General features: G+C 40.9%; 2 protein-coding genes across 2 annotated transcripts in view; both read left to right on the forward strand.

The window, feature by feature from the left end:
• The first annotated feature begins 20170 nt into the window (after window positions 1–20170).
• Window positions 20171–53560, forward strand: LOC307136295 (adhesion G-protein coupled receptor G1-like). The gene is made up of 16 exons (XM_079833191.1): window positions 20171–20391; window positions 26009–26086; window positions 26203–26343; window positions 26826–26894; window positions 28877–28960; window positions 34308–34500; window positions 34578–34743; window positions 34822–34959; window positions 35143–35256; window positions 35343–35379; window positions 41618–41718; window positions 41896–42023; window positions 43702–43967; window positions 45814–45904; window positions 52014–52297; window positions 52498–53560. The coding sequence occupies exons 1-16, from the start codon at window positions 20193–20195 to the stop codon at window positions 52641–52643; spliced, it is 2235 nt and encodes a 744-aa protein (XP_079689317.1). The 5' UTR covers window positions 20171–20192; the 3' UTR covers window positions 52644–53560.
• A 10815-nt stretch (window positions 53561–64375) lies between these two features.
• The window catches only part of LOC307136297 (adhesion G protein-coupled receptor L3-like), a 17815-nt gene continuing 10101 nt past the window's right edge, over window positions 64376–72089 (forward strand). The window contains exons 1-6 of the mRNA XM_079833193.1: window positions 64376–64451; window positions 64530–64609; window positions 64759–64827; window positions 64954–65028; window positions 65130–65273; window positions 65525–65599. Coding sequence (XP_079689319.1) covers window positions 64450–64451; window positions 64530–64609; window positions 64759–64827; window positions 64954–65028; window positions 65130–65273; window positions 65525–65599 — 445 coding nt within the window. The 5' untranslated portion in view covers window positions 64376–64449. The remainder of the gene's footprint in view (window positions 64452–64529; window positions 64610–64758; window positions 64828–64953; window positions 65029–65129; window positions 65274–65524; window positions 65600–72089) is intronic.

Here is a 72089-nt window from a genome sequence, read left to right on the forward strand (position 1 = left end):
TATTTCTAAACTCTCTTGGAAGAAAACAAACACAACCCTAGGTATTTATTCGATACAGTAGCTAAATTAACCAAAAATAAAGCTTCAGCTTCTGATGTTTGTAAACAGCACAGCAGTAATGACTTTATTAACTTCTTTACATGCAAGATTGATAATATTAGGAAGAAAATTTTAACCATGCAGCCATCTACTACAGTATCACATCAGACAGAGCATTGTAGCGTCACTGAGGAATTCACTGCTATAGGAGAAGAAGAATTGGCTAAACTCATTAAATCATCAGAATCAACAACATGTAAGCTTGACCCTGTACCGACTAGGCTATTAATAGAGATGCTACCAGAGGTCATAGATCCTCTTCTTAATATCATTATTTCCTCTTTGTCATTAGGATATGTACCGAAAACTTTTAAGTTGGCTATTATTAAACCACTTATTAAAAAAACGCAACTTGATCCGACAGAATTAGTCAATTATAGGCCAATCTCAAATCTACCCTTTCAGTCAAAAATACTTGAAAAGGCAGTGTCTTCACAATTATGTTCCTTTTTAGAAAGAAATGGTATCTGTGAGGATTTCCAGTCAGGATTTAGACCGTATCATAGCACTGAGACTGCTCTCATCAGAGTTACAAATGATTTACTCTTATCATCTGATCGTGGCTGTATCTCTCTTTTAGTGTTACTCGATCTTAGCGCTGCATTCGATACTATCGACCACAACATTCTTTTGAATAGACTCGAAAATTATGTAGGCATTAGTGGAATTGCTTTGGCATGGTTTAAATCATACCTATGTGACCGTTATCAGTTTGTAGCAGTAAATGAAGAGATGTCACACTGATCACAAGTTCAGTATGGACTACCGCAAGGCTCAGTGCTAGGACCGTTGCTCTTCACCATGTACATGCTACCACTGGGAGATATCATTAGGAAGCATGGCGTTAGTTTTCATTGTTATGCTGCAAAACTCAGCTCTATATTTCTTCACGCCCTGAAGAAAATTACCAATTCACAAGATTAACGGAATGCATAGCTGATATAAAACATTGGATGACCAGTAATTTCCTGCAACTCAATTCAGAAAAAAATTCATTTTTAATTATTGGACAAAAAAGCTCCACAAGTAGTTACCTAATCTAACACTTGATGGCTGCTCTGTCAAGTCCTTGTCGTCAGTGAACCTGGGTGTGCTCTTTGATACCAATCTTTCGTTTGAAAGCCATGTTTCTAGCATCTGTAAAATTACATTCTACCACCTTAAAAATATATCTAAATTACGGCACATGCTCTCAATGCAAAATGCAGAACAGTTAGTTCATGCGTTCATGACCTCAAGGTTAGATTATTGTAATGCTCTACTGGGTGGTTGCCCTGCTCGCTTAATAAACAAACTCCAGCTGGTCCAAAACGCAGCAGCTCGAGTTCTTACTAGAACCAGGAAGTGTGACCATATTAGCCCAGTTCTGTCAACACTGCACTGGCTCCCCATTAAAAATTGCATACATTTTAAAATCTTGCTTATTACTTACAAAGCACTAAATGGTTTAGCTCCCCAGTACTTGAGCGAGCTCTTAAAGGGTAACTAAACCCCTGCTCAGAGCTTAACTCCACCCACTGGCAATATTTGAAAAATGCTGGAAAAGTGGGCAGAGCCCAGCGGAGACAGAGGGGATGAACCGAGGGCGGAGCTGAGCAGAGGGCGTGCACCTGAGACCCGCAGTGACGGATTGATTGACAGCTGTCTGACTCGCGAGTCGCAAAGATGGAGAATGACTGGAGTGACGCCAGCTTTGCAACAGAGTGGTCATTCTCCCCCACCTTCACCTGAAGTGGAGGAGGGTGAATTGTCTGTAGACACAGACCCAGAGCCTTATCAATGCGAGCCGCTGCTCAAACTGCGTTAACTCCCGATGCCGACAATGCCAGTGAAGCATCAGCGCAAGAGAACTGAACTAATCTATCAATAGTCAAATCCTTACACTGAATGCCACTAAAAATAGATCAGATATCTGCAGGCCGGCCCAAGCCCTTATGGGGCCCTAAGTAGAATTTTATTTGGGGGCCCCTCTGTGCCACCAATACAATTGACTATTTTCAATTCTTCCAGTATCAATTGTATTAGTTGTAGCTGTGTTGCTTACATCATGTCTGCCTGTCATGTTTTTACCCTTATACAGTTTTTAATTGTAATAGTAGCAAACCCACAGGAGTGATCAGGCGTTAATATTCAAAGTCTAACAGTAAGTCTTACAGTACTACAGTTCACACTGCATATGTGCTTTTTTTAAGTTGTCTCTTATGCTGAATATGCTCACTTTTCCCCAGGATTCTTTGATGAATAGAAGGTTCAAAAGAACAGCATTTCTCTGAAATAGAAAGCTTTCAAAAAAAATCCTAAAAACATTGCTCAACATTGATAATCATAGATGTTTGTTGAGCATCAAATCATCAAATTAGAATGATTAGTGAAGGATCATGTGACACACTGAAGACCGGAGTAATGATGATAAATTCAGCTTTGATCACAGGAATAAATAACACTTTACTATATTTTCACATAGAAAACAGCTGTTTTACATTATAATGTTATTTCACAATATTTCTGTTTTTATTGTATTTTTAATCAAATAAATGCAGCCTTGGTGAGCAGAATGTTGATTTCTTTCAAACATTAAACAGAGCTTTTATTTTGGCGGAAATAGAATTTTATTTTTTGTATTCCATTCGACTGTGTAGAAAGAACCGCTTTATTTTCCAAATAAAAACTTCCATAATGTAGGCTACACAACTTATAATTCCAAGGGAGAAACTGGAAGCTATGCTGTCTACTCTGTCCAAAACATGCAGCAAGTCAGACAATATATTCGCACTAAACCATATTGCGCATTCTCAAATCCATTAATTCATAAAAAGGTTACCGGGCAACTGACGAGCACGTTTTAGCGCCGAATTTTCCGCACTTTGAACCCTGACTAACAAGCGAATAGTGTCCAGCCGATGGCGCCACGAGCTCGTGCAGGGCTGTCAAAATCAATCCGTGCATATATTAGAAAACTTTTAGCAATTTATTGCAGTAATTGTTTAAGATTTCAATCATCATAAAATAACTTTGCCGGATGGTAATTTATTGTGCTCTTGGGGGCCCTCTGGTGGCCAAGGGGGCCCTAAGCAGCCGCTTAGTTTGCTTATGCCTTGGGCCGGCTCTGGATATCTGATATACATACGATGTATTTTCATTCAAATTAACTGAATCAATGAGCAGCGCAGGACCAATAAGTTCAGACCTAAAAGCCTATTATAAACGGATTTTCTCAGATAAGTTAGACTATATACGCCAGCACGTTACGGTATTGTTGTCCGTTACCACGGCAACCACTTGCGTGTCAGGGTTTGAAAGCGCGTCTCATGTATGAAACTTATCTGTACACATGACGGGCGGCAATAATATCGCAAGAAAAGCCTGACGTGTACTGACAACTGCATTATTTAACCGCATTTTCTTCATTACAATGTTAAACCAAGTGTCAAGTCAGTTTCATTCATAATGTTTCATACTGGAGTGAAGCCGTTCTCATCATGTGATTGGGGAAAACATTTCTGAAGGCGTGGTGAGCTTGTGCCAGGGGCGCGGATAGTGAGCCGTTGGAGGTACCATCCTACGTCACGATGTACCACAACGTCCAATAGGAAAATTCAACTGCAGTAGCCACCGTTCAACCTTAGGAGGGCAGCACTTTGACGGTTTTACACCATATTTTATAGAATTAAAACACTTTATACTCAAATGTCAAAACATTTACTCAAATCAATGAACAGCATTAATAAAGCCCCAGTATTACAGATCATTAACTAAAAAAAGTTGGTTTAGGGTTTAGTTACCCTTTAACATATTATACTCCATCACATCTACTGCGGTCTCAAAATTCTGGCCAGTTGATAATACCGAGAATATCGAAATCAACTGCAGGCGGTCGATCCTTTTCCTATTTAGCAGCTAAACTCTGGAACAGTCTTCCTAACATTGTACGGGAAGCAGACACACTCTGTCAGTTTAAATCTAGACTAAAAACACATCTCTTTACTGTGGCATACACATAAAACACTTTTTCAATGAAATGATTATTAGGCTGCATTAACTAGGTCAGCCGGAACCGGGAACACTACCCATAACACCTGATGTACTCGTTACATCATCAGAAGAATGGCATCTACGCTAATGATAGTCTCTCTGTTTTATCCCGAGGTTTACTGCAGTCAGCCAGATCCGGGCCGTAGCCAGATCAGATGGTGGACCTGCGCCCAGAGAAGACCAACGCATGACCCTGAAATGTCTGCAGAGACCGGGTCATTTAGACTCCCCTGAAATTGCATCGTCGACACGTCATCCTCAATAAACCCGTCTCCGGCGTGTTGCCTCCGATCCTTCGAATATTGCACTTTAATAATTATTTAATCAAGAAATCATCCTCAATAAACCCGTCTCCGGCGTGTTGCCTCCGATCCTTCGAATATTCCGATCTATTATGACCTCTGACCTGGTTTCTCCCAAGGTTTATTTTTCTCCATTAGGTCACCTGATGGGGTTTTGGTTCCTTGACACTGTTGCCTCTGGTTTGGCGTGCTCAGTTGGGGACACTAAATTGTTCTCATTTTTTCAACTTAATATCCAAATAAATCTAATTATTAAACTAAATTAACCATATAAACTAAATTACTGATCTAATTACTGATCTAAAGCCCACACTCTCACTGTATGATAATTGAAATGAACTGATGACATAACCGTTTTCTCCAGAATTGCTATATGGCTGAATACAATTATGCTGCATTATTTTCCTGTTTAACACTGTAAAGCTGCTTTGAAACTATTGGCATTGTTAAAAGCGCTATATAAATAAGGTTGACTTGACTTGACATGTGCACGGAGCACCCTCCGGCTGTTAGTATGAACTTAAAACACAACACATCAGAGTATCCAGCGCACATAATGATTACATCTGCACATTTTGGGGAAAGATTGAATAAATATTACTCCCCTGTATAGAAATTTGACACAAACATATGAAAATCTATCAATATTTCCCCACATCTGCATGCTTTTGAACTAAAATCCCTGAGCGATGTTGTTTTGTCGCGAGTCTTCATGATGAGCATAGAGGAGTTTTTTATGAATGAGATCAGCTGATGCTCGTATTACAATCAAAGGTACTAACGCGGTTTTCATATTCAAAACTCCTGACACATATTAAGCAATTACGGTCACTATAAGACTTTGAGAATAAAACCAAGGTAAAAAATTTAAACTTTAGTCTTAGATCTTTTCAATGATGTATAGTTTGTCAAGGTAAACTTACATCTGACAGTAATTTTGAGCTAATTAAGCAAAGAAAGCTTCAGTGCGTCCACGTCCTCCTGCAGGTTATCAGGTTAAACTTACCCATACCACGACACCTGTCCCTAACTCTACCCTTAAACTTACCCATACCGCCACACCTGCCCCTAACTTTACCCTTAAACTTACCCATACCACCACACCTGTCCATAACTCTACCCTTAAACTTACCCACACCACCACACCTGTCCCTAACCCTACCCTTAAACTTACCCATACCGCCACACCTGTCCCTAACTCTACCCTTAAACTTACCCACACCACCACACCTATCCCTAACCCTACCCTTAAACTTACCCATACCGCCACACCTGTCCCTAACTCTACCCTTAAACTTACCCACACCACCACACCTGTCCCTAACTTTACCCTTAAACTTACCCATACCACCACACCTGTCCATAACTCTACCCTTAAACTTACCCACACCACCACACCTGTCCCTAACCATACCCTTAAACTTACCCATACCACCACACCTGTCCCTTACTTTACCCTTAAACTTACCCATACCACCACACCTGTCCATAACTCTACCCTTAAACTTACCCACACCACCACACCTGTCCCTAACCATACCCTTAAACTTACCCATACCACCACACCTGTCCCTAACTTTACCCTTAAACTTACCCATACCACCACACCTGTCCATAACTCTACCCTTAAACTTACCCACACCGCCACACCTGTCCCTAACTTTACCCTTAAACTTACCCATACCACCAAACCTGTCCATAACTCTACCCTTAAACTTACCCACACCACCACACCTGTCCCTAACCCTACCCTTAAACTTACCCATACCGCCACACCTGTCCCTAACTCTACCCTTAAACTTACCCACACCACCACACCTGTCCCTAACCCTACCCTTAAACTTACCCATACCGCCACACCTGTCCCTAACTCTACCCTTAAACTTACCCACACCACCACACCTGTCCCTAACTTTACCCTTAAACTTACCCATACCACCACACCTGTCCATAACTCTACCCTTAAACTTACCCACACCACCACACCTGTCCCTAACCATACCCTTAAACTTACCCATACCACCACACCTGTCCCTAACTTTACCCTTAAACTTACCCATACCACCACACCTGTCCCTAACCCTACCCTTAAACTTACCCACACCACCACACCTGTCCCTAACTTTACCCTTAAACTTACCCATACCACCACACCTGTCCCTAACCCTACTTTTAAACTTACCCACACCACCACACCTGTCCCTAACTTTACCCTTAAACTTACCTATACCACCACACCTGTCCCTAACTTTACCCTTAAATTTACCCATACCACCACACCTGTCCATAACTCTACCCTTAAACTTACCCATATCACCACACCTGTCCCTAACCCTACCTTTAAACTTACCCACACCACCACACCTGTCCCTAACTTTACCCTTAAACTTACCCATACCACCACACCTGTCCATAATTCTACCCTTAAACTTACCCATACCACCACACCTGTCCCTAACCCTACCCTTAAACTTACCCATACCACCACACCTCATTTTATGTGGATAAGGTTGCAAATATAAGGGCTTCAATTTCGCCACCGTTGGTTCAAAATGAGGATAATTTATCTTGTAGAATGGTATTGTTGGATTCCTTTTCACCTGTATCCAAGCAAGATATTTCTGAGAATGTGAAACATTTGAAAACTTTGAGTTGTCTTAATGATGTGGTTCCTGTTAGACTGTCCAAGGAAGTGATTGGAACTATAAGTCCCATTTTACTGTCTATAGTGAATAGTTCTTTTGTCTCTGGATGTGTTCCTGAGGATCTAAAGATGGCGACAGTACAACCGCTCCTGAAGAAGCCTTCCTTTGATCCTGCAGTTGTAAATAATTATAGACCCATCTCAAAACTACCTTTTATTTCAAAAGTATTAGAAAAGGCAATAGCCAATCAATTTGTTACATATCTGTCTTTCTGTCGTGTTGTTTACTTTGGTCACATGTTCCTTTGTCTATGTTTCCCGCCACTTTCTCTGTTTCCTTGGTTACCCTCGTTAGTCTAGTTCTGTTCAGCTGTGTTTAGTTACCCTCATCTGTATCACCTGTGCCCCTCGTTAGTCAGTCATCAGTGTTTGTATTTAGTTCCCTCTTGTTCATTCCTTCCTTGTCTGGTCTCAGTTATACTCTCAGTTCTACTACCTGTTGTACTTACATGTTGTGTGGTGTTCTGTCCTATGTTAATTTGGAATAAACCTATCTTTGTGGAAGTCCCAACTCTCCTCGTCACTGCTGCACCGGACAACTGTAACAATTATTGAAGGTTGTAAATGAAAATAATATTTTTGAGAAATTCCAGTCAAGTTTTAGAACAGGTCATAGTGCTGAAACTGCACTTTTACGAGTTACTAATGATTTATTGATGGCAGAGGATGCTGGTAAATGTTCAGTTTTAGTTGTATTAGATTTGACAGCAGCCTTTGATCCAGTGGACCATTTGATTTGAATTAAAACATTAAAAACATGGGTCAGGGGTTCGGGGAGGGCATTGGTTTGGTTTGTAGTCTGCACATGCTTATTGATTCCTGGCTAAACCGCAAATGACAAGGGCTCTCTCGCAGTGAGCTTTTTCTCTTCACTAAAGCTGGCACACACGGTGCGGCTTATAATCATGTGATTTGTTGCTTTTCAGACTGTGCAAACATGATCCTCATGTCAAACTGAGGGATCTCTGCTGCATTAATGTCAGACTGTACGATAATCAGATGCACAAGAGAACTTGTCCAGAGTTTTACATCAACCCATTCACTTTAGTGAATTTATTTCAGGTTAAAATTTGATCACGGCTGTTGGTGAACATGTCAAACTATCTATCAAAGATTTTATCAGATTTTAGCCTAGGGCCAAAGGAATTTTAGGATTGTGATATTTGTCTCAGACTGCCAAACGAGCGAGGCCAAAAATCGCACATTATGAACCTGGCTTAGGGTATCAAATGATGACTCTTGCATTGATCACCTTTTTTCATAGGTTTGGTAGCTTCGCAGGGTTAAATAGCTAGCGTCTCGGTTACGGATGTAACCCTCGTTCCCTGAGGAGGGAACGGAGACGTAACGTTAGTGACTAACGAATGGGGGTTTCGCTTAGAAGCCTATCAACTTCGAGTTTTGAGAAAACGCCCAATGGCGTGCCAATGCCATGGGCATGCGGAATTTGCATACGTAACTCCGCCTCACTGCGTGAGTATATAAGGAAATACGAGGCAATATCGCATTATGTTACCTGCTTGAGGAGCCAAGACTGAACTCCTGCGTTCCAGGTAGCACAGCTGATGTGGCAAGGGGACGTTACGTCTCCGTTCCCTCCTCAGGGAACGAGGGTTACATCCGTAACCGAGACGTTCCCTTTCGTTCAGTCACTACGACGTAACGTTAGTGACTAACGAATGGGGGTCCCAATATAATCCCGCCACTCAGCTGTCTTCCAGCGTCCTGCGTAAGTGTGAGTACCCTGTCGTAAGACTAGTACGGACGAAGGACTCCCACTTAACACAGGAATACCAAGGTACACTGGGAAGCATATCCCAGTGAGGGAATGCCAAAAATGCCTACCCGTGGGGAGGACTTAAGAGACACATATGACCCGCTGAGGGTTGCATATGGAAGATCTCTAGGGTACCAACCGAAGGTGGATTTTTAACCCTAGGGGTGGCGGGGACACGCCAAGGGAAGAAACCCGCTCACTGCGGAGACTTACGGTGAAATACACATGTGGGGGTCGCCAGAGGGAACCATGCACATGGGGCACCTGGCCGGACATGAGGGTCTGGGCTCGAAAGGGCAGACTGAACTGATGTCGGCGTCGACAGTGCTGGAGGAGCTCAGGGCTCTCGGGGAGCTCACCTGAGGAAATATCGCACGTATCCCGTCCGTGGAGTGGAGTGGCGAGCAAGCGAAGACACCTGAGCCTGGCCCATCACCGGCCCCTCGGGGGGGCGAGTACATAGTCGGACACTGGCTCCACTCGGAGATTGTAGAATCTGGCAAATGTGTTGGGTGTCGCCCAGCCTGCAGCTCTGCAGATGTCTGCTAGCGAGGCGCCATGCGCTAGAGCCCAAGAGGAGGCCACACTCCGGGTGGAGTGTGCCTTCACACCAAGGGGACATGGCCGGCCTTGCTGCTGGTAAGCCAAAGCAATGGTGTCCACTATCCAGTGAGACAGCCTTTGCTTTGAGAGAGCACTTCCCTTCCGCTCTCCACCATAACAGACAAAGAGCTGGTCTGAGGTCCTGAAACACTGCGTCATGTCTACGTAGGCGTGAAGGGCGCGTACTGGACAGAGCAATGCCAAGGCTGGGTCTGCCTCCTCCAAAGGCAGCGCTTGCAGGTTCACCACCTGGTCCTTGAACGGAGTGGTGGGAACCTTGGGCACATATCCAGGCCGGGGTCTCAGGATCACGTGAGAGTTAGCCGGCCCGAACTCCAGGCACGCTTCGTCAACCGAAAATGCCTGCAGTTCCCCGATCCTCTTAACAGAGGCCAATGCGGTCAGCAGAGCCGTCTTCATAGACAGAAACTTAATATCAACCGACCGCAAAGGCTCAAAGGGAGGTCTCTGCAGAGCAGTTAACACTACTGCGAGGTCCCAAGAGGGTACGAGAGGAGAGCGAGGAGGATTCAGTCTCCTGGCTCCCCTCAGGAACCTGATGACCAGGTCGTGCTGACTTACCTTTTTGTTCTCCAAGAGATCGTGGTGGGCAGATATTGCGGCCACATATACCTTGAGGGTGGAGGGAGACAGCCTTCGCTCCAGCCCCTCTTGGAGAAATTCAAGCACGGACCTGATCGGGCATTTCCAGGGGTCTTCTTGGCGGGAAGAGCACCAGGTGACGAAGAGGTTCCACTTCAACGCATAGGCATGCCGAGTGGACTCTGCCCTAGTGGAAGTGATGGTGGCGACCACCGTAGGTGGTAGGCCACTCAAACCTGCCGCGTCCCGTCTAGGAGCCACACGTGGAGGCTCCAGAGGTCGGGACGCGGGTGCCAAAGGGTGCCCCGTCTCTGAGTAAGGAGGTCCGGTCTCAGAGGAATAGGCCAGGGAGGGGCTGTCTCAAGGAGTATGAGTTCGGGGAACCAGGTCCGGCCGTGCCAGTACGGGGCGACCAAAAGGACCTGCTCCTTGTCCTCCCTGATCTTGCACAGGAGCTGTGCGAGTAGGCTCACTGGGGGGAACGTATATTTGCGTAGGCCCCGCGGCCAGCTGTGCTCCAGTGAAGGTTAGGGTTAGGCTAACCCTAACCCATGGTATGCAAAGAAGCGGCGGCCTGCCCCGCAGCTCTATAGGACTTCGCCACCAGGGATGACGAAAACCTACAGGCCTTGGAGGGGTGCTTTGGGTCACCACGCCCGGACGAAGCGCTCTGTGGACACAGTTGCATCGCAACAGAACGTTCGACTGGGGGGACCCCAGTGTACCCATGAGCCGTGGCTCCATCGAGGGAGGTGAAGGCGGAAGAGGTCGCCAAACGTTCACGGGAAGACAACGGGGACTTCCAGGAACGCGCGACCTCTTCATGCACCTCGGGGAAGAAAGGTATTGGAGGAGCGGCCGGACGGGAGTCCGGACGCGCCGCCCCCAAAAACCAATCATCCAACCGCGAACGCTCGGGCTGAGGCGGAGGGTTCCACTCCAGCCCAAGCGCTGCGGCGGCCCGAGACAGCATGGCTGTCAATTCTGGGTCCGACTCGGGCAATGCTGGCGCACCTGAAGGTGGCAGCACAGCCGAATCATCATCCTCAGATGACTCCAGCCCACCTTGTGATGCGGCGATAGACATCACTTCCTCTTCCGCCGCGCCAAACACCACAGTCGGGACAGCAGGAGCCGGCCCCGATGTAGACGCCTGAGCGCGGACCGGGTCAAGTGCATGAGAGGGGGGTGTGGGCCGAGGAACTAGCATTATCACGGATGTATCGCCTGCGATAATTAATGCAATATGGCTGAGCTTGTCAGTGAACTATGGCTCTGTGTAGTAAATGCCGCTCTATCTGAAAGCAGGTGATGGCGATTTACTACTAATCAAGGAACCGGCTTTACTGACGAGATGCGCCTAACAATGTCATGCGATATATCGCCCAGCCCTAGGCTATCGTGGCCTTTGTCTCTATGTGGCCTAACACGGCCTTCGTCTCTATGTGGCCTAACGTGGCCTTTGTCTGTGTGGCCTAACATGGCCATTAAATCGCAATTTAAAAATGTCTTGATGATTGCTCGTAGGTATTCAATTTTATGCAAAGTATTTTAATCCTGATTATCCAAATCTTTTCACAGTACCTTCCGTTCGGTTATTACTTTAAGGCATAGCTAAATCTTTTAGTTAACCTCCAAATAAACTCTTGTCAATTACCTTGCCTTTATTGCAAAGATTAATCATCTCTGTTCGTAATGGTCTCTTTTCCACATATATTACTATTCTGCTAAGAGACGTGTTTTATCAGCTTTTTATGGCTTTAAACGTCCAGGAAAATTCACTTCGGAAACTAATCATTTTGATCCTACTTGTGGTCTTTCCTTTCTGATCTACGCTTCTCACCCAATTTCTTTACTCTTTACCTTAAGCATTCTAAGAATGGCTCTCAAGGTTCTGGTGTCACATTAACAATTTCTAAAATGAATAATTTCTGTCCTTTCACTTCTATGATTAAATATCTTAACGTTCGTCCTAAGACTCCTGACCACTCCCCCTATTTATTTTATCTAACGGAGCTCCTCTCTCTAAGGCCTGGTTTCAGACCCACTTTGCAACTGTCCTTAAAAGCTGCACTCTACCTCCCTCTCTTTATACCACACATTCCTTCAGGATTAGGGCAGCCACCACAGCTGCAGAACGCGAAATTCTACACCAGCAATCAAGCTACTGGGCAGATGGTCTTCTTCTGCATTCAAGACCTATATAAGACCCAATTCCAAAATCATCCTCGAAGCAAGCTCTTTCTAGCAACATTTAAGGCAATCCTAATGCAAATACTGGTGGTGGTGTCATGTTCCCATATTATTACTAATTTATTCTGTTCGTCAGTTTCAATATTTTTGGACCTTCATGGCACGTTTACATGTGGCCTACCATGGGTCCTGCCACCACGAGGCTTATCGTGGCCAAATCCATATGGTATCGTTGCTTCGTCACCATGCGGGTAATGTGACCTCTTCTGTAAGGCCAACATGGCCTTGTCTCTATGCGGCCGTTCAAGACTTTGTCTCTATGTGGCTGATCAAGGCCTTGACTATGGCTGTTCAAGGCTTTCGTCTCTATGCGGCTGATCAAGGCTAGTCTGTGGCTGATCAAACGCCTTGTGCGGTTACATTTATCAAGCTCAATTCATGATTAAATAACATATGTCCTTTCAATGTTTCAGGAATCACAGTATTCATGACGGGTGAGTATACAATTTTCTTACAAATCTTTGGGGGTGGGTGGGTCTCGTCCCGGTGGAACTACTTTCCTCCACTAATTCCTGGGGGTCGGCTGCGCCCCTGCCTTCATCTTCAGGCAGGAAATGCAGAGTCTGTTACCCTCGAGACGAGAGCTACGGACGGGGCCTACGCCAAAGAACCTCTAATTAAAATACTTGCTGGTCTGCTAATAAACTTGCTATTTTATCGTACTTCATCTGGCCTCCCGAGTGTTTCTGGTAGAACTGCCTAATGTTACTGAATAAAATGTCGCCCCAGGACGAGCTCTAGGACTGTGAAGCTTTGAGGTGTTGATGGACTCCATCTGTGTTTGATCATTGTTCTGAATCACATCAGTCTTTGACAAAAACATGATTTTCTCAACTTTTTGCACAAAATGTTGATTGTTGAAGTGTTGATAAACAAAGAATGCGTGAAGTCATTTCTTTTGATATATTGCATATTCAAACAACAAGATATTCGGGGGGCCATGAAACTTGTGAAAATTATGAAAAATGCTGGCGATTGCTGGCACCTTTTTTCAAAAATGCTGACAGGGAAAGAGTTAATGGCTGACATTTGCCTACACTGGATGTGAGCGTTGCGTCAAAAGCAAATAGAATCCAGCAGGGCCATAGCTAATACTGTAGGCCCCGGTGTGGTTCGTTGCTGTGGGAAAACACTGTGTTCTTCCCCCTCGATTGAAATCGCTTTCCGGGGTCGGAGGTAGGACTGCTCAATTTTGGCACAAATCATAATCACGATTACTTAACAAGATTATTGGTGGGCGATATGAACTTATTTCATAATATGAGTCATTTTAAATATCAGTGAAATTTCAAAATTAACTAATATAAGAAAAAGGTCCTCAAAATAATTAAATAAGACAAGTAAACTGTCAGCAATACAATAAGAACAAAGGAAACTTAAAAAAAAAAAAACAGATACAGGATCTCTTTTCGTGGCTTAATGCACTTTTAATAACTGTTTAAAATCAAACATCCCGCGGTTTAACAACAGTGGACTGAATTTTACAATACTCTCTTATTCCGTTGATTTGGATGATAAGTTTGGACTTTTAGGGAGAAACGAAAGCGCACCGCTTTGAAGGAAAGGAGCGCTGGATGGAATGCGGCAGCGGCACAATAATCGTTTTACCAATTGTGGCAATTAGAGGTATTACAAGAGAGAAGAGCAGCAATAGGCACTCAAATTTCTAGATTATATTACTAGTTCCAAAAGCTAACGACTACGACACCCAGAACTATACTCTGGGAAAGGCCCTAAGGGGCACAGGTCCAATTTCTTAGTAAATGACCAAGAGGCAAGGGTACCTTGTATAAAACTTGTACTTCTTTATTAAACAATAATTAATTAAAATTTGTCTCGTTCAATGAATCACATAACAGGGGACATTCCACGCAGCAGGCAACACCTGCTGTAAAACAACTTTTAAACAAAACGAAAGAAACAAGAAAAGACACCACAACAAAAGAGCTGGGGCTTACCACTAGGGCGGCAGGCTTGATACCGGGCTTCAAGAATGCCCACAGTAATAATAATAATAACCACACGTGCCACAAACCACACTCACACACTCCAAGGGAGTCATAGCAACTCCACGACACTCGGGTAAACAGTGAGATAACCACACGGGAATGGTCAGTCTGCCCTCTACAGGCCCCAGCTCCAATACGGAAAAGGAAAAATTTAAAACACAAAAACATCAACAAACAGTTAAATACAACAAAACTGGTTACAATTTCCACAAATAATAAATTAGAGCAAACCAAACAGAAATAAGCGAAACCAAGTCAGTGAAAGCAACACTGAACAAATGCAAACAAGCTCTACGGTTTGCAACAAATTAAGGAAGACAAAACTAAACTAATATTACTGATTACAATAAATGAGCAAACAAAACAATAACAGGACAAGTTAATGAATGCAAAGCAAAGTAATATATTCAAAGCAAATTAATAAATGCAAAAGCCAGCGTTACCAAATATATAGAGCAACAGAAATTAAATCAAACAAAAGAAAACAATAAATGCAAAACAAATTAATATAAAACAACAAAAAAGGCAAAACAAGCGTTACCAAATGCAAAGCAACTTAAATGATTAAACAAAATGAAACTAAAGCAAAACAGAGACAAAACAAATTAATGGATGCAACTTAAATGATTAAACAAAATGAAACTAAAGCAAAACAGAGACAAAACAAATTAATGGATGCAACTTAAATGATTAAACAAAATGAAACTAAAGCAAAACAGAGACAAAACAAATTAATGGATGCAACTTAAATGATTAAACAAAAGGAAACTAAAGCAAAACAGAGACAAAACAAATTAATGGATACAACTTAAATGAATAAACAAAATGAAACTAGAGCAAAACAGAGACAAAACAAATTAATGGATGCAACTTAAATGATTAAACAAAATGAAACTAAAGCAAAACAGCCACGCTCACAGAAGGGTTTAAGTGATGTTTTATTAACAAATTTCGGGAGAAGCACATTCAGATAATTAAATCTAACTAAACACAAGTGGAGCACCCTCAGATAAATAAACCTAATTAAATACATGTGGAGCACATCAAGCCAATCGATTTAATCAACAATAAGAGGTGTATATATACAGCATATTTACCTTCTTTCGTTGACCGCCAAGCGCAGAGCCCTCCCCCAGAGAGCACGCCAAATACGCATAATCTTTACTCTATTTAATTTGATGTAAGTGTGAACTCGTGAAACTCCTAAAACACACAAAGGAATTATAACCATGTTACCTTTATGGGGGCCAAAGGGAAGTCGGAGTAGTTTGTACGTACCGAATCGTGCAAAACACATCATCTATCCGGCAGCCAACACTTTATTCGATCACCCACACAGGCATCACATGCAGTTTGCCGGTACAGCGGGCGCAATGGTGAAGCAACGGTCGTTGTTCATCCGTGGGTGCAACAAGCACTCAACCGAATGCCAGCCCAACCCAAAATTACTATTAGCAGACAACAAAAAATTTAAAGGACTTTTAGCATCTACCACACAGAAAAACCCTGAAGAAAACACCCATACATACCCCTCGTGCAACACAACGAGACACCGGAAGTACGATCAGCTAAATATGACGCAACACCCGTTTACCGTACCTCACACCTTATATACACATGCTCCATCGCAACATGTTACCTAGTGAGTGTGATCAAAAAGGGACCACAGCAATCTGCATTTCACCACAGAAGCCAAAATCGATTACAATTAATCGCAAAGCCCTAGTTGGAGGGATCGAAAATGTAAGGGCCCTGAGAATCATCACCATCTTTCTCCCCTCTAAAATTATGATCCTAAAAAGGGCCAAATTTTGTGAAATCATTCAAAACAAATGACAAATATCTGTGACGATCGTTACTGAAGCCGTCTGTTATTGTTGGAGGATTGAATTGTGCTGAATATTACTGATGTTAGATTGAGTGTTATAATCCAAGTTTGAACATGTGCGAGTCAGAGAGACACAAACAATACTGAACCTCTTTTATAAAACAAATTTGCATCTTCAGGTTGAAACTAAAGTCATGTGACTGTGGATTCAGATATTTCCATGATCATTTGATATGACAGCTTAAATTTCACGCTCAGGAATAAGGAACATGCAAATTGAAAATGCAAGACACGCAAACACGGTGTCAGAATCAGCGAATGAATCTTGCATTATTTAATGTGTTATATCTCTGACAGCCTCTCATGTGATTGTAATGAAGATAATTAAATTACTTAATCATGATGGACATTCAGTGGCTCGAAGAACATATATTCAAATCAGTCAAATGTGTAAAAATGTGAATACCATTAATTAAATAATAAATAATAATATAATATAACCACTAAAAAGGTTATGTTTTAATTGGAATCTTGTTTCTAGTGTTGGGGGATGTGCTTCATTTTCATATCGTCCTATCGTAAGCCTGTGAGATCGACGAGACACGATACAATCGTGGGGGCGGGGCTTACTTACTGATCATTAACTTGCTTATGTATTTGCTTATTTCTTTACTCATTTATTTGCTTATTTAGACCCTAGAAGTCTGAGCTCTTTTTGGGCCCTTTAGAAGTTTTGACATGCTCTGACATTTGTGTTTTTTTCAGTTGCTTATAAACATATTAATGGCAAAAGTGTAATTACACTGTTTTCAGCACAAACTGGGCTACCATAATATCCAAACTTACTTTATCACAAGTCAAATGTTTTAAATAACCTTCTGTGTTTTAAGCTTCGGATCAAAAAATAAGACAGAAAATATATAACTTTACAATATTCTGCATAATTATAAAAGCTATGTCGAATAGCATTGCATTATAAATATAATCCATTATGAAAACACCCAACATGGTATAAAGAACACAGACAAACCATACATCGTCGCAATTGTGTGTTTATTGTCTTCAACGTGTCTATCTGCATGTTATAGCGATCTCAGGAAGTTTTGTTTATGTCAGGGAGCTCCTGGAATGTCACATGGTATACATCTTCTTTGTCTGTACCATATATGGACTACATGTGCACAGAGTGCCCTCCGGCTGTTAGTATGAACTGAAAACACAGCACATCAGAGTATCCAGCGCTCATAATGATTACATCTGCACATTTTGGGTAAATATTGAATAAATAATACTTCTCTGTATAGAAATTTGACACAGACATATGAGAATCTATCAATATTTCTCCTCATCTGCACACTTTTGAACTAAAAGCCCTGAGGGATGTTGATTTGTCGCGAGTCTTCGTGAGGAGAATAGAGGAGTTTTTTTATGAATGAGATCAGCTGAGGCTCATATTACAATCAAACGGTACCGACGTGTTTTTCATATTCATAACTCCTGACACATTAATAAATTACTGTCACTATAAGACTTTGAGAATAAAACAGAGGTAAAAAATGGAAGCTTGACTCTTAGATCTTTTAAATGATGTATAGGTGGTCATGGTAATTACTTACATCTGACAGTCATTTGAGCTAATATAAACAAATAAAGCTTGAGGGCGAATGCGTCCTCAATCCGGTTAAGAGGTTAAGTGACGCGATGACTAACAGACAGCAGATAAATGGCTATCCACCTGTCACTCAAAGTGGCCACGCCCTTAATTATGCAGAACTTTAATGCTTTATATAATGTAAACGAATGAGTTATAAAAGAATTCACCCCCCTCACAGTTGTCATGAAGGGCAAAATGTGCCATATAGACCAAAACCACAATTTGTACCAAGCTGTAAACATGTTTTATTCTGCTGTAAAGTTGGCCATTTTAACATGGGGCTCAATGAGATTCTGCTCCTTTCTGGAGCCTGTCCCTAGCGGCCAGTCGATGAATTGCAGTTTAAGGCACTTCTGTGTTGGTTTCAAGAGAAACTGCGGGAGGTTGCCGCTTGGTGTACACACATCGATGGCGACATTCGGCGCCTGTCTGCGGTGCCCTGCTACGACTCAGGAAGTTGCCACGCCACAGAGCGCCATTTCAAGGTTTTATATTAAATGTATATTATATTTCCCTCAAATCGTCAATGTACATACTGATTTCACCCTGTGCTACAAGTGCAACTCACCCATCGTGCAGCTCTTCTGTCAGAAGTCGAGCTTGCGCGTATAAAATGTGCTCGTCCGGTGTGAGATACCTGAGACGCTGCACTGCGCGGCGCTGAGCTTCGCGTCTGGTGTGCGACCCCCTTTAGTGTTCTTATTGTGTCCTTCATGATGAAGTGCAGGTGCGGGTGATTAGTATTCAGGAGACAGTGAACGAGTGGGTGGAGCGTGGAGATCTGGAGCCTCATTTATAAAACTTTGCGTAGGATTTGCGTCAGAAGTGGCGTACGGATGAAACATAGGACGTGCGTACGCACAGAAATATTCGGATTTATAAAACCGTGCGCACGCACATCCTACGCAGTTTTCCCTTAATAAATCACAATCAATTCTAAATGTAGCGCAGCTTTTGCGGCTTCATGTCACGCCCATAGTTGCCCATAAATAGTCCGTGAAACGCCCACAAGTTAATTTTCATCGATTGCGAAATCATGGCAAATACAGAGAGGAAATCAAAAAAACGTAACTTCACTCAATGTGAAGTAGAAATTATCGTTGGCGAGGTGGAAAAGAGGAGAAAAATATTTTTTGGAGGGCACAGTGAGGGCATTAGGCCTACTAATGCCAAAAAGGCACTTGAGGTGCAAAAGGTTGCAGACGCCGTAAATGCTGTAGCCTCACAACCTCGGACCGTGGCCGAAAAAAAAAAGAAATGCTCGGACATCAAAGTCGAGGCAAAAAAGCGTCTAGCGCCCCATCGCCACAGTGTGTCTGCCACGGGTGGGGGAAAGGGGACACCGGAGCGGACCCCTCTTGATGAGAGACTGGCGGCAATTATTGGGGAATCCCTATTAATCCCTATCCCTATTATCTACGTGGAAATGGGAAATAGTTCAGTGCAAATGTAATTTCTTGCAGCTTTCTGAATGGTTGAGACATACGTCATATGTTATTTTATCGAAAATAAAACAAACTAAAGGCATTTGCATGAATACCATGATTCCGTAGCTGATGAAGACATTTTTACTATGAAAACAACTTTCCCCAGTGGACAATTAATACATCTAGCCTATCTATTTATCTATATATCTCCCTGATTATCTATCTATAGGCCTATGTCTATCTAATTGCATCTATATCTGCTCCGCCAGACGGACACATTGACGAGAATATCAGTTTTGTAAATTATTTCGTTCTGTTTACCATATTATTTATGAGGATGAATTGCAAAACATGCCAATATTTCACTTTTTTTTTTTTTTTTTTGCATTTCTGTTGTAATTTTCGTTTGATTTTGTTTGTTTTACACTGCAGATCGATCAAACGGGTGTTCGTGTAGGCTGTTAATTGCAATACCTGCTTTGTGAAGTCTTCAAGTTATTTATGAGAGGCAGTATTGCCATTTCTTTTACACAACGGTCTACAGTTTCACACACTTTCACGTGTTTCTTCCATCTGCCGACGGTGTCGCCATTTCTCATTTCACCCGTTTTTGTGCGTACGCCTGGGTCAGAGCTTGCGTGAAGGACCGCACATTTTCCCGTCAAGTTTGCTTTTTATAAATACCAATTATTGCGTAGAGAGTGGCGTACGCAACGTTTATAAATGAGGCCCCTGGTGACCATGTATTGGTGTTGGTGGGTGTTGGCTGTGACTCCGTGACAATACTGAAACAGTTAAAGCACATATAAACATGATTTCCATGTATGCAAATTAACTGTACGTCAGTGTTTCAGTGTCTCTGAGCTGTGGATCATAATCGTACGGCTTCATTTGTGAACGGATGAAACACTCTCTCCTCTTGGACAGTGGACTTCCATTTCAAGAATGCAAGAAATGCTTTGAGATTTATTACCAATATCTACAGAAATTGAAATTCAACTGTTGTTTCTCTATCAGGCCGTCTTTGGGAATTATGTCTCAGAAAAAGCAGACATTGCTGTGGCTGATGATCCTCTGCTGTTGTACTTCATGCCAGATAAGTATGTTAAACTTAAAGGTACACTATGTAACTTTTTTGTTTTTAATTAAAATGTAAATAAATAAGGTTATGACACCAAAATTATATTTCAAATATTATTAAAAACAAGTAAACAGCCAGCAAATAAATAGGAAAAAATAATCAAATTATGAGCAAAAGCACAAATAAATACAAAATAAATACAATAGACAAATATGCAAATTTCAGGTTTTTCTGGTAGGTCTAATAGTTGTAGTGGGTAAACGGATCACTGTGGTGTGTGAACTGAATTTGGTAACAGTCCAGTGCATTACAGTGAAGTTAGCTGAATATATAATAAAAAAAAGTCATAAATTATGCAAAAGCACATTTTATAGTATGACCAGTAGGAGACTATTGAAGTGTAAACTGGATTAAGTGACACTACAGTGTGTAATATTGAAGTTGACTATTTTTATGACTATTTTTGTACTAACGCTTTTCGGGTTTTGCACTTTGCAGATGGTCCTTTCAGACTTGTCTCTCAGCCGCCTGCTCATAGAGATCTATTCATATTATAAGGTTCATTTTTAGGAAAATTAGGTTGTAACTTGTTGTTTATGTTAAAGATGTGTAATTTGTGTTTTTACAACAATGAGCTCACAAGTTTTTTGATACGGGAAGTTAGAATCTGTGAATAGGCTATGCCAACTTTAGTGAACTCCTTGAACTAAGCACTGACCGTATTTCTTTATACTTAAGTACAAGTTTAAAAATAAACTCTATGAACCACTCCATTGTTAATGCACTGTTTGAAACACTGCCAGCGGGACATTACAGGAAGTGTACTCACAGCAGGTTTTGTGAGACATCACAATTCTTTGCGAGGGAACCTCCCATCCTAAATTTTTCCACCACTATGTCCCTTAAGGGGCTCCGCACTTTAAGACCGAAAGCACAGATGCAATATAATGATACACATCCGATTTCTTTCTCAACTCAGGGCTCCAAACTGCAACAGCTTTTCCTGCTGGTGCGATTAAATTTTGTTAGAGGTCGCACTGGTGCCCATCTGATAAGAGCTGCCATTTCTGTTACATATGAGAGACATCAAACAGCAAACGAAAAGTATACTCGTTTGAGCTGCGGACCATTTATCAGCTCGGAGCAATAATAGACAGCGCAGTGCGAGCTCACACACGGGCTGATCTCGATCACATGACACCATTACTACACAGCGCTGGAGATCCAGTGAGAAAGCGATTGAATTCACCACAGAATTAATAACATCGCTACTCTGAGATCTAGTGGAAGCGTTCGGCGCTGAACTCTCTGGTATAAACCACAGATATCAGATCAAACAGAGCTGATGTGGAGACCAGGAGAAACATTGAGACAACATGAGCGAAGATCAGGGGTTTCAGTCACAAATCACCAACATTCACCATGATTTACTTTAGTAACACCACATGGGATTGTGGCAGAAATAGTTGAATGTTTTTTTGTTTTTTTTACATATTTCATCTGAGGGTTCCTACAACCTTTTGAGAGTGAAATCAAGGGCTTCACACTTTTTCCAGCACTTCAAATCTCTAAATATTTTCCAATTTTAATGTTCTTTATTTTTAATGTGATGATTTGTAAAACTAAAAGTTTAAAGGTGTAGGAAAACTAAAACTTTGTGGCAAATTATTTTTTATAAAAAAAAAGACATGAAATGACCACTATAACCAGTAGATGGCAGCATAGGATCTCATTGACTTATTAGCCATTTCCACTCCCTAATATATGGACAAAAGTAGGAAGTCACAAAGTCTCATAAAAATAAAAATAAACTTTTCTTCTAATTGTGACTGAAAGAAAGCAAGTAAAGAGCTCCTTATATAATCACTGAAGCTGTCGGTCAGTTCAGTGAGACTATAGAAGACCAATGGTACATTTAATAAAAATGAGATTTTTGCACATTACTGTTGTTAATGAAATATCATTTTATCTGCATATCAATTCAAGCTCAGTGCTTCACTGTGAAAATTTCCAATAACAAACATGTACAATTATTAGTAACTGCACTTATTAACAAAACAATGCAAAACGATAGTAATTTTATTATTAAATTAAATTTTATGATAAATTTCCCTCCAGTGCCACCAAATCAGTTGCTGGCATCACCATCTGTAGAACTTAGTGGTGCTGGTGCCACTGCTCTCAAATGTTAGTCTGGAGCACTGTCACCTTTTTAATTTACTCAAGACATAGGCTAACTGACTGTGTTTACGAGAATACTTCCCAAGACGGATATTTTGACATAATTGTGTGTGTATGTGTCCATCCAAGTGCATGGAGAAATGAAAGAGGAATCAATTTAGTGCTTGCGTGCTATCTGAAATACGCCTCTCTCTGTGTGCCCGCTTAGGGTGTGTGCGGCTGTGCGCACAGATAATAGTGCGTGAGTACCGAATTAAATGCTCTTCTGCCTCTTCTAGCACAGGAATGGTTTAAAATATATTGAATGTGTAAACTAGCAAGACAAAACACGTGCAAATGATAACCTTTTACTCTATAGCGGTTACACTTGCAATTAATCCACAAATCACATGCGTGCCTGGTCTGAACGAATCACAGATCTACTACGATCCGTTTAACCCATAAACTAGCTAGTTTTCTTACTAGTTTTCAGATACAGATATTGAATAAAGTGATTAATTGTGAAATAACAGCATAGTCTTTACCGCATAAAATAAATATAGATTAATCCTCATTAAAGTCACAAAAGTTTTTCAATCAACAGCAGTATTTATTTTCTGTCCTTTGTTGTTTGATTAACATTTAAAACCGTGACAGCAGCAGATTATTAGGCTAATTATTAGACACATATGTTTTCTTTCTCGACTGTTTATGTTCACTTAAGACATAACTGTATTTACTAGAATACTCGCTGAGACAGACCTTTTGACATAATTGTGTGAATTTGTTCCTTCGAGTGCAAGACGACATAAAAGAGAGCTCAATTCAGTCTTTGCACACTGTCTGAGACATGGTTTTCTGTGTGTGTGCTTCGGAATTGAATGTTTTGCGCACACAAAACTTCTCACACAGTGAGCGAGTACTGAATTAAGTTCTCATTTGCATTTTCTTGCGCTTGAGTCAGTTTGTTACGAAGGCGCTTTTCCACTGCATGGTATGGCTCAGTACGGCTCGCTTAAACAGTACCACCTCGGTTGGGGTTCCAAGCGTGCCGTACCAATACTAAAATGTGACGTGTAAACTACAGATCACTGATTGGTCAGAGAGAATCAACACTACTAGCGTCATTGGAATTTGCTTGGAAATACAAGATTAGCTTACCCTTGTGCGCCGTCAAGCAAGCCTGTCGTCTTCTGCGCTTTGTTGTAGTAGTTACCATACTCTTTTGGTTTATTTTGCAGTATTTTGTTTTGCTGCCATCAGCCACCTTTGAAACAAACCTTTTCGTTGTGCAGTGAAAACATCCACATGCCGAGAATCAAGAACACCATTACTTCGATAGGCTCCATTGCTCCTATTTCGCACGTTTTTTTTGTCGCGTTTACGATGATGTCGTGGCAGTAGAGGCGGCACAACTACAACATAATCCCACCCACTTGAAGCGGTACTACTGCAGTGGAAAAGCCGAGCCAAGCCGTGCTGTGCCGAATAATCAGTGTTGATGCCAACAGCACAGGCAATAATGTCAGCTGCACGTTCTCACACATTCACCAGTGATCGAAATAAGTAGAGCGCATAAGCCGAAGTTTCTCAAACTGCAAGTTGTAAGAACCAAAATGACAGGCTTACTGCGTTTAAATGGTCAAATACATGACAAAATGAAATGACAAAGCAATGTCAAAATGCTATTTTTGGCGAGTATTCAGTTAAACACAGTCAGTTTTGGATCGTAATATAGTTGAGAAAGATAACGCATGTTGTGTAACAGTATATTGGATCTGTGCATAAACTCTTAAAGTGACAGCAGCCTAATAAACCTGCTGCCGTCTGTTAATCAAAAAAACAAAAGACAAAGAGAAAATCTTTTATAGCTTTTATAACTTTAACTGTAAGCATTAATCTGTATTTAATTTTTACAATGAAGACTAGCCAGTGTTATTTTATATATATTTGATTACTTTAATTTCTGTAGTATTTCTGACCTTAATAATAACCTGTTACTGTTAGACCAACCTTAAAAACTTAAAGGGATAGTTCACCCAAAAATGAAAATTCTGTAATAATTTACTCACCCTCAAGTTGTTCCAAACCTGTATGAGTTTCTTTGTTCTGCTGAACACAAAAGAAGATATTTTGAAGAACGTTTGTAACCAAACAGAGAGAGCAACCATTGACTACCATAGTAGGGAAAAAATACTATGGTAGTCATTAGTTGCTCTGTTTGGTTACAAACATTCTTCAAAATATCTTTTGTGTTCAGCAGAACAAAGAAACTCATACGGGTTTGGAACAACTTGCGGCTGAGTAAATTATGACAGAATTTTCATTGTTGGGTGAACTATCCCTTTAAAGCCATTTTTATTTCATATCTCTCTTTATTCTATTGCATTTATGAGTGCTGTTGTTTGCAATTTGTTTATTTGTTCTTATTTTATTACTGACTTTATACTTGTGTTTTTTTAATGAAAATAAACTGTTGCATTGAAGTAGATTTTTTTTTGTATATACTGTCAATTATAGTTATATAGCAAATATTATATTATATTACTATAATACTATCAAACCCTTGAAACTGATCCAGAATGCAGCGGCGAGGGTGGTCTTTAATGAGCCGAAGAGAGCGCACGTCACCCCTCTCTTCATCAGTCTGCACTGGCTACCAATAGCTGCTCGCATCAAATTCAAGGCACTCAAAAATCACCTAAAGACACATCTCTTCCAGCAGCACCTGACCAATCAAGAATAGCACTTATCATTCTATTCATTTTCTGTCTGTCTAATTTATTTATAAAAAATAAAATAAAAATAAAAAAACTGTCCTGTGTGTTCTGTGCTAGATTAACTGAGACTTGTTACAGCACTTGCATACTGTTGCCCTTGACTGTTCTAGTTGCTTCATTTGCTCTCATTTGTAAGTCGCTTTGGATAAAAGCGTCTGCTAAATGACTAAATGTAAATGTAAATATTATATTATAGCAAAAATCGGTATCGGCAGGTCACACTTATAATAATTTGACCAAAAATAATTTGATTAAATATATATATATATATATATATATATATATATATATATATATATATATATATATATATATATATATAATTATAATATATATTATATATATATATATATATATATATATATATAATATATATTATATATATATATATATATATATATATATATATATATATATATATATATATATATATATATATATATATATATATATATATATATATATATATATATATATATATATATATATATACCAGTTACATATTGTTACATAATAGCCTTAAATTTTGTCTTTGGTCAGCCAGTTTCAAAGTCCGGAACTCAATTTGTTTCTGGAACCCAAGTAGCTCAATAATTCTAGAAAGATGTGAAATACACTGATAACATGACTGTGTGAATATTACATATTTATTGTCTGAAAGTTTTCAGTCAGAGCTAATTTCTGTTTTTATTCCAGCTACACATATGACATGTCTATCAGCTGATGATAAACAGAATCTTCACATCAATATCAAACTAAACATCTCTTCCGGGGGTAAAACCTGTGCATATTTTATTTATAAACCATTTTTGAATTCAAAACTCAAAAGTATTTTTTTTAACAAATGTATATTTATTATTATTATTTTTTAATTAATTTTTTTCCCCCAGGAATGTGCAACACTTACAGTTTAAACATAATAAAGCAAGACCCCATATATGAAGTCAGAATGAATGAGACGGTTGAAAACATAACATTTTGTTTTTCGTCAAATGAATTTAAAATATGGCCATCAGTCTGGACTTCGACAGGTGTGTGTTATCCTAAAATAAATGCAGTGTTAATGCTGTTTTTTGTGTCTGTTCTTCATAACTCTTCAACACACACACACACACACACACACACACACACACACACACACACACACACACACACACACACACACACACACACACACACACACACACACACACACACACACACACACACACACACACACACACACACACACACACACACTTACTTTGCAAATGTCAGTGTTGATCATGATAAATTGTTTTAGTGATGATTATGCCATCACTGTTGAAAAATTAATGCAAACCAAAAACAAATCTTAACATACACTAGATTTATATTATTTAGTAAACTCTAAGTGGAATCTAATACATTTCGGTGAGGACTTTGTGTGAGGACTGTAATAAGAGCAGACCATGGTACAAGAACAGATTATTTTAAAGGAGTTTAGTTACATTTAGCAAGTGTTGTAATAATGTAATCTCTTCCCTCCCATCAGATCAAAGTGTTACTTGTGAAATGAAGAAATGCAAGAAACATCCCACATGTACCACAGACCAAAATACAAGTAAGACGTCCACTTTTATAGTGTTTTTACATTTCAGTTTACATGATCAATTATAGCAAAACTTCTTTAAAAGGAGAGTTGTGAATGTGCACCTCAAATAGTATGCAATGATGTCAAAGCAAACTGACAAGATGAACACAAACAACTTACAGAAAGGATGTGTATGGGGACCAAAAAAATAATTGCTTACCAATAGGGATGTTAATGATTAATCGATGATCGATTAATTGTCGATAATACATTTAATTGATAAAACCTATCGATCATCGATTAATCAGGGTCATGCGTGTGCGTGATGCTCAACCGCGGAACAACTCGACGCATCCGCACCATAGACTGTAAAAAGTGTCTGCGCGAGGGTGGAAAGCGGACGAGGTGCGCGCGCAGTCAGCCTCAAGAGGCTCACACGGCGGAGCCAGACAAAAGTATAAACAAGGCTTAATGATGCGAGCGCGCCGGAGCTCTGTTTTGGACCATTTTACAGCTAGAGTTACACCTTCATCTTGACTGCAAGTTTGCATGTGCATTCACAGCCTTTTGCTTTGTGCAAATGTAAGTTGTAATATTGTGTTTATTTTATTTGGGCCTATCTATAGCAGATTTTTTAATCTCATATAGGATGCATCTGGTTAAGAATTAATGATTGGCCGGTATTTTTTTTAAATAAATTTTGTCTCGTTAGGACACGATGTATTGGATACAATCTTTTTGAATTAATTCCCAATCATATATTGCATTGTGTTGATCAAAATTGAAAATGGATAAAAACAAAGTTATGCAAATTTATTGTTAAGTAGGGATGCCAATTTACACAAATTTCCATGATCGATCGTCGTTTAAATTAACGATCGATTAATCGATTAATCGTCAGCCTTAACTGCAGTATGCATCTACAGCAGTGGCTTATAGCCGAACACTTGACAGGGTGTGCAAACGCTGCTCAAGCGACCATGTTTCTCACCAAATCAAAGAGAAGGGTTTTTAATCTAAATAAAGGGGTATAGGATTGTAAAATGAATCGATGTGATTGATCATTTAATTAAATTACTTATTTAATATTCAAATATGAGTAATAAAAGTCAACGTGTCACCAACTCCACCTCAGATGCGTGCTCTTCAGAATGTGTGGATGCGCTCTTCCTGAAACATCGTGTTGAAAACGGCAACTAGACCCAGTAAATTCACAACAATGTATTACAATATTGTTCTCTTTTTAGTGATGTGTAACATGACAGTCCCAATCATAGTCATTATAAGTTGTGCATTGCTGTTGGAGCTGCATGCCCTGATCACTGGCATGCTTCACTACTGCATTAATTCTTAACCAGATGCATCCTATATGAGATTAAAAAATCTGCTATAGATAGGCCCAAACAAAATAAACACAATATTACAACTTACATTTGCACAAAGCAAAAGGCTGCGAATGCACATGCAAACTTGTAGTCAAGATGAAGGTGTAACTCTAGCTGTAAAATGGTCCAAAACAGAGCTCCGGCGCGCTCGCATCATTAAGCCTTGATTATTTTTTACAGTCTATGGTGCGGATGCGTCGAGTTGTTTCGCGGTTGAGCAGCAAGCGCACGCATGACCCTGATTAATCGATGATCGATAGGTTTTATCAAATAAATGTATTATCGACAATTAATCGATCATCGATTAATCATTAACATCCCTATTGGTAAGCAATTTTTTTTGTTCCCATACACATCCTTTCTATAAGTTGTTTGTGTTCATCTTGTCAGTTTGCTTTGACATCACTGCATACTATTTGAGGTGCACATTCACAACTCTCCTTTTAAAGAAGTTTTGCTATAATTGATCATGTAAACTGAAATTTAAAAATTTTGCTGTTCTATTATAAGTATGCATTTAATAACTTTAATAAGTATGCATATAATATGCATATAATAACTTATAATATAATTTTTCTTCATATACTGTATGATTTGACAATTACGCTGAATTATGTGTCCTCATAGTCTCTTCAGATTGTCCGAACAAAGGTCTTGTTGATCCTGGAAAGAGATGTACAAACGCTGCATATAAGCAGTCTACATGCAGCAGTGAGTCTTAAGATTTATAAACTACTCAACAGAGGCCACACTTGTCCGGGACAAGTGGATTTTTTGAAGGGGCAAGTGAAAAATAGGGAATCACCAAAGTGCAATTATGATTCTGCATTCAGTTAGTGTAAGTGGAGATCGATAGTGGATAATAATATAAAACGAACTGACGTTAACAAGGTTGTCCTTTTGAGGCTCGCGCAGCCTCTTGAGGAGAAAATCGAAAACAAATGATCGCCGCTCATACAAAGAAACTCAGTTAACATACATGGTTAAAATGGTGTAGTTATTATATTTATAACATATGATACAGTTAAGCAACATTACACTAAGAGTGTTGTTTTCCTGAATACCATCACGACTGAAAATAACACTGATTTCATACGCCAGTTCCATAAACAATTAATTAACATTAAGTCACTTACATTTCAGATGCAATATTGACTGTTTTTGTTCTATTTCTATGCAGCGAAAATAGTTCCAAACAAAGATCACAGCAGAACCGTAATGCATCTCACAGCAACAGCGTGTTACTGAATGATTCAGCGTTTGAATGAATCGGTTGAATCAAAGATTCAATGACCTATTCGTAAACGACCGCCTAATTCTTGAATAAATCAGCCGTTTGAACTCGACTCAATGACTCGCTCATTAAGACGGTCACATGCTGCCACCTACTGGTGGTTTAGTTTCATCTTTCCAACATTTCTTATTTGTATATTCAAAAATATTTAAAATAACCTCATAACATTATTTAATGCAGTTGTAATTTTTCAGTGCAATGATTTAATTTGATTGGTAACAGCCTTTAGTGTCTTATTCTAATGTAATTTATAGATCAAATTTAAGAATATAAAAGGAAAGCTGAAGCATAGACATTTTTAATAAGATTATGGAAAAATGCCCTTTATAAAAAGGTAAAAATATCACAAATATGCATATTTAAATATGTCAAAGCTGATTGAACACTGGTGAGAATATTGCTTCAGAATAGATTATATTTACAAAAAAAATCCAGACAAGCTAATTTTTTACTCGGACAAGTGAATGACAGATTTACTTGTCCGAAGGACAAGCATGTGAACAGGCTTAATGTCGAGCCCTGTTATATATATATATATGTGTGATGAAAGTTGAGTTGACGTCGCCTAGTCGCTGATGACGTCATTAATAAACAAATAACCCTGAACCATGAGCTGAGACGCGAACACAGGTTTTCTTATGCACATGACAGCTATGGCATATGTCACAGCGCTGCCCATAAGATTATTGCTCCTACATAACAGCTTTTGTATCAGTTCTTTTGTCTTTGGGTCGTTTTATTTCTCACAGATTTCTGCTCGTTCTGAATCAGATAAAGTAGCACAATAAAGATTATGTAGGCTATATGAATGCATTAGTGGAGAGAGCGATTGCGTCTGAATTAATTCTACTTGCCAGCGTCTCTCTACTAATAAGCTGTGAGTTTTAGTTACTAAGAATGTTATAACTTTTCAGTTTCTAAGCTATTTTAGTGATACATCACAGAACAGCGTTGATACATTTCTGCGCTACTGAATGGTTTTGTGTAAGGCGCGCAATCTCCGTGTGATGTGCGAGCTATGTGTGTGTGTGTGTGTGTGTATTACAATCAGTCCCGCCGCTGGCCGTTTTGATGCCCTAAGCGCAATCACTTTATGATGCCCACGGTGGCGGCGTTCACAAATTTTGCAGAGCTGACCTGCGGGAGGGTAGAGAGAGCATTTTTTTGTGGTGCTCCCCAGAGCACTTGGTGCCCTACGCGCAGCGTTACCCCTTTTCCACCAAGGCAGTGCTAGAGCTAATTCAGAGCCAGAGCTAGTCCCAGTTCATAGTTGGTTCGACTGAGGAGCCTTCTAAGAACCGGTTTGCTTTTCCACGGGCTGAGAGCCACAACAGAGCCATGTCTTACGTCACTGTTTACGTCTCATCTCTCTCAGCAACGCTAGTGAGGCAGCGGCAATGTTGCCAAGTATGTGGTTTTGCCGAGGGCTGTTTTTTCATGTCCGCGGGATGAAGCGACCCCAATTATGTGAAATTTAGCCCTGGGAATGCGAATTTTAGTGCAAAAAAACACATATTTTACCCCCAAATGTGATTTTTACTGGGCAATCCCCCCCTGGATCGCGATTGGGCTTGTTTTGAGTAGCAATTGGGCGGGTTTGTTGTGAAAACCTGGCCACCGTGGGCAGCGGGAAACACACACACACCAGGCTTGTTCGAGATGCATCGTCACTGCGCAGACCGATCCACGTATGATATAAAAAAAAAACGCATGAGTGAATCAAAAGCATAAGGAGTCGTGTGCTCTCGCTGGACTCGTTATCATACGGCGATCGGTCTCTGCACAGCACCGCTGCGAACAAGCCTTCCATCAACAATGCAAACGTTGCGTTACTATTGATTCACATGGCTTTACGATCCTACATCGGCATCAAAACACAACGCAAACACAGCGAATCCAACGCATTCATGCAGTTCGCCGTAATTTGTATAGACGGAGATTACAAACGAGCAGCAGCTGTTAGCTCCATTAGCTGCTATTTCAAACATGGCGGATCTCAAGTTTGTGTTCGTCTTGTTGACCCCGCCCCCAGCGCCTGACGTAATCAGGTCTTACTTCTAGCCCTGTTCTAGCCCAGCAATGTTTTGGTGCTACTTAAGAACCACTTTTCCTGGCTCGGAGCTGGGGCTTTGTGTGTGGAAACACAAAGAACCGATTTGAAACTAGGCTCTGGCTCCGATCTAGCTCTGGCTCTGCTTTGGTGGAAAAGGGGTACGTGTGATGGTAGCGACGGCACTGGTTAAAATGCAGCACGCATTTGGAAACAGAGCCTGGCAGCCTGCATGTCAGGAAATGGCTTATCCTGTCGCGCCCTATAGGCCAAAAATCTAAAAGATTAGACTAAAAGATTAGTCGACTAGACGGTGCAACCCCTAATATATATCACACTATAGTTAATTATATTGTGTTATTTTATCTCATTTCTGTAATTAAAAATAAGAAACATTACACACAACAGGGCAAATACAATATAACAAAAATAAGAATTAAATTAAGCTTTTCAGGTACAATAGGTTTATTTAACATGTAGTTATAATAAGTACAGAAATTGTATTATCAAATGTAAAAACTAAATATTGCATAGCTTTTCCTGTATGAATTAAATATGAATTTATAATTATTATTATTATTATATTCACATTCAAGCATTTCACCTCTCTGAAGTGTCAATAGTGCTATATTTTTGCATACCACGATACACAATATAGCAAAATTGCCAACAAAATATATTTTTTAAAGGAAATTATATCTATCTCCTTACCGCCTAGCCCTACTTCAAGTTATACTAAGTTATATTATATTAAAGGGGTGGTAAACCACGATTTCACTATTCTAACTTTAGCTATAGAGTGTAATGTTGCTGCTTGAGCATAAACAACATCTGCAAAGTTACAACGTTCAAAGTTTAAAGCAAAGGGTGATATTTGCTTTTAAAGAAATCAGTTTCTAAGGACTACAGCAAACGGCCAGTAGGGACTACACACATTCCACCAGGGTTGGTGACATCACCAGGCTCAATATTTACATAAACCCCTCCTCCGAGAATATTAAATAGGGGGGGCGGGGGCGCCATTTTGTATCGCGGCGCTGTTGTGGTATAGTTAGGCTGGAGTGTTGTTGCCGCGATGCCAAGGAAACGCTGTTATTTTCATCCGGATTGCAGGTCTGGGGTACTTGCTTTGTTCAGCCTTCATAGGGACGGGGGTGCGTTGCAGAGCGTTTAACATACAGCATGTTATATGCACGTGTGTATGAGACAGAAGGGAACAGGCACGCGCAGGGCTCCCGCTGCACATCTGCACAACAGCTTGTCCTGAAAGCTGGATTTACAAACAGAAGCTGTTTACGGGCCACAACCTGTAAGTCTGATTTTTATTTCATCTATGTGTTTTCCTGTAATAGGTTGTAGCAAGGAAGTAAACAGATGACAGCGCTGTTCTGCAAACCAGTCTGTTAAATGCTCATTCATACTTAACGTTATCCGACGAACACCTAACGTTACAAACACTAACGTTAAAATCTCAACAGCGAGCCTGGCATTAGTGTAAATTATTCTTTGATTAGAGCTTTTATGTATTGTTTATCTACAGGCTTGCTAAACATGGTTCTGTGTGTGATTTGGCTAACTTACTAGTAAAGCCAGTGTTTAGTGTTCGTTTTGGGTTAGTTCTTGCGACAGATATTTGGCTATAATCGTTCTAAAAATACAAAAGTTAAAGTGCCATTCAGTAGCGATTATAGATCCGCAGTCTTTACTCTTGAGGACTGAACAGGTTCTGCTCGATCATCTTCACTAAAATGTTCTGGGTCTGATTAGGGCTCAGATTGGTATGGTTTTATTGACACCATTGTTTCTAATACTGCCAAAGCACAGTCTACCGGTAAAGGTAAGGGTGTGACGTTTCCGACAAACGTGCACTAGGCGGTTAGCGAATCACAACACACTGGGCCAGCTAACCAATCTGAGCCCATTGCGTATTTTTGAGGGACTGGCTTCATACAACCCGGAAACCATCAGACCGTTTTTACAAGGAGGGACAGAGCAGTGTAGAATAAAGGTCAAATATATGAAAAATAAAGATTTTTTTTAAAAACGAAGCATGAACACATGTTACAGTGCACCCCACAAACACAATCAAGCCTTCAAAAGAATGTGTTTTACCACCCCTTTAAGTCCACTAAGTTATATTATATTAATTTAACATAAAATACTCCCAAAAATCAAGATAATAGTGCATCATGTTAAGTTAAATGTAAGAATATTATTCAATTTTCATTCAGCAAATTAGTCAATGCACTCCAGCTCTACACTTAAAATGCTTTTGGCTGATAATCTCACAAGTTATCTAATATTTCCTAGATCATAAACCAAATAAAATAGACAGGTGAACACAAATCTATTTATTCTTAGTTGTGATCTTTATTGTAGGACTCATTATTCATTAATGACTGGACTATGTCAATATTAATGTGAATTGTGATGAACAAGCATCTATAAAACACTACAATGCAGAGATTACAATATTTTTTATGTTTATAAATAAGCAACATAATATATTAAATCACTTTAATCTTTGACATTAAGTTGTATATGTATATATATATATGTATATATATATATATATATATATATATATATATATATATATATATATATATATATATATATATATATATATATATATATATATATATATATATATATATATATATATATATATATATATATAATACATCCCATCTTTTTATTTCTGTGTGCTGAAGAAAATGTAGGAAGCAAATACATCCTGCGTTCAAAGGAGAATGAATGGAAGTGTGTGACCTGCAATAAGACATCTACTGCTTATATTCAAGTTAACAAAACTGCCAGTATTAAACCACCCGAGACAACTTACAATCTAACTGCAGATGCTGGTCTAAAAGACCTGGATGGGTTTATTGTTCCCTCAAATGCATCGTAAGTGTGCGGTTACCAGTCACTTTTAAAATTAAAACTCTATTACAAAATATAGAGTAATTAAGCCTGTTTTGCAGTGTTGCCTTGGACAAACTGAAGTCTCTGGTGGAGCAGATGAAAAAAAACAACACAAACAGTTCAGCGATTGTGATGGGGGATATTATAGGTATTATCCAAATACAAGCCAAGAACACAGAAGACACTGAAGACGCATGCTACTGTATAGAGCAGAACATGATATATGTAAGGCATGAGAAACATAAACACATGCCCATCTGAGTAAGACTCTTTATTTATCAATGATAATTCTTCTTTTCACAGATTCTTGACTGTCAAAGTGACCTGAGCACAGACTTTCCCTGGTCCGTAATGATTTCCAGTGAAGCATTTGATCAATCACGAGGAAACAATGGAAGTGCATTTGTTGGAATTTTACGGTTCAAAAACATGAGAAAGAAGGTTGTGTTTGTTTTTTCCAACGTTAAACTGTTATTTAAAAAAAAGAGCTGATTCTTTAAAAAAAAAAATTTTTGGAGTGAACTATAGCCAACCTTTAACACATGTTTCTTGATCTATCTTATTCACACATTTATATTTATTATATTAATGATTTTCTCTATTCTTGTATGCTTTCTGGTTTAGAATGAAACTAAAAATTACACTGTTTTGAACGATGAGGTTTATGGAATAACTATGGGCGCCAATATCTCCAACCTTATCGACAATATAGAGATGTTCTTTACATATAAAGATCTGGTAATGAAGATTTTGTTGCAAAAATTATTTTGTTATAATGACGAGACACTGTGAAAGCAAAGTAATAATCAAATGTGTTCTTACAGGTCGGTGAGCCGTCCTGCAGTTCTTGGGATGGCAAAGGTAAATTCAGTTATGGCTGCATTGATTGGTTTCTAGGGGTGGCACGGGTCACAAAACCCACGGTTCGGTTCGTATCACGGTTTTCGGTTCTGTACGGTTGTTGTTGTTGTTTTTTTTCATCATTAACACTCCAGAAATTTACTTCAGCATATGATATATAGCTTAATCATCCACAATTTAGGATACAGTATTAAAAAATTGTTATATCATGTAGAAGTTGTTTCCTAACTGGCTGTCTACCGAGTCCGACACATTGGCGTAACATTTTCATGTTAATCATGTCAATTTTGATCAGAACGATGCACTGTGGCTTTAATTCAGCTGACCTGATTAACAAATTTCACCATGAAGTGTTCCGTGTGTTTCACAAACACCATATGACATCCAGCGCTGTGAAAAAAAATATATATACACGAAAACACAACACTGCCAGAAGTTTTTGCCCAAACTTCAAAGGCATGTTTAAATTATTAAAACTAGAAGCATATCTTAACTTTTAAATGTTACATTTAGGATCATGTGAACTACTTATACAACATGTTATATGAATGTGTGTTTGACAGAGGGGAACACGGTCGCATTTGCAGCAGATATGTGCTGCCCATATAGCGTTTAAATAGTGTCAAATCTCGTGCACATAAAACAAAGACGCACGCACATGATATGAGCGCACAGAACAGTAACCGCGCGATACTGAGAATTGACACTATTTAAACGCGATATGCCCTTCATAAATCAAAGCATGAGACAGACAGGGGTCGGAGGAGAACACCGGAAAATGTGACAGAATGGACAATATTTGTCTGTATTTCCAATTCACGCACGGCTCCCGCTCTCCATTCGCACTGCATCTGCCCTGCCTGCTATACGTCGCTGGCGCATCCTCCAACTCCGGGCAGCCTTTCTGCATTTCTACACGTGACCTGCAGCACTCCACTTTTACTTTATTTTACTGTATGTCCACACACACACACACACACACCTCTTATTTCGCGCAAAAAGGACACCCACTGTCTGAGGTAACATACGGGCACGAGGATACATTGCGCATGCGTCGAAACCGTGCGACGCACACGTGCCGAACCGAGACAAGCGAACCGAACGGTTCGGGTTTTTTTCATGTACCGTGCCACCCCTATTGGTTTCCATGAACAGATAACGGTTCTTATCCAGAAATCGGCTGTGTGTTTGAAAAATGCCGGAACCATGTGTAATTCAAAACTTTCGGTTTCCGAAAATGGTTGTGGTGAGCCGTGTGGGAGAAATGTTGGGAGTGTATATAATAGTAGGATCCTGTGATTTCCTTGGCACAGAAAACATGGATGGAATTACAGAATCTGGTCATAAAAAAAGGAATTGACTGTAGTGTATAATGTAGAATGTTACAGAATTTGGCAAATCTGGAATGAGTAAATAAAAAATTGGGGATACATAATGAATTAAATCGCAATATGGACGAGTACCTGTGAGTATTAAACCGTAAAAAGACTTTTAATATGACCTCTTTTAATATGTTCTGCGTGTCTCTGTGTGAATGTAGTACACACAGTGAAACACGCGTGATGCTCGTGTTATGTGTGATATGTTTCATTTTCAACGTCTGCCGTCTCTCATGAAAACATGCACTTCATCTCCAGAGCTGCTCTGAGAGTCACTTCCCCAGCATTCCACCATTTCATTTGAGAAAATGATAGGCATTTAGGCCTATACAAAGAAACTTAAATCTAATTTTTCAAACTTGAAGAAATTGTGGCACAAACATATTACTGTTGTATAGTACAGTGGTATTCAAGTGGCAGTGTATTCAAGTGGTGGTTCAATCCGCACCATGGGACGTAATTGCACCTTTTCCACAGTTTAAAGTGAGCAGTGCGTCAAAACAGATAGCAGGGGCATAGCTACAGACGGTGCAGGCAGACTAGTGTTCATTTCGTTAATGAAAATATGACAGAAAATGTTCGTTGACAACCTTTTTTTCCATGACGAAGACGAGATGACACAAACGTCATTAAACGATAACTGTGACTATATATAAACATGCAATATCGTTGACGAAAAAATATGAACTTGAACCAAAATCTCTTTGGTTTTGTCTAGGGGGAAAAGAGGAGAATTCCAGCGTTCATGCTTGCGGTTGCCAGATTTCAATCATTTAAATCCCCCAATCAGAGCTTTTCTGTTAAAAGAACAAGTATTCTATCTGGTGTTTTACTTAAACATTGCAATCTGGCAACCATGTGCACGCAAGATTTCTCTTGCGTGTGCAGGGTTGCGCAGATGATCGGAAAACACCAAACAAGCTGCTAGTGTTGTCACGATACTGGAATTTCTAACTTCGATACTATACATAAAAAAGTATTGATATTCGATACCATTTTCGATATCACACGGAAACGCTGCATATACTGTCAAATAGATATTTTTAATATAATTTATTTTTTTGTCCATCTATTGAAAGTCTAGGCATTAAAAATGTATTCTGAAGATATCACTTTATATGATAAAGCTTTTTCTCATATATAAACGTTGATCAATTACCATTACAATTATCTCACAAATATTTGCTAACTAATTGTGTTGCAATAGCTTACATACAGCACAAGGAAGCTTGATTTCAAATTGAATTTAAAAAGACGAGTAAACAGTAATAAAATAAGAACAAATAAATTACAAACAATAGCATAAATAAATACAATTGAATAAAGATACCAATGAAATAGACTGCTTTATTTTTACAGGTAGGTCTAACAGTATTCAGGTAAGAAACTGAATATAAAAAACAACAACAAGGTATTCAAATTTAAAATAACATTGGATAATCTTCATTGTAAAAAAAAATAAATACAGATTAATTCATTAAAGTTACACAAGTTAATCAGTCAAGAGCAGTAAGTGATTGTTTGTCTTTTTGTAGTTTGAATAATACATAACTGCTGTCCCTTTAAGACCAACATGCATGGATCCCAAACACTGTTTCTGTGAACTGGTTACGACTGTTTACGTTAATAATCACCAAGATGGGCATTGAGGCATCTTTTGAGTGTATTTGACCATTAATAAGCTGGAAAAAGGAGCTCATTTTTGCCCTTGTATTTCAGAGACGGCTTTATTATGGAATGTGTGTGTGCGCTTCAGATCTGCGGAAATTAGTAGAATTAACATTATGTGCAATCCCGTGCGAAATTCAGACCGGCCACATGAACACTAACATACTGTCATGAAGAAATATCCAGCAGAACACGCGTTCGCCGTGTTCAGAGGGTTAACCGGACTGAATGAGAGGAGGCAGGTGTGTGTCAACTCGCTCTCGGTCGGAGAGGAGAGCGCAGCTGATATCGATACTGTAGAAAATGAGTATCGTATCGTTTCAGAATCGATACATATCGAAATTTCGATATTTTTTACAACACTACAAGCTGCATTTCAACAATCTCCATTTGAGATTTTCAGCTTATATTATTCAGTCGGTCTGTGTTCTGTCACGAGCCGCTTGTGCTGTTTGTGCCACTAAATCTGTTATCAAACCTTCTCAGTGATGAACTGTAAAAAATCCAGTGCTGCTGCCGATACAGATTTTTGCAGACTCCACTTTTCTTTCTAAGAACTATAATTCCCGAATGGACTTATTATACAGGTGGCCACCGATCACGGCACCACGCTTGAGTTCACTGAGCTCCTGAGAGCGGCCCATTCTTTCACAAATGTTTGCAGAAGCGTCTGCAGGCCTAGAGCTTGATTTATACACCTGTGGCCATGCAGTGATTGAACTCCTGAACTCAGTGATTTGGAAGGGTGCCCAATACTTTAGGCCTCTTCACAGAGCACTTTTATTTTGAGAGTTGTTTAAGTGAGAGAAGATCCTGTAAGTTTTGTAATGTTTAATTTCTTTTATTATGAAAATTGTATTTTGCATTGGAAAAAAAGTACATTTTGGTTTGTATATGCTGTGAAATGTCCTCACTACTTAATATTCCATGCTCAACTGTTAGTGGTATTATAAAGTGGAAGCGATTGGGAACAACAGCAACTCAGCCATGAAGTGAAATCACAGAGCGGGGTCAGCGCATGCTGAGGGTCACAGAAGTCGCCAACTTTCTGCAGAGTCAAGAGCTCCAGACCTCCAAACTTCTGTGGCCTTCAGATGAGCTCAAGAACAGTGTGTACTATGGCTGGGAACTATACTCTCATTCCTGCGTAATGATCAAGGAACGTTGAGCCGTCCCATGAGTGCAGCGGAGCAATGATATTACGCAGCGCCTGCAAATAGTCCCCAGCACGCTCTCTGTGTAAGCAGGTTGTCACGTTGGTTATGTTGACGGAAGATAGCCTATTTTCAGGCACTGTGTAATATAATTGCGCCGCTGCAACCCCTGGTATGGCAGCAAAGTTCCTTGATTATTACACAGGAATGAGAGTATAGTTCCTAGCCATATCGGTCTAGAAAATCGCAACTTTTCATTTTCCGTCACTCTTAGTACATGTAACTATACACATCATAGCATGTAAATAGGAAAATGTTGGCTTTTTTGTCACTTATTGAGCAGTAGGCTAGCTGGAGTCGTTTACTTCCAGTCTTTTTGCTTAGCTAGGCTAGCGGTGGGTGCGTCAGACAGAGTTATGGCAAGCACAGAGATGAGAATGGTATGTATGGACTTATCTAACTCTGGGGGATACGAGGAATAAGATAAAGTCCCAAAAAGTCGGCGTGTTCCTGTAAGTGTCTAATTAGGTTTGTGGTGGTTCAATATTCTGTTCCCTCTCTAAGAGGCGATTAGGAACAGCTTAGAGCTTAACAAATATAGCATTCCTGTGAAATGAACAATAATAATATAATAATAAAACAGGATAGTATTTATCAACAGAAAGTAATCAAATGTAAAACCACTGCATAGTATTTACAGTATAAAAATAACTATAGATTAATTAATGCATTGTTAAAAGCGCTATATAAATAAAGTTGACTTGATTAATCTTACAAAATCTACTAAAGATTAGTAAGTGATTTTCTCTTTGTCTTTTGTTTGATTTACATTAATGACACAGACAACACCAGGTTTATTAGGCTGCTGTCACTTTAAGAGCGGATGCACGGATCCAAAACTGTTACAGATGCATCTTATTTCCCAACAGTACATGTTCACTTAAGACATAACCAACAGTGTTTAAGCGAATAGTCACCAAGCCAGGTATTTTTTTTTTTAAATATTTCTGTGTTTTTAACTGTTCAGACAAGAACCCGAAGCTTAAAGTACAAGTTTGCTTGGCCGAATATCAATCAATTCAATTCAGTCTAGGAGCGCACTCAAAGAAAGACACTTGAGGAACAGTATCACTTTCACAGGTTAATCCAGTTTTAATAACTCTTTTTATTATCGGGCACGTCCTGCAGTTTAGCAACAGTAGACTGTATTTTACAGCAATAACTGATCTAGCTGATTTGGACGTTAAGTTTGGGCTTTTAGGGAGGAAAGAAAGTGCACCACTGTGAAGGAAAGAAATGCACTAAAACATCATATCCCTAGTTTCTTGTTGTCATTGCTGTACAGTTGCTGTCGTTGCAATATGTCTCTTTTGCAAATGTATTGTTCTTTTCAGACACCTGTAAAACTGCCAGACCAATATGTAGAGAGGCAATTTTAGTTGCACACAGAAAAATTGTCTTGCAAGTTTTGCGTCATCTGATCGGCTCTCATTATCGCCTTTATAGAGACACCAATCAAACTACAGTATATCTATTTTTTGGCTTATAATGATCAGTGCCCAATCAATCAGCATAAACATTTATCCATGTTTATACAGCAAACTTCTGTTGCAGCTCTTTGTTTGATAAAAAAACAAGACTCCAATATTTTGTTTTAAAAAGTGTTTTGTGAATACATTTGACAGATGCAATTTAAGGTTTGTGAATTCATTTCATTCTCACTATTTTGGTTATACATTTTTATTAAATCATAAATCACAATATCTTGTACATCCCCATCACTAGGTAGAAATTCATGGAAATGTTATAGGAGTTGTAAAATACTATGTATTGCATTTGTTGATGTTGTGGTTCTGTTGAAATTATTTGTAATAAACTGAATATTGCGCAATATTTTTCCATAACATTTTTGATTCAAGAAATGGAAAATCATTAGGAAGAATCAGAATCAGAAAATGTGTTACAATTCCCAACCCTACCCATCAACAAACCCAATTTATTGTATATATTTAAATAGCTGCTCTCTTTTCTTTGAAGGAAATCTTGAATGGACGACGTCCGGCTGTGAGACAGAAATAATTGATAATAAAACCATAAAGTGCTCGTGTTCACATCTGACGTTCTTTGCAGTGCTGATGGTGAGAAGCTTCTCAGAGTTTCATTTAAAGACCCCAGATAAGAGAATTCAATTTCAGTCTTTTAGTCTTTTGTACAAGATGACTAAAGAAACTTAACAGATATACAGTATGCATTTAACATTTAAAGATCTGATTCTTTAAAGAGTTGTTTCTGTTGTGTTTTCTCTGATCTTTCAGTTTCCTCCAGATGTAAATCCAAACATCACAGCACAGTATGTGGAATCATTGAGCATCATCACTTCTATCGGCTGCGGCATCTCAATGTTTTTTCTGTCCATCGCTCTGTTCATGCATTTCCTCTTACGGTAAAGTATCTTAAAGTTTAAAAGGATAGTTCACCCAAAAATGAAAATTCTGTCATTAATTACTCACCCTTTCATTAATTACTCGAAGACCTTTCATCTTCAGAACACAAATGAAGATATTTTTTATGAAATCCGAGAGTTCTCAGACCTCTCCATAGACAGCAGTGTAATGAACACTTTAAAGGGCAAGAAAGGTAGTAAAATCATTGTTAAATAATTATAAGAAGTGATGAGAATACTTTTTGTGCACAAAAACAAGCAAAAATAATAATCAGGGCTCCAGACAAAAATATCAATTAAGGAGCCATTGGCTATATAAAATAATAAAAAATAAACGCATTTTAATTTTTCATGTGCAATTATATGGGCAGTGCTGAATTTCATTTTTGGCTACATCCATTCTTTCTCATTAAGACAACAGGTTAAGTAAAACATTTTTTTTTGTCTTTTTTTGCCTGTGTAGAACTGAAACAACTTAAATCTATGCGCCTCTTAACATTTTAACAACACCACACACACACACACACATTTTTGCAGTTGTTTTCTCCACTATAGGCTTTATTAATTTATTGTCATATACATAGAGCGCTTCACAGCTGTTACACATCACATAGGCTACCCAACACTTGATTTGTCTTGTTAAACTACTTCACTGAAACGTTCCCACATTTTACTTTACTTTATTTCCTTCCTTTTGTTAATTTGGTAAATTTGGCAAATTAGAACCTGAAGAAAAAAGTTTTAAACATGTTGATATTTCCAATCACTATGTTGGACAATTCTTATCAGAATAATTTCTATTAAGTTAGTGTATATTTTTTTAGGTAAAACTGTTAAATTTTTAAGCAATACGTAGGATTTTTCCTTTGGGTTATATATACTGTCCACTAGGAGGTGCTCTAAGTATATCTTATCCTTGATTTGTTTTCCCTGAATAGACGCTGGTTTTGAAAGTGAAAGAGTGACGCACGTTCGTTGCGTTTTACAGTGAAATGAGAGTTCCGTGTAAATAAATAATTATTCATCTCTCATCCACCCGGAATTCTTTACAATGTTATGATTCACTCATCACAAACACACTCAAAAATATCCACGCACACACATACATCCGCTAAACTTCACTGCGGACAAATAAGCATGATCAAAAACATCCGTGATCTTATTTTTCCTTCAGACAACAAGTTAAGAGAGTCAACAATGCAAAGCAAGAAAGGAATTTTATTCACTATTTAAAATAGCCCGTCGGGCAGGGCGGTGATACGTTTTGCGTATTCCTGTGAAGTTAAGGCATTAACAGAAAATTTGAATAAGAGTAAAATATATTGAGAATAATTATCAATTAGTAAGTATCAATTAAAAACGAGATTTGTTACTGATTAGTTGGCGTCCACACAGCCAAAAAAAATCACTCGCAAATTAATATTTTTGGTCGCAAATGCGACCGTTTTAGTCGCAGTCTGGAGCCCTGATAATTGATTTGTGTTATGGAGATGAACGAAGGTCTTACAGGTTTGGAACTACATGAGGGTGAGTAATTAATGACATAATTTTCATTTTTGGCTAAATTAACCCTTTAACATCTGGTTTGTGCGGTCAAAATTCTGCTAAATGCATCAAAAGTGTCTGCTAAATTCATAAATGCATGTTACAAATACAGGTTGTTTTTATATTTGAACAGGAAAGCCAAGTCAAATCAGGCCACGAAGATCTTGATGAACATGTTTGTGGCTTTGTTTCTCCTGAATTTATCCTTTTTGTCAAACGAGAGCGTGGCCAACACAGAAGACAAGGCTGCGTGCATCTTCATAGCGCTGCTCATGCATTACTCCATGCTGGCTACATTCACCTGGTTCTTCATTCAAGCTCTTCATATTTACTTATGGCTCATCAGACAGAATGTCACCATCACAAACTACATGAGGAAGATCACCGTGTGCGGCTGGAGTGAGTAATATGGAAAAAAAAACACCTGTTATAGTGTTGCCTTAAGAAATAAAACCAGCAAGTCTGACTGTAAACTCTTTGTTTTTACTTTTGCTTTTGCCCCCATTTTTCATGAGCTGAACTCAAAGATCAAAGACTTTTTCTATGTACACAAAAGGCCTACTTCTCTCAAATATTGTTTAAAAAAATCTGTGTTAGTGAGCACTTCTTTATTAAGATAATCCATCCACCTCACAGGTGTGGCATATCAAGATGCTGATTAGACAGCATGATTATTGCACAGGTGTGCCTTGGGCTGGCCACAATAAAAAGCCACTCTAAAATGTGCAGTTTTATCACAGCACAATGCCACAGATGTCACAAGTTTTGAGGGAGCGTGCCATTTTCATGCTGACAGCAGGAATGTCCACGAGAGCTGTTGCCCGTGAATTGAATGTTAATTTCTCTACCATAAGCCGTTTCCAAAGGCGTTTCAGAGAATTTGGCAGTACATCCAACCGGCCTCACAACCGCAGACCACCGCAGACCACATGTAACCACACCAGCCCAGGACCTCCACATCCAGGAGACCAGCCAGCTGGACAGTTGCTGCAATAATAGGTTTGCATAACCAAAGAATTTCTGCACAAACTGTCAGAAACCGTCTCAGGGAAGCTCATCTGAATGCTTGTTGTCCTCATCAGGGTCTCGACCTGACTGCAGTTTGTCGTCGTTACCGACTTGGTATTTGACAGCATCTGGCACTTTGGAGAGGTTGTGTTCTCTTCTTGGATGAATCCCATTTTTTTTTTACTGTACAGGGCAGAGGGCAGACAGCGTGTATGGCGTTGTGTGGGTGAGCAGTTTGCTGATCTCAGCGTTGTGGATCGAGTGGCCCATGGTCGCAGTGGGGTTATGGTATTGGCAGACGTATGTTATGGACAACGAACACAGGTGCATTTTATTGATGGCATTTTGAATGCACAGAGATACCATGACGAGACCCACGACCATCACCTCATGTTGCGATATGATAATGCACGGCCCCATGTTGCAAGGATCTGTACACAATTCCTATAAGCTGAAAACATCCCAGTTCTTGCATGGCCAGCATACTCACCGGACATGTCACCCATTGAGCATCTTTGGGATGCTCTGGATCGGCGTACACGACAGCGTGTTCCAGTTCCTGCCAATATCCAGCAACTTCGCACAGCCATTAAAGAGGAGTGGACCAACATTCCACAGGCCACAATCAACAATATGATCAACTCTATGTGAAGGAGATGTGTTGCACTGCGTGAGGCAAATATGCAAACCTGTGCAATAATCATGCTGTCTAATCAGCATCTTGATATGCCACACCTGTGAGGTCGACGGATTATCTTGGCAAAGGAGAGGAGCTCACTAACAGATTTAGACAGATTTGTGAACAATATTTGAGAGAAATAGGCCTTTTGTGTACATAGAAAAAGTCTTAGATCTTTGAGTTCAGCTCATGAAAAATGGGGGCAAAAACAAAAGTGTTGCGTTTATAATTTTGTTCAGTGTGCATATATATGTTTATATATATACATTTATTTATATATATATATGTTTATATATATATATATATATATATATATATATATATATATATATATATATATATGTATATATATATATATATATATATATATATATATATATATATATATATATATATATATATATATATATGTATATATATATGTTTATATATATATATATATATATATATATAAAATATTGATTTGATTTTTTTCAGATATTTTATTTCAAATAATGAAAATGTTTTTATTGTTTTGGTTTAGTGAACTATAATAACCCTTGATTTCTGTGTTTTAAGTGTTTTCAGCTCCGATTGTCATAGCTGTTGTTTCAATAGGAGGATATAAAACAGTGATTATAAACACAACGTCTGGAAAAACCACACGAATGTAAGTTGTTCTGATGTTACAAATATATGTATTAATTAAGCTTTTTTTGCCCCTATTATGGAACTTTAAAGGTTCCTAATGTTGTTTTGACATCTCCTAAAACAGGTTCACATGCATTCAAGGTCAAAAAACATAATATCCACTGCAGCATAAGCTCTTTTCTCTCACTGTCTGAAACTGTTTGATAAAAGATTCACTCTCTCTAAACCCCGCCTCTCTGAGAGCCTGCTCTGCTCTGATTAGTCAGATGGCCCAGTCTGCTGTGAATGGTCGGAAACCAAACTTTAATTAGCATATCTGAATTTTAGCTCTTCTTCAGCACTTGAGACACAGTGATATGATGACATTGGTTTTACCGTATCTATCTCATCAAAGTGGATTTGCTTTGGCAGCAGAAAACCGTGTCTTCTCAACATGAACAATATTAACCAAACTCTTTTAGTCTCAGCTATAACTACCGTGTTTGAGGGTGGGGCAAAGTAGACTCTGTTCACTGGCAGCCAATGAAGTCCATAGGCTGGCATTATGCAAATTAGTTACAAACCTACGTAGGTTCAGCAGGAAGTGAGACTAGAATTACTGACGACTCCTTTCAGGCAGTTCAGAATTGCTTCTTTCTTTTTGGAGACAAAACTCAATTTTTCTGCAGTTTGATCTTTGAAACTATGCAGACCTTTTACATTCACAAACAGCTCTATTACACGGTCACATTGGTTTGGATTGTGTTCATGTATTTTATTTTGAAATTGTTTATAGTGAATTGTTTATAGGCCATTGTTTATAGTCAAGTTCATAGTTTTAGTTTCATGGCAAGATTGAGTTTATGTTTTGTTTCATGGTTTTGGAATTCACTATTGTAAATAAACTGCACTTCGATTCGCTTCACCATCATTTTCGTCTGCTCCATATCAGCTATGCTACAGAATACACAACCACCAAAAATGAAACCAGCAGTCACCCTTAGGGCTGTGTATCACCAACAATGTCATGATACGATATGCATCACGATACTGAAGTCACGATACGATACGTATCACGATATGGATCAATTTGGAATTAAAGGGTTTAGTAACAGTAATATCTGTTTATTGAATAACCAGTGCTATAACAGTTGTGATAACTGAAAAACTATTTTGTTTTGTCATTAAAAAAACAATGAGTTAAATTAAATAAATAAATTGTCACAAAAAAACTTTGGAAAGGCTCGGTCCAATATTGATTATTTTGGATGTACAGGTATATCAGGAACAATACATGGCAAATTTTTTTATGTAAAATGGATCGGGTTATGTCTATAACCCTTGTTCCCTGAGAAAGGGAATGAGCACTGCGTCGGAATGACAAATTTGGGGATGCTCCCTTAGCACAGCGTATCTGAAGTATGAATGAAACTATTCCAATCCTGATTGGTGTTGCGTCATGACGTAGATGTGATGGCATACCCGGAAGATACATAAGGGGGGCAGGCGCATAGTAATGGCAATTATCGCAATGAAGCATGCGCTCCAGGCGTGACGAGGTGTGGCGACGAGATGCAGTGCTCGTTCCCTTTCTCAGGGAACAAGGGTTATAGACATAACCCGAGCCGTTCCCTTTCGAGGGAACTCGCACTGCGTCGGAACGATGAATTTGGGGAACGAGTACCCACTAGGCCACACCGAGGGTGTGAAGCTGGAGACCAGGCACAACTAGGACTGGAGCACCCTAGCGCCAGGCGTCGTAGGGAGGTGTAAGCTATAAAATTGTATAAAAAAAAGTGTGTGGGGTAGCCCACCCAGCCGCCTCGCAGATCTCCTGCAGAGGGACTACAGAAAAGGGGCCACAGAGGAGGCCATGCCCCTGGTGGAATGAGCCCTCACGGCCATCGGTGAAGACAAATTGCGCACCTGATAAGCCTTGGCTATAGCCTGGACAATCCATTTGCTGATTGTCTGAGTAGAAGCAGGCAGCCCTTTCTTGGGTGAACCAAAGCACACTAGCAGCCGTTCTGATTTCCTCCACTGCGTATACTTCTCCAAATATATTTTAAGAGTTCTGACCGGCAGAGTCTCCCTTCTTCCGCCGTCACGTGAGGTGGAGGATGGAAATCTTGAAGAACCAATGACCTGGCCACACTAGATGGCACCTTGAGCACATAGCCCCGCTTAGGATGTAAGATGGCCTTAACGCCGCCACGGGCAAACTCCAGGCAAGTCGGAGTCCCTGCCAAGGCCTGGAGGTCCCCCACTCTCCTCAGAGAAGTGATAGCAAGGAGAAAGGCCACCTTAAGGGTCAGGTTCTTTGCCTCAGCCGACTCCAGTGGCTCAAAGGGGGCCTCAGCCAACCCTTCAAGTACCACCGCCAGATCCCAGGTTGGAACTCTGGAACGAGCCGCAGGCCTCATCCTCCGAGCCCCACGGAGGAACCGTACAGCCAGATGGTGCCTACCCAAAGGCCCATCACTCACAGGAGCGTGGAAAGCCCCAATGGGAGCCACGTACACCTTGAGTGTGGACGGGGTAAGACCCGTAGAGAAGCGATTTTGGAGGAACTCCGGCACTGAAGCCACTGGGCAGTTAACTGGGTCCACCTCACGCTCTCTACACCAAGTGGAAAACACATTCCACTTAAGGCTGTACAATCTCCTGGTGGAAGGAGCCCTGGAGCTGAGCAAGGTCTCGACCACATCTGCTGACAGTCCAGCCTCTAGGTACCGGGCCCCCTCAGGGGCCAGACCCAGAGATCCCAAAACTCTGGGATCTCTGGCAGGGGTGAAATATTGTGCCCCCTGTCTCAGAGAGCAGATCCCTCCTCAGAGGGACCTGCCACGGGAGACCGTCTAGCAGTGCTACATTGTCTGAGAACCATACCCGGGTCGGCCAACTGGGTGCTCAACAGTGATCCCTGGGGACATACATTGCTCTGAGAAATGACAGTTTCCCCAGGGATCACAGGAGCCAATCTGCATAAAGGGCGTGATTTCAGACCCTCCTGATCAGATACGAAACTACAGACGTATTGTCTGTTCGTATCAGGACATGGCAGCCGCGGAGGTCCGTGAAAAAGCTCCTCAGAGCTCTGTAGACTGCCAGCATTTCCAGGCAATTTACGTGCCAGGAGGAATGCCGGGTCTCCCATGGACCTCTCGCAAAAGCAGCCGTCCATGACCACGTCCCAACCAGTGAGGGAGGCATCAGTTGAAACGGTTTTCCGGCAACATGATGCTCCCAGCACTGGCCCCCGGGACAGGAACCATGGTCTCTTCCATATGACGAGGGAACGAAGGCATCTGCGCGTTACCCTGATCATACAGAATGGTTTTCCCCTCGAGGAAAACCCCCCTGGTTCCCAGCCACCACTGTAGGGGTCTCGTGCAGCAGGTCAAGAGATATTCTGTTGGACACAGCCGCAATGAGCCCCAGCAGTCCTTAAAACTGCTTCACAGTGATGCTGTGGCCTAGCTTCAATTTAGTGCCCACCGCCCGTATGGACTCGATTCGCGCGGGAGACAATTGTGCCCACAATGTAGGGAATCTTATACGACTCCCAGGAACATGGTTCTCTGAGAAGGCGTCAACACGCTACTGCGTGTAGAGTCTCAACCCCAAGCACTGAGAGCAGCCAAGGTCGACACCTCAATGCCTAACTGCTGCTACTCGCGACTGGGCCAATATGAGTCCAGTTGATGTAGTTCAGCACACGGATGCCCCAAAGACTCAGTCGGAGCCAGAGCTGCATCCATGCACCCGAGAACGTGCGAGGGGAAAGCCAGGCCATATGGAAGAACCTGATATTGGTACACTTCGCCCCCGAAAGCGAACCTCAGGAACTTCCTGTGACACAGAAGGACGGATACCTGGAAGTATGCGTCCTCTTCAGATCCATCGTGACAGACCAGTCCTCAGACTCAATCTGAATCACGACGGAGGAATTGTAAGCATCTTGAATCTGAATCTCCTCAGAGAATTATCCAAGTACCTCAGATCTAAAGTTGGACACAACTCGCCATCCTTCTTAGGAACTATGAAGAACCGGCTATAGAACCCGGACTTCCTGTCTGGCGGAGGAGCACGTTTTGTGGCCTCCTTACCAACAGGTCGAGGCTGGCTTCGGGTGTCCACTGAGCCTCACTCACGACCCCCTGAAGCGGCTGACCGGCAGGGAGCAGTCCAGAATGATTCTCAGTGCGCGGATGCATTCACTGCCAGCCGCAGTTCTCTCTATAGGCGGATGGAGCAGCGTGCGTTCGCAGGAAATCGATGGGGCCCTAAGCGTACTAGACGGCGGGAGCACAATATCGATTCCCAAAAGCTCCACAAGGGAGGCGACCTCGATCGCTCATTCCTGGGAGAGGAGACTGGCCAGCAGGGGCCTCATCTAAGGGAGAAGCTTGACAGGGCCGCAACAACTAGGGCGGACACTGCGATTAGCAATTGCTGGAACCTGATGTGTCCCGCAGGCCAAAAGGGCGGCGAGAACAACATCAACTTCTTGAGGGCTCCAAGGAGGAGCAAACCTCACAATGCATGAAAGCAGCCCCCTCAGGAACTGCCCATGCATGTTATGCTCCCACTCTTAGATGAAAATTCAGACAAGTGACACACTGAAATCTTTAAATCAGGCTGATTTAAAATATCTAACTTATCAAAGTCAGATAAAATGCCATTTCATTCCTCAGAATTAAATGCTACCATAATCACCCAACATGTGCAACCTGGTCTGAATGATAGGCTGAATAAAAATATCTAACTCCTCAAAGTCAGATAATATTTCATTTTAATTCCTCAGAATTAAATGCAGCCATAAACACCCAACCAGAGAAACATGGTCTGAATAGGTTGAATAAAAATATCTAACTCCTCAAAGTCAGATAATATTCCATTTGAATTCCTCAGAATTAAATGCAGCCATAAATCACCAGACGATACTGATTTTATAAGAATTTATATGGCCCAGTAATCTACACGTTGCCTCAGCAACGCGAGATTCGAGCAGTTATAATACAATTGGCTTTCCTCCCTCGAGAAGAAAGTCAACAGGCCCGAGACTGAAACACCCGAAAGGCGCACGGCTGTACGTGTCGAGATATTTCTCAATGAAAACAGCCAGCACCCTCAGGAGCTGACTGCATGCCTCGCACCCAACCAGTATCACATGCACACCAATCGTGTGTGTCACTTTAATTGCAGACCCGTAACCTGCGCGCTGTCTCTGCAACGTGACATTGAATCTTGCATTAAGAAGTGGCGAGCTCTCGTTATAACTTCATCTGTCTCGATGCTGAGCACGTATAATTCCTCAGAATCAGACCGCTCAAGCATCGGATCCTCCAACCAGGGGAAGAAGCCGCAGCGCGGGCTTCCACACAGGGAGGGAGAACATCTGAACTGTCAGACGAAGACTGGGAAGATGCCTCAGCAGTCCCAAATCTCGCTGACACGTCCATCTGTGAGCCCCATGACCGGCATCGTCGAACTGATCACGAGGCTGGCCAGCCTCATTGAACACGGCCAGCCGCGATCGAAGCACCCTGAGCGGCAGCTTATCGCAATCGCCGCAGGCGGCTTCCTCGAAAGCCTCCCTAGCGTGCTGCACGCCCAGGCACTGTACACAAAGCATATGTATGTCCGTGCCTGACATATAACAGGGACACGGGTGCACACAACGCTAGTATTGAGTCGCCATACTTTTCACTTTTATATATATATTCTTTTTTTGTGACAAACAACACCAAATAGACAGACAGTTTTGTACACATAGCGCTATGCTGAAGAGCGATAACTGCCGTTACTATGCGCCGGTCCCCCTTATGTATCTTCCGGGTATGCGGTCACATCTACGTCATGACGCAACACCAATCAGGATTGGAATAGTTTCATTCATACTTCAGACACGCTGTTGCTAAGGGAGTCCAAATATCATGGTCTCGGCCACTGCTCCACGGTTCAGGCCTGTAACTTCTCCAAATCTCATGGTCTCGGCCACTGTTCTTTTCACCATTGTCTTTGTCTGCTCCATGTCAGCAACGTTACACACTCTACATAAACGGTAATAAATTAAAAAGCATAATAGGGGCACTTTAAGTGTCTTCTGATTGTCTTAATTATATTTCACTCCCTTATAATTATAGGTGCTGGATTACAGATCCTATAATTCACTACATAGTGAACATTGGCTACTACACATTAGTCTTCATCTTCACGACTGGAATCTTCATCACTATCTTCACTAGGATTGTCCAAGCCCGACGTAGAAGAGCGACTGACGGAAAAAGAAGCACGTTCAGAAAGCAGCTCATGATGGTGTTGAGTTTGTTCCTGCTCTTCGGCCTGACGTGGGCTGTGGCGTTCTTCAGTTATGGACCGATGCTCATTCCCTCATATTACATCTTCACTGTGTTGAACTCGTTTCAGGGTGAGAAACAATCACACACATCATTACACTTGGTTTAGTAGAATGCTTATATTTAGTAGAATGCTTATATTTTTTATTAATTATAAGGTTTTATTACAAGAGTTTGGTTACAGTTTTAAAATCATGCAAACAACTTTAAATCTGTGAAATATATTTTATGAGGCAGAATTAGCAGAAATAATTTTCTGTTTTTTCTTCAGGGTTTTTCCTCTTCCTGTATTACTACCACATTCACAAAGATATAGAAGGTCGTTTCTCTGATGATCCAGAAAGGTCCAACTCCACCACAACCATCGTTCAATCTAGAATGAATGGTGTGGAAAATGTTTATAATGAGCCGAATTAAGACAGAAACCCATGTTGTCTCTCAGCTGATAAGTCAACAGTAGAAGGTCAGAATACTAGTCATGTTTAATATGCTGGACAGTTTAATATGTGCGTTTAATAATAATCTGTGTCCAAAGCCCTGTTTCCACCGAAATTACCCGGAACAATTTGTACCAGGAACCTTTTTTACAAGAACTTTTTTCCCCCAGACCTGCTACTGTCTGCGTTTCCACTGCGGTCTAAAGTACCGTGAAGTTTAGGCAAATTAGTCCGGTGATGAAGGACTGCACGCGACTGCTCCTCCCAGTCAGCGAGGGATAGTAATAATTTTTGTGCAATACTGTCTGCAACAATAACAAGTATGGAGGAGATGCAAGCAGCGCTGGTTTTGCTGGTTATTTCTTGGTTTACTAAAGAGGTAATTAAGAAAATTCTGAAAGCTCGTAAAGCTAGATTTAAAATGACAACGTATGTTATCAGCCATTACAGACATTGACCGTGAGTAGGGCTGCAAGAAACGATTATTCTAATAATCGATTAATCTAACAGTTATTAGGGCGATTAATCAACTAATCATCGATTATTGTCGTCGGCATCAACGACTAATCAGAAACTTTTTACCGATTATTCCGCTTTTCAATTAGTTAAAACATTGAGTTATACATATTCTAACTATAAAAAAGAAAATCACTTCAGCTTTTGAAATGGTTGTTTTAACTAACTTTGAGCCAAGTTCTCAGAACTCAAATCACACACAAATGCTCTCTAAGCATTGTTTAAATATTCTGTTCTCTTTTAATTGAAAAAATAAATAATAATAAACAAAAATTGGCTGCATTACAGACAAAAAAAGATGTTTCCATCTATCTCTTGGCAGCAGTATTAAGAGCTTCATTTGTAAAACAATAATAGGCCCCACTGCTTTTCTTAGAACTGAAACAGAAAAAGAGGACATTTACTTCAGGACACAAAGAATGGTAAAAATACATAATATTAATCTCTTACATGACAATTGAGCTAACAGATTCTCATTCACCTTTTAATTAACAATATGAAAAAGTAACTGACATTATATTATTCCTAACATCGCCTTTTATAAGTCTTCATGCATATGGAACTAAATACAGGCAAGTGAAAAACTAGCCCAGGGGGGCTTCTCCGGTAAAGGGGGGCTTCTCCGGTAAAAATCGCATTTGGGGGGTCAAATATTAGGTTTTTTTGGCATGGTTGCCTACTAAAATTCGCATTCCCGAGGCTAAATATCACATAATTGGGGTCGCTTCAACCCGCGGACATGAAAAACAGCCCGCAGCAACAGTGTTGAAGTAGCCCAATTCCACGGGAAAACAGCGGACTTGGTAACACTACTCCCGTGAAAAGTTTCGCCTTGCACGTCTCAATCAGCTCCCTAGTTCAGTAGTCAGGGCACTGATCAGGACAAGAGTCAATGGGCTAACTCCCTGATCAGTGCCCTGACTACTGAACTAGGGAGCTGATTGAGACGCAGCCTTAGTTTGAAGTTTTGTGAAACTTTCCCACATCTTGCTAGTTCAGATTTGTTTGCACTCCATCATTCGTGCTGTTTTCTTCTACCGCAACATTTGTAAGGGCTGCATTACACTCTAGCGCTACATCGCCGTAACGGTCAAAGCGCGATATTGCAGGCCCTTACATTAGGTCACGTGAGATCAAACGACTACTCGACAAAAAAGATATTTGTCAACATTTTTTTATTGACGTTGTCGACTAATCGTTTCAGCCCTAGCCGTGAGATGGCCCAGACGACCGTGAGATGGCTTAAGCCTGGAACACACCAAACCGACGGACGGCCGGTGGGCAGTTTTCCCCGTCGGCTGATGTTGGTCCTCGTTGGCTTTTTTTTTCCGGCGTCGGCGTTTGTCTGTCAGTCGGGCCATCTGACCGTTCTGATTGGCTGTTCTGCTAGCGAAGCAGTGCACAAGAAAAAAACAAACAGAAGTGAGCGTCTGTGGTGAGCGAGATTATAAGGTGCTTTGTTTATATAGGGTATACAGGGTAGCTCTTCCAGTTTCCCGCTTTGAATAATGAAAACCGACTACTGCCACCAGCTGGTACGGAAAGGTATTTCCTCTGACGCAGGTGCAGAACGGACTTGGTACTTGGCCGTCAAATGTAGCGCGTCTTGGGGCTTGGTGTGTCAGGGCAATTTTGGACACAGACGCTGCCGACGTGAGCCAACGTGAGCCAACTCTGCAGTTCTCTACTTTCGTCGCCACTAGTTGGTCGCGTCGGTTTGGTGTGTTCCTTGCTTCAGACGAACGCGCGCCATCAGACAGAAATAGCAAGACTGATATTTACTGAACACAGACTGAAACTCGCAAAAGACTTTTAAAAATGCCGGTTGAAATAAAATGCTGCGTGAGTTCAACGAATCAGCATGTTCAGCGCCCAGTCCCACCCCCGAAAGTTCCTGAACTTTGAAAAAGTACTACCTCACAACCAGGGACTTTTGGAGGGGGAAATATTTAGCCAGAACTTCATTTAGACCCTTGTTCCTGAGGTCGAAACACAGTGTACCACCCCAAAGTTCCTAGTTCCTGGGGAAAGATCCTGCGGTGGAAACATGGCTTTATATGCTGTACGGTGAGGGGATATAATAACTCATAATGGGATCATAAGTGGGATCATTAGCTTTTAAACACATTACAAACAAAATTTAACACGTAGATGAACGTTATCACTGGAAGCTACTCTTTACAAATCATATATTTTTTCTTGTATAACTGTAACCCTTGTTATGAAATATATATTGTTTGACTGACTTTTGAATGTTTAAATTGTGCAATGAACATCATTTCATTCTTGATGTAGGATATTAGTTTTAAAGATGTAAGTAAAAAAGTGCATTAATATGATCATTTTAATTTGTGCATTATATTCAATATTTTGATTTTGTCTTTCCACATATGTATAAATATATCAGTGGTAGACTATCATATATGCATCTTATAACAGGTTTCTTAGCAGTAGTTCTGCATTTGATATTTCTGATAGAGTAGGACAGGCTTGTGTAACACTAGAGGGCGCTGTGAGATTGTGCAGTGTAACTCATAATTGAGACTGAGGCTGAAGTTGGAGATGTGAATGAGATTATTGAACACAGACTCAGTGCGACACATGTAGTTGCAAATACAACCAGATATTGACTCAATACTTGTGATTCAATGACTAATAAACTTCCTCTCTCCAGTTGAATGAGCATTTCACCTGTTGATTTTGGATTTACTGGCTTTAATGTTGTGTTTTTTAATGTTCATTGAAGAACAAAAATAACTCATCATGGTTTTATGACACTTCCAGTCACACACACTGCTAATAAATGCTGTTCTTTTGAACTTTCTATTCATTAAAGAATCCTAAAAAAACATGCATCACATTTTCCACAAAAATATGAACCAGCACAACCGTTTCCAAAATTGATAAGCATTAATGTTTCTTGTGCATCAGATCATCATATTAGAATGATTTCATCATATGACACTGAAGATAGGGTCAATTTTAATCGATTCTCACTTTTACAAAACAATATCGATTCTTAAATCCCAAGAAGTCCATTCCCAATCCCATTAGTCATCCTGTTTAAAATTAATATTATCAAAATAATATAATAAATAAATATACATAATAAATTAAATAAACATTGTAGCGTGCCTCCCATCCAATAAATCGCAATAATCTTTGTGCTTTATTACTATTGATATGAAACAAAGTCTTAGAATTTAAATTACATCTATTTTTTTTACGAAATTTAAAAACATAAGTACCTTTTTGTTTCGGCGCGAGATCGCTCTGCCGCAGCTCAGCTCAAGAGAACTGGCAGTACGGAGCGCATATGGACGGATCTTCTCTTCCGCCTTAATACCAGTTACAGCGCGAATTAACATGAATGAGCATCTGAAAGTGTGTTAAAAGATACAGGACAACTTACCGAAATCCGTATCATGTCACATAGAATAGCTCAATCAGTATTTCAGAAAAACGTGAGTAAAACGGCTTGTAAACAATGTCATGTAACATCACATTTACCTCAGAAAAACCATATCCTGTGTCCATAAACTCGTTAGTGAGCTAGAAAAATTTACTCTAGAGAGGAGCATTTTAATAATGATATGCATCACATTACATGGGCTATTCATTGTCATTTTTAATGTTCTTCAATATTTAATGCATGTATGTATGAATAAATCTGGCAAGTTTGTATGACAGCCACCATTTAAATGTTTATATTTCAAAAAACTAATTGGAAAAGAAATATGATTATGTAATTGTAAAGTTAATATTAAAACTTTATTATTTAAAAAAAAAACATAATTTAGTGTAATTTAAGTGTTTGTATACAAATCAGTTAATTTTTACCTTCAATATTAGTAGGCTAATGTAGTACCAAATGACTCCCATAATTTACAACATTAGTTCAGAGATTTGTTTTCCTTGAGAAAATATGTCATGTATTGTACCTGACAGTATATCCAAAATAATCGAATATTGAATTGAATTGAATCTAATTGAAAGCTTGTGAATCGAAATCGAATCGAATTGTGACATTTTTGTCAATACCCAGCAGCTTAAGACTGGAGTAGTGATGCTGAAAATTCAGCTTTGATAACATTTTCTTGAATTTCTTTAATGAAATGGCTTGATTATGGCAAAAAAATCATAATCATGATTATTTTTGGTCAATATTAAAATCTAAATTAATTATTTAACATGGTTATTGGTGGGCGATATGATCTTATTTCACGATTTGAGTCATTTTAAATATCAGTGAAATTTCAAAATTATCGATACTTTAGTAAACACTAACACAAGGTTAACTAATGTAAGAAAAAGGTCCTCAAAATAATTAAATAAGACAAGTAAACATTCAGTAATACAAAAAGAACAAAGAAACCTTTAAAAAACAAAAATATAAATACAAAAGAACGAAAATACTAATTAAATAGTGTTTTACGTTTTTCAGTGATAAAGATAATAGCCTACAAAAAAAAAAACGCTGCATAGTCTTAGGCCGCATGTCCACCAAAGCGTCTCGCTGTGGGCGCTTGAGAGCGGTTTGGAAGCCCAGCTGGGTTTTTTTTTTTTGCTTGTTATGATACGGAATATCCGCGGAAGTGTTACTGATCTCATTTCACAGATAATTTCTTTCTGTATTGATTCTATATAAAAATGCAGATACAATGTGAAGTATTTGCTCTAGCTCTTGCTTTATTTTGTTACGTTATTATGCTTCTTGTTTTCATCATAGACTGTAAAAAAAAGGTCCACTGTGATTGGACGGCTGGGTGAAAAGTGACAGTGATGAGCGTTGTGTTTTACTCAAAGTTGAACATTCTTCAACTCTCGGCGAAAACGCAGAACGCTCAGCACTTGAGTGTGAAATATTCGCTCAGCGCCTCTTAACGCTCATGCAGTTCTAAAAACGCGGCGCTCCCATTGAAAACAATTGAATACACCAGCCAGCCGCATGAAAAAAACGCTTTGGTGGACACACGGCCTTACTCTACACAACTTAAGTTACTCTCAACTTAAGTTGTCATTTGTTGTTTGATTATCATTAATGACAGACTGCAGCTGGAAAATTAAGGCCTGTGCACACCAGGGCGATTATCACGCACGCTTATCGCCAGCGTTTTTCGAGATGGTTTTCAGCGCATCTGTGTTCACACCCAAGCAATTTTCACATTCAGTAGATGCCACTCCCGGTACACAAGGTGGTGCTGCGCCACTTTCCACTTCTGACACTCGCATGTCACACAGATGAAGAAGAGAGACAGTATTTACATGCATACCAAAACCATTCACACACTTTTGCTAACTGGCAAGCAGTATTAGCAGCCCATCTTCTTCTTTATCTACTTACTTCCTCTTCGTCATATCAATGTGTGCTCGGAAAGACCGTTTTGTGCTTGAGCGCCACCAAGTCGTGTTTTTACTGTAACTTCAGCAGCTCCAGGCACGTGAACAAAAGCACCGATCTCATTGGTTGGACAGTTTTTAACGCGCCGCGTCAAAACACCACTTTTTTTTTTAAATGACGCTTTTATGCCTGCCGTTTTACGAGTCGGTGTGCACACTCACATTGGCACCCTTTGTTTAGTCACGAGGCATTAAACGTCTGCGATAAACGTCTGCGTTAAACGTGCCAGTGTGAATAGGCCTTTAGGCTGCGCTAACTTTAAGACTTTAAGTTTCGATTTCACGTTTTTTTTCTAAAGTTTACATTTACTTAACCTCTTAACCGGATTGAGGGCGCATTCGTCCTTAAGCTTTATTTGTTTAAATTAGCTCAAATGACTGTTAGATGTAAGTAATTACAAGTGACAAACTATACATCATTTAAAAGATCTAAGAGTCAAGCTTCCATTTTTTACCTCTGTTTTATTCTCAAAGTCTTATAGTGACAGTAATTTGTTAATATGTTTCAGGAGTTATGAATATGAAAACCACGTCGGTACCGTTTGATTGTAATATGAGCCTCAGCTGCTTTCATTCATAAAAAAACTCCTCTATTCTCCTCACGAAGACTCGCGACAAATCAACATCCCTCAGGGCTTTTAGTTCAAAAGTGTGCAGATGAGGAGAAATATTGATAGATTCTCATATGTCTGTGTCAAATTTCTAAACAGAGCAGGGCTCTACGCTAACATTTTTCTTGAGGAGCATTTCTGCTCCTAATTTAAAAAAATTAGGAGCACAGTCAAAAATGTAGGAGCACTTTCTGATCAATAACACGCATTCCAATTATAACTTTCCCATTACAGGACTATCTTTGTCCCTTTAAATTAATGTCCAGGGGCATTTTTACCCACATTTAGCCCACCGACTAGAGATAGTCGGAATCACCTCCACGCATGGCTTGGGCTCTGGAACCATACTCCTCGAGAGGGGATGGACTCTTTACCACTCTGGAGTTGCCCATGGTGAGAGGCGGCGGGCTGGTGTGGGATTGCTTATAGCCCCCCAGCTCTGCTGCCATGTGTTGGAGTGTTCCCCGGTGAACGAGAGGGTCGTTTCCCTGCGGCTTCGGCTCGGGGAAAGGTCTCTCACTGTTGTGTGTGCCTATGGGCCAAACAGCAGTGCAGAGTACCCGACCTTCTTGGTGTCCCTGGGAGGGGTGCTGGAGAGTGCTCCGACTGGGGACTCCGTCGTTCTACTGGGGGACTTCAACGCCCACGTGGGCAATGACAGTGAAACCTGGAGGGGCGTGATTGGGAGGAACGGCCCCCCTGATCTGAACCCGAGTGGTGTTCAGTTATTGGACTTCTGTGCTAGTTACAGTTTGTCCATAACGAACACCATGTTCAGGCATAAGGGTGTCCATCAGTGCACATGGCACCAGGACACCCTAGGTCGTAGGTCAATGATCGACTTTGTGGTCGTTTCATCTGATCTGCGGCCGTATGTCTTGGACACTCGGGTGAAGAGAGGGGCGGAGCTGTCAACTGATCACCACCTGGTGGTGAGTTGGATCCGATGGTGGGGGAGGAAGCTGGATAGACTCGGTAGACCCAAACGTACTGTGAGGGTCTGCTGGGAACGTTTGGCCGAGTCTCCTGTCAGAGAGATCTTCAACTCCTGCCTCCGGCAGAGCTTCGACCGGATCCCGAGGGAGGCTGGAGATATTGAGTCCGAGTGGACCATGTTCTCCACCTCCATTGTCAAAGCGGCTGCTCGGAGCTGTGGACGCAAGGTCTCCGGTGCCTGTCGGGGCGGCAATCCCCGAACCCGGTGGTGGACACCGGAAGTAAGGGATGCCGTCAAGCTGAAGAAGGAGTCCTATCGGGCCTGGCTGGCTTGTGGGACTCCTGAGGCAGCTGACAGGTACCGACAGGCTAAACGGACTGCAGCCCGGGTGGTCGTGGAGGCAAAAACTCGGGCCTGGGAGGAGTTCGGTGAGGCCATGGAAAAGGACTATCGGCTGGCCTCGAAGAGATTCTGGCAAACCGTCCGGCACCTCAGGAGGGGGAAGCAGTGCCCTACCAACGCTGTTTACAGTGGCGATGGGCGGCTGTTGACCTCAACTGGGGATGTTGTCGGACGGTGGAAGGAATACTTCGAGGATCTCCTCAATCCCGCCGTCACGTCTTCCATTGAGGAAGCAGAGGCTGGGGGCTCAGAGGAGGACTCGTCCATCACCCGGGCTGAAGTCACCGAGGTGGTCAAGAAACTCCTCGGTGGCAAGGCACCGGGGGTGGACGAGATCCGCCCTGAGTACCTCAAGTCTCTGGATGTTGTGGGGCTGTCTTGGCTGACACGCCTCTGCAGCATCGCGTGGCGGTCGGGGACAGTGCCTCTGGGATGGCAGACCGGGGTGGTGGTCCCTCTTTTTAAGAAGGGGGACCGGAGGGTGTGTTCCAACTATAGGGGGATCACACTTCTCAGCCTCCCCGGGAAAGTCTATGCCAGGGTACTGGAGAGGAGAATCCGGGCCGATAGTGGAACCTCGGATTCAGGAGGAACAGTCTGGTTTTCGTCCTGGTCGCGGAACACTGGACCAGCTCTATACCCTCTACAGGGTGCTGGAGGGTTCATGGGAGTTTGCCCAACCAGTCCACATTTGTTTTGTGGATTTGGAGAAGGCATTCGACTGTGTCCCTCGCGGCGTCCTGTGGAGGGTGCTGGGGGAATATGGGGTCCGGGGTCCTTTGCTGAGGGCTGTCCGGTCCCTGTATGACCGAAGCAGGAGTTTGGTCCGCATTGCCGGCAGTAAGTCAGACTTGTTCCCGGTGCATGTTGGACTCCGGCAGGGCTGCCCTTTGTCGCCGGTTCTGTTCATAATTTTTATGGACAGAATTTCTAGGCGCAGCCAAGGGCCGGAGGGTGTCAGGTTTGGGGACCACACGGTTTCGTCTCTGCTCTTTGCGGATGACGTTGTCGTGTTGGCCCCTTCTAACCAGGACCTTCAGCATGCACTGGGACGGTTTGCAGCCGAGTGTGAAGCGGCGGCTGGGATGGGGATCAGCACCTCCAAATCCGAGGCCATGGTCCTCAGTCGGAAAAGGGTGGCTTGCCCACTCCAGGTTGGTGGAGAGTTCCTGCCCCAAGTGGAGGAGTTTAAGTATCTAGGGGTCTTGTTCACGAGTGAGGGGAGGATGGAACGGGAGATTGACAGACGGATCGGTGCAGCTTCTGCAGTAATGCGGTCGATGTACCGGTCTGTCGTGGTGAAGAAAGAGCTAAGTCGTAAGGCGAAGCTCTCGATTTACCGGTCAATCTACGTTCCTACTCTCACCTATGGTCATGAGCTTTGGGTCATGACCGAAAGGACAAGATCCCGGATACAGGCGGCCGAAATGAGCTTTCTCCGCAGGGTGGCTGGGCGCTCCCTTAGAGATAGGGTGAGAAGCTCAGTCACTCGGGAGGAACTCGGAGTAGAGCCGCTGCTCCTCCACATCGAGAGGGGACAGCTGAGGTGGCTCGGGCATCTGTTCCGGATGCCTCCTGAACGCCTTCCCGGGAAGGTGTTTCGGGCATGTCCAACCGGGAGGAGGCCCCGGGGAAGACCGAGGACACGCTGGAGGGATTATGTCTCCCGGCTGGCCTTGGAACGCCTCGGTGTCCCCCCGGAAGAGCTAGAGGAAGTGTCTAGGGAGAGGGAAGTCTGGGCATCTCTGCTTAGACTGCTGCCCCCGCGACCCGGCCCCGGATAAGCGGAAGAAGATGGATGGATGGATGGATGGATGGATAGACCTTGTTGTCCGATCCCCCCTTTTATGTTGCGACTCGAAACGAGCGGGTCGTAACACCCGGTACCAATTTCGGTACTACAGTTAAATGTTTTATATATATATATATTAATTTTTTATTTATTTATTTAACCATTTAAAATTTTGTATTAAATGTATTAAGTTTATTATTTATGATGATAATCATTATAAGTAAATAATACATAAACATTTAAAGGCTGTATGCTGTTTAAAAGTAAACATTGTTTATAAAAAAAGATCAAGTGATATATAATCCACCATTCAAGCATAATGATTATTAGTAGTAGAGACGTATTATTATTACATAGAGCCGGCGCTAAATCTACTGTAGGCTACAACAGTAGCCTGATATATTCTGTCAATTTCAAAAAAAATTTAAAACAAACTTTTCTTTTGACGGGTTGCTGCTGCCCTTGAGTGTCTGTGTTCATGATATGACAGTTCTCTCAAATGAAACGGTAAATTATCATGAAGTGACGGTTTATGCGTTCGGTTGGTCATTCAGCGCTATGAAGTCCATAATTTCTTTGTAATTGCTTTGGTCTTTTCGTTGCTTATACCAAGGAAAGATAGGAGAGGCTGCAGACCTATGGCTGGCTCTGAGCTCTGGCCAGCTTTAGCCGTTTTACCTTTACTAACGTTACCTTCTTCAAACTGGGCATGTTCCGCCCATTAGGTTTGTCATGTTGTGCGCTTTCCTGGTGGTTCCCCCGCGGTTTATTTTAACCTTACAAGTTTTACAAATGGCATAATTGAGCACAGTGGCACAGTGAGCGCGAGTGTGGCTCTGACATCAACGTCGCGGCCGCGCTCATGCTCACAGCCGCATGTAGACGGATCGGCTCAAAATCGGAGACACGTGAGACTGATCGGCCGATCACCAATCAGGCCGATCATGCAGAAAATCGGCCAATTCCGATCCCTGACAGTCAGCTGATGCAAGCTTGACTAACGTTACCTACCAGAACTAACGCTATACGCTTGATTTTCATAATTGTTGGAAGCCAAAATTGAAATTGAAAATCAATTGCAATCGCACAGCTCTAGTTGGAGGGATTGAAAATCGCAGGGGCCCAGAGAATCGTCACCATCTTTCTCCCCTCTAGCAATGGCTCTGAACCTTAAAAGGGCAAACTTTACTGAAATCACTCAAAACAAATTAATATCTGTGATGATCGTTACTGAAACTGTCTGTTATTGTGGGAGGATTGAATTGTGCTGAATATTACTGATGTTAGATTTATTAGGTGTTATAATCCATGTTTAAATATGTGTGTGTCAGAGCGACACAAACAATCCTGAACCTCTTTTAGAAAACAAATTTGCATCTTCAGGATGAAACTAAAGTCACATGACAGTGGATTCAGATATTTTCATGATCATTTGATAAAACAACAGTGTGTGATACATTTCACACCCACGCATATGGAACATATTTGGTTACTGAAAATGCAAGACACGCAAACCCTGTGTCAGAATCAGCGAATGACTCCTGCATTATTTAATATTTTATATCTCTGACAGCCTCTCATGTGATTATAATGAAGATAACATTTCTTAATCATGATGGACTTTTAGTGGCTCCAAAAACATTTATTCAAATCAGTCAAACGTGTAAATATGTGAATATCATTCATCAAGTAACAAAATATCAACATATAAGTGTACTTTATTGAAAGAAAGACAAACTTTATAAACAACATATAAAGGTATTGTTTTTTTTTTTATATGAATAGTATTAAAACATTTTCTGTATGGGAATACAACTATAGCAAAATAATCTAAATTTTGTCTAATAACCACTAATAAAGGTTATGCGTTCATTGGAATTGTTTCTACTATTATTAATTATAATTACACTTGCATAGTTCTCTGTGAACAAATGTGACAACTGGACCTGAATGTAAATGAACACTGAAATTCACAGTAAAAGCACAAATAAACATGTTTTTCATGTATGCAAATGAACCGTATGTCATTGTTCCAGTGGCGTGAGCTGTGGATCATAATCATACTGCTTCATATGTGAACGGATGAAACTCTCTCTCTCCCCTTGGACTGTGGACTTTCATCTCAAGAATGTAAGAAAATGCTTTAAGATTTAAGATTTATTACCAATATCTGTAGAAAATTAAATCAAACTCTTGTGTCTCTATCAGGCTGTTTTCGGGAATTATGTCTCGGCAAAAGCAGAATTTGCTGTGGCTGATGATCGTCTATTGTGCTTCAGGCCAGATAAGTATGTCACTTTAAAAAATTTAAATAAAAACCAAATCACATTATATGATTTTGTTTAAAACAACATTATGACTGTAAATGTGTCATTGTTATAAATTATCATTGTTATACATTATTACATAATAGCGTTTTAATGTTGTCTTTGTGCAGGCTACTCAAAAAAAATTATAGTTGGTGACAATTTGACAGATTCATGTTTCTGGGAATCAAGTAAATCAGGTAGATGTGAAATATACACGGCTAACGTGACTGTAGGAATACTGTACATTTATTAGCTGAATGTTCTTGTGACGACTGACAGATCAAGTTCCAAACTCACTATTTTGATTTATTTTATTATTACAGGTATTATACGGTTATGTCCACCAGCTTGTGATACAGTGATAAATAATTTTTGCACAATGCAAAAAAAATTTGTAGGTAAGAACATGTGTGTATTTTATCTTTTAACTGTTTGAAAGTTCAAAACTCTTCAGAAAGTATTTTTTTTATAATGATCAAATATTCTCCCTTGTTTCCAGGAAAGTGCAGAAAAAAAGACAAAATGAGCAGTTTCAAAATAACAAATAATGGGGGGGATTATGAAATAATCCTGAATGAGTCGTGTAAAGACATAGAGCTGTGGTTTTTACCAAATTATTTGAAATGTCAAATCATAAAATCAGGTGCGTGTCATCCTAAATTAAATGAACACACACAGACAAATCATAAGTACAAATGCATTTTTCAGAAATCAGTGCTGTCCTAATTGATCATTGTTATCAGTGATGATGATGTTACCACTGTTGGTCAATCAATGCAAACCAAAATTCAATTCAAACAGTTTGTCTTAGGTCTGTTAGGTGTGACTATTTTAGACTAGTCATATTTAATGAGATTTATAATTTTGCTGGATTTGCTTTTGTTGTATTATTAGCACACCCGGAGACATGCAAATGTAACAACCAACTCTGCGCCACTGTCTGCACCTCAACTCGAAACCCAAACAAAGGTAAGATTTTGTCCACTTTTAATTTATATAGCGCCTTACCAAAAACCAATGGTTACTTTACAAAGATAGGTTAGAGGAACAGATTCAAATACAAATCCATAACAAAGCGCAATACGCATACCAAGGCCTGAAGAGTAATATACAGATGTCACTAACAAAGTTAGGTTAGGGATACAAACAGGACTGAGGAATGCAAATAAATAGAGATATACAAACAAATGAAATAACCATAACAAGTGTCATGATCTCAGCCTGTCTCTTGTGTGAGGACCTTTGTGTTATTTCTGTTATTTCTTGTGCCATGTTTTGTACTTCTTTGTAGTTTTTAATGTTAATTAGTCTCCCCAGGTGAGTCTTGGTTATTCTCGTGTGTTCCCTTGATAATTTACCACTGCCCCCTTGTTAGCTTGTTAGCCAGGGCTCTACGCTAACATTTTTCTTCCAAATTCACAGACAAACATTTAGGAGCACTTTCTGATCAATACCACACATTCCAATTATAGCCTTCCCATTACAGGATGATGGGGGGGGGGGGGGTGTATAAAATTATACCTACTAAAATAGGTATAATTGTAAAGCTTAGAATCTCAGCTTTACAATGCAACTATCCATTTTGGGATATTCTAAACGAGCGCTGAGTTATTCATCTAAAACGCAGTGTACCGCCCGCAGGCGCCATCTAGCTGTCATAATTTACAAATCATAATTTATGGAGGGGGGGGGGTGAATTATTATTATTATGTTCTGCAATGTGTCAATCGCATCATACAGCTCAGATAGTCATGTGTCATATGTAATTTGAAAGGTCTCATGGAGCAGAATACAACAAGCCTAATTGTTTTGGGCTTTAACTAAACTTTTAGCGAGTTTTTGTAAGTTAAATAATGCAAGACCCATATGTAAATAAGATACTGATGCAGCATTCACGTGGCGTTTTTCACTTGTAACTTCATGAAACGTGGAAAATGGCACATTATTTACAGCAGATTCTCAAGGTTAAAAAGAGTCAACATAATATGTCTTTGAGATCTATAGATATTCCTCGTTGAAGTATGACACACAAAAAACAGCACAGAAGCACATGAGCGGAGTACAAAAATAAGAGTATAATATACAGTAAACATGCTATCGTTGTTCTAAAGTCGCGTTTATGCTTGTAACTTGTAACCGATCGTTAAACATGACACATCGTTATTTACAGCAGATTCTTACGATTAAAAAGAGACCAAGGACACCATAATCCTTCACTAGAATCATAAGTTATCACTTATGGAGTTATGTACATGCAACCTGACAGGAGCACATGCTATTTTTGCACTAAAGTCGCGCTTATGCTTGTAACTTCATGAAACATTCTCCGACCATTAAACATGACACATCCTTATGTACAGCAGATTCTCACGATTAAAAAGAGACCAAGGACACCATAATCCGTCAATTGGATCATAAGTTATCACTTATGGAATTAGAACATTACAACCTAACAGGCGCACATACTCTAAATAAGCTATTGTTGCACTAACGTCGCGCTTATGCTTCTAACTTCGTGAAACGTTCTCTGACCGTTAAACATGACACATCCTTATTTACAGCAGATTCTCACGATTAAAAAGAGATCAAGGACACCATAATCCGTCACTCAGATCATAAGTTATCACTTATGGAATTATTACACAGTATAGCTTGACAGAAGCACATATACGCTAATAAACAGTAGCTTTAAAGTCACGTTTACGCCTGTAACTTCATGAAAAATGCTCAGATCGTTGAAAATGGCACATCAGTACTTACAGTTGATGCTCCCGATTAAAATGAGTCAAAAATCAACATAATCCGTTGCGCCGATCACGAGATATTCCTCACAGATTCTGTGTTGATCAGTGCAGTTTTGAAGAATATGGCTATTTATGTTATATAGCAGCTAGGGGGCGCCCGCGGGTGGTACACTCCGGTTTAGATGAATAACTCAGCGCTCGTTTTAAATTTATTAAAAAAGGATAGATGCATTGGAAAGCTGAGATTCTATGCTTTAAAATTATATCCATTATGATACTGAGTTTGTGCATAATGAAGTTAGAGTGTGCTGTTTTAATGAGCAGTGAATGTTGAACGACAGTAATCTGGGGCCGTCTGTGATCTTTGACTGCAAAGCGGTTGGTAAAAGGCACCCTCACCTCAGAGATCATGTTTATGACCTCCCAGGTATGAGAAGGAATGAGAGTATCGATGTGATCTTGTAAGATTTAGGATCTATATTCCGGGCTGACCATTATAGACCAATATACTATTTTTGGGCTCCTAGTAGAAGTTGCCCTCGCCTCAGAGATCGTGTTTATGACCTCCCGGGTAAGACGTGAATGTTTCCGTCGAGGGGCCATAGATGGAGGCTCCACAATTGGGGATGCCAAATTGTCCCTCCGGCATGGGAAAGGAGGTTCTACCTCAATGGGATTGGCCATAGGGCGGCTGATAGCAGCTGAACCATCCCCAGGATCCATGGCTGGTTCTGGGGAAGGCATAAAGGTGCAGAGAGGTCCATTTGTGGGCTAAGGCATCTTTTTCCTTTGAGAAAAACATTGAGCAGCGGAAGTTCTCTTTCGGTGCAAAGAGATCTTTTTAATTCTATATTAAAAAGAATCTTAACTGTGCCGAAGCACAACTAACAGTTTAGATTAGATTAGATTAGATTAGATTCAACTTTATTGTCATTACACAAGTACAAGTACAAGGCAACGAAATGCAGTTTAGGTCTAACCAGAAGTGCAATAGCAGCAAGTGCAGGATATATACAATGGTTGCGTAAGTGCAGGACATAAAAATGTTCTGAATATATATAAATATGTATAAGTAGAGAGATGGTTATTACTATAAGTAGAACTGAATTTACAGATGAATATATACAGTGAATAAATATACAGATGGCTATTACTATAAACAGAATTTAAAGGTGAATATGTACTATGAATAAATATACAGATGGCTATTACTATAAACAGAATTTACAGGTGAATATGTACTATGAATATAATATACAGATGGCTATTACTATAAACAGAATTTACAGGTGACTATGTACTATGAATAAATATACAGACGGTTATTACTTGAACAGAATTTTACAGTTAGAGGTATACAATAATATGTTAGGCTAATATGAGGAATATAGCAGTGGATTAAGTTAGTACAATAAATTATGGACAGAGCTATCCGAAAGAAAGTGTAAAAGTGCAGTGGAAAGTGGTTGCATATTCCAGTTAGAAGTACGGTGCAAAATGCAAATGTAAACATTGTTACTGTAAATACAGTCGGCAGTGCAGATGAGCATAATCCAGTTACGGAATGGTGGTGCAGAATGCATAAGTAAACAGTTGTTACTGTAATAAACAATCGGTAGTGCAAATAACAAAGTGAAGGCAGATGTGAGGTAGGAGAGTTATCAGTTTATGAGGGAAGTGGATCAACGGGGGTTTGAGTTCAATAAAGAGACAGCTCTGGGGAAAAAACTGTTCTTTAGTCTGCTGGTCCTGGTCCGGTGGATCCTGAAACGCCTGCCGGAGGGCAGGAGAGAAAACAGTCTGTGGGCTGGGTGAGAGGAGTCCTTGAGGATGCTGCGAGCTCGATGCAGGCAGCGTTTCCTCTGGATGTGCTCGATGGCAGGCAGTGGAGTCCCTGTGATGCGCTGGGCAGTTTTCACCACCCGCTGCAGTGCCTTGCGCTCCGCAACAGAGCAGCTCCCATACCATACTGCCACACAGTTGGTCAGGATGCTTTCTATTGCGCAGCGGTAGAAGTTCACCAGGATAGCCGAGGAGAGCTGATTCTTCCTCAGTGTCCTCAGGAAGAAGAGGCGCTGGTGAGCCTTCTTGACCAGGCTGGAGGTGTTGGTCGTCCACGACATGTCCGCCGAGATGTGGGTCCCCAGGAACTTGAAACTGGAGACACGTTCAACAGCCATTCCATTTATGTGGATGGTGTCGTGTGTGCCTCTTGACTCCTTCCTGAAGTCCACAATGAGCTCCTTCGTTTTGGTGGTGTTGAGGAGCAGGTTATTATCAGCGCACCATGTGGCCAGGTGCTGGATCTCCTCCCTGTAGGCAGTCTCATCGTTGTTGCTGATGAGACCAATCACCGTAGTGTCGTCCGCAAACTTGACGATAGAATTAGATCCATACACAGGCTTGCAGTCGGCGGTGAAGAGGGAGTAGAGAAACGGACTTAGCACACAGCCCTGTGGTACACCAGTGTTAAGAGTGATGGATGTGGAGCAGGTGGATCCTGATCGAACATTCTGGGGTCTGTCAGTTAGGAAGTCCAAAATCCAGTTGCACATTGAAGTGTTGATGCCCAGGTCTCCAAGTTTGGCAATTAACTTGGATGGGATGACAGTGTTGAATGCTGAGCTGAAGTCAACAAACAGCATGCGTGCATAAGTGTTTTTACTGTCCAGATGGGTGAGCACAGAGTGCAGTGCCATGGAAACGGCATCCTCTGTGCTCCTATTGCTGCGGTAGGCAAACTGGTGTGAGTCCAATGTGGATGGTATAGAGTCTTTTAGGTGTTCCAGGACCAGCCGCTCAAAGCACTTCATGACGATGGGTGTGAGTGCTACAGGGCGGTAGTCATTAGGGCACCTCGGGCTGGAGTGTTTCGGCACTGGCACAATGGAAGTGCGTTTAAAGCATGATGGTACAGCTGCTTGGGCGAGAGACAGGTTGAAAATGTCTGTAAAAACCCCAGCGAGCTGCTCCGCACATGCCCTGAGCACACGTCCAGGGATGTTGTCTGGTCCAGCAGCCTTGTGCGCGCTGATCCGGCTCAGTGCCTTGCAGACATCTGTGGAGGAGAGTGTGATTGGTGGGTGGTCAGCTGAGGGTTTGAGCTTGGTGGCAGTTTCTCTGTTGTCTCTTTCAAAACGAGCATAAAAGTAATTTAGCTCATTCAGGAAGTTGACATCAGTGGCTGCGGGGGTGGAGTGGGGGGGTTTGTAGTCACTGATGGCCTGGATGCCCTGCCACATGCGTCGAGGGTCAGAGTTGGAAAAGTGACCCTCAATCTTAAGCTTGTAGCAGTGCTTGGCCTTTTTGATGCCCCTCTTCAGGTTTGCCCTGGATGCGCTGTAGGCTTGTGCATCTCCTGATCTGAAGGCAGTATTGCGTGACTTCAGCAGGAGTCGTACTTCCCTGTTCATCCAAGGCTTCTGATTTGGGTATGTGGTGATCTGTTTCTGGGTTGTAACACTGTCGATGGTGGTATTGATATGATCCAATACTGAGGAGGTGTAGGAGTCAATGTCCGTGTGAGCGCCACTGGTGGCTTGAGAAGCAAACATACTCCAGTCTGTGTTTAGAAACCTTTCCTGGAGTGTGGAGTCTGCCCCCGCAGGCCACACCTTGATGGTTTTCATTGATGGCTTCACGCGGTTGATGAGGGGTGAATATTTGGGTCTGAGAAACAAAGAGAGGTGGTCTGACTGTCCCAGGTGGGGGAGGGGTGTCGCAACGTAAGCTCCGGCCATGTTTGTGTAAACATGGTCTAAGGTTTTGTTTCCTCTGGTGTGGCAGGAAACATGCTGGTGAAACTTGGGTAGCACTGACTTTAAGTTTGAGTGATTAAAGTCACCTGCAACAATAAACGCAGCTTCCGGGTGATCAGTCTGTTGTTTACTGATGGCTGCGTGAAGTTCTTTCATAGCAAGCTTGGCATCAGCATCGGGTGGAATATAGGCTGCTGTGATAATAGTGGAGGTGAACTCCCGGGGTAGATAAAACGGTCTACATTTAACCATGAGAAACTCCAGGTTAGCTGAACAATGACTCCCAACAATAGCAGAGTTTGTGCACCAAGCTTTGTTAATATAAATGCACAATCCACCCCCTCTGCTCTTCCCGGAGCCATCTAATGTTCTATCCGCCCGGAGTGTGTGGCGTCCCGCTAGCTCGATAGCGGTGTCCGGTATTCCGCTGTTTAACCAGGTTTCCGTGAATATTAGGACGTTACAGTTCAAAAGTTTCTTACTGTGTGTGATGCTGAGTCGAATCTCCTCCATTTTGTTCACTAGCGACCGTACATTGGCAAGGAAAATGCTGGGTAAAGAGAGCCGATGAGGAGTAAGCGTTAGCTTAGCACGCGTTCCTCCACGTCTCCCCCGCCTTTGTTTACGATCACGCCGCCGTCTGCGTGCACTTCCGCCCGGCCGGGTAGAGTGCAGAGTCACCGGTGTCTTAGCGATCTCAGGAAGGAGTTGTAGATTGTCCATAAAACTGTCGGAAATTCGCAAACCAATATCCAAAAGCTCAGCGCGGGTGTACGATGTAAAGGCACAACTGTTCTGTGCGAACAGACCCGAGAAGAACAGGAAAAATACCGCAAAATTGCAGAATCTGGAGAGACGCTGAGCCTCGCGATCTACTCGCGCCGCCATCTTGGTCATTTACAATCCTGGTCAGAATTATAGGCACACTTGGCAAATATGAACAAAGAATCCTGTGAA

The sequence above is a fragment of the Gobio gobio genome (genome assembly GCF_949357685.1).
Source record: "Gobio gobio genome assembly, chromosome: 13".
In the NCBI taxonomy this organism is placed as follows: domain Eukaryota; kingdom Metazoa; phylum Chordata; class Actinopteri; order Cypriniformes; family Gobionidae; genus Gobio; species Gobio gobio.

Excerpts from the sequence above, each read along its gene's own strand:
- LOC307136295 (XM_079833191.1), top strand. The coding sequence starts at position 20,193 with ATGAAACACTCTCTCCTCTTGGACAGTGGACTTCCATTTCAAGAATGC. Across the intron at positions 35,257-35,342 it reads TCTTTACATATAAAGATCTG|GTCGGTGAGCCGTCCTGCAG; the intron begins GTAATGAAGATT and ends GTGTTCTTACAG. Across the intron at positions 52,298-52,497 it reads TGTGTTGAACTCGTTTCAGG|GGTTTTTCCTCTTCCTGTAT; the intron begins GTGAGAAACAAT and ends TTTTTTCTTCAG.